At 36.4% G+C, this 70,116-nt stretch overlaps 2 protein-coding genes across 7 annotated transcripts; both read right to left on the reverse strand.

Annotated features, from left to right (window-relative positions):
- Positions 1-24,989: 24,989 nt before the first annotated feature.
- LOC128232862 (GPI ethanolamine phosphate transferase 1-like) lies at positions 24,990-44,864 on the reverse strand. The gene is made up of 27 exons (XM_052946638.1): positions 44,664-44,864; positions 42,590-42,866; positions 41,990-42,111; positions 40,899-40,997; positions 39,969-40,072; positions 39,535-39,659; positions 39,078-39,208; positions 36,968-37,087; positions 36,733-36,773; positions 36,455-36,514; positions 35,882-36,030; positions 35,547-35,568; positions 35,006-35,142; positions 34,566-34,741; positions 34,240-34,312; positions 33,802-33,895; positions 33,337-33,429; positions 32,778-32,869; positions 31,905-31,952; positions 31,629-31,698; positions 31,281-31,389; positions 30,394-30,496; positions 29,722-29,968; positions 28,294-28,445; positions 27,842-27,917; positions 27,505-27,621; positions 24,990-26,954 (listed from the first exon to the last, which is right to left on the reverse strand). The coding sequence occupies exons 2-27, from the start codon at positions 42,814-42,816 to the stop codon at positions 26,811-26,813; spliced, it is 2,931 nt and encodes a 976-aa protein (XP_052802598.1). The 5' UTR covers positions 42,817-42,866; positions 44,664-44,864; the 3' UTR covers positions 24,990-26,810.
- A 7,800-nt stretch (positions 44,865-52,664) lies between these two features.
- LOC128229983 (cilia- and flagella-associated protein 251-like) lies at positions 52,665-68,818 on the reverse strand. 6 transcript variants are annotated; one of them, XM_052941938.1, is made up of 24 exons: positions 68,425-68,818; positions 67,884-68,144; positions 67,544-67,698; positions 66,853-66,999; positions 66,171-66,274; positions 65,659-65,773; positions 64,804-64,962; positions 64,238-64,406; positions 63,750-63,782; positions 63,187-63,277; positions 62,839-62,976; positions 61,616-61,801; positions 60,814-60,953; positions 60,255-60,394; positions 59,686-59,859; positions 59,263-59,406; positions 58,960-59,042; positions 58,569-58,802; positions 57,993-58,121; positions 56,323-56,340; positions 55,101-55,206; positions 54,834-54,924; positions 54,380-54,517; positions 52,665-53,159 (listed from the first exon to the last, which is right to left on the reverse strand). In XM_052941938.1, exons 1-24 carry the CDS (start codon positions 68,687-68,689, stop codon positions 52,945-52,947), a joined length of 3,435 nt encoding a protein of 1,144 aa, XP_052797898.1. In that variant the 5' UTR covers positions 68,690-68,818; the 3' UTR covers positions 52,665-52,944. The 6 variants fall into 6 exon arrangements, with proteins under 6 accessions (XP_052797898.1, XP_052797899.1, XP_052797897.1 ...); XM_052941939.1 differs by lacking the exon at positions 56,323-56,340 and adding an exon at positions 56,015-56,026 and having other exon boundaries at positions 67,544-67,701; XM_052941937.1 differs by having other exon boundaries at positions 67,544-67,701.
- Positions 68,819-70,116: the final 1,298 nt, after the last annotated feature.

Here is a 70,116-nt window from a genome sequence, read left to right on the forward strand (position 1 = left end):
ATCATCACCTACCTGTGGATTATCGAGAATCGAGCTTTATTTAGACGTTAGTCTGTTTATATTCCCTGATGCAAATGATTCATTTCGCAGTGTCTATTTCAATATCATCTAAAACATATGACCGCTCTTGTTATAGTTTAATAGCACATTAGAGACATGACACTCCCTGTGGTTACTAGAGATATTAGAGATATGACCATTCAATATAAAAAACACACGTTTAAGTGCGGAATGAGCGAACGGTTCGTTAATTTTCAAACATTTATTGCTTGATATGTTATTCATCTTTTTCTGAAAATGTGGCTTAATTTCAATGTGTGTATACAATCTGAGAGAGAGAGAGAGAGAGAGAGAGAGAGAGAGAGACAAGACTGAGACTGAGACTGAGTTAGATTAAATCACACACTATAATTTAAAAGTATAAAAATAGTAGTTTCGGTTACATTGACACACTTTATTGGCAGTGCAACACTCTCAAAACCCACAACCCAAACATGAGTGTAAGTGGATTATCATTTTCTACAATCATAAACATCGTTAAGTGACATGTAGTGTGGCCCGATGGACCAGAAAACAAAGGAGCGATTCGACAGAGCGCGTTGTATTTATGTGTGTAATCGGAACGCCCTCGTTGGTGCTTTTCTATTTTCGAGGCAACCTAACAACATATCACAGAGATCTAAGTATCTTGATATTTGTATCCGGACTCTAATACAACGTTTAACATGTCACAGAGATCAAAGTATCTTGGTATTCGGTATCCGGACTCTAATACAACGTGTTACATGTCACAGAGATCAAAGCATCTTGGTATTCGGTATCCGGACTCTAATACAATGTTTTACTTGTCACAGAGATCAAAGTATGTTGGTATTCGGTATCCGGACTCTGATACAACGTGTTACCTGTCACAGAGATCAAAGTATCTTGGTATTCGGTATCCGGTCTCTAATACAACGTGTAACATGTCACAAAGATCAAAGTATCTTGGTATTCGGTATCCGGACTTTGATACAACGTGTTACATGTCACAGAGATCAAAGGATCTTGGTATTCGGTATCCGGACTCTAATACAACGTGTTACATGTCACAGATATCAAAGGATCTTGGTATTCGGTATCCGAACTTTGAAACAACGTGTTACATGTCACAGAGATCAAAGTATTTTGGTATTCGGTATCCGGACTTTGATACAACGTGTTACCTGTCTCAGAGATCAAAGTATCTTGGTATTCGGTATCCGGACTCTAATACAACGTGTTACCTGTCACAGAGATCAAAGTATCTTGGTATTTGGTATCCGGACTCTAATACAACGTGTAACATGTCATAGTTATCAAGTATCTTGGTATTCGGTATCCGGTCTCTAATACAACGTGTTACATGTCACAGAGATCAAAGTATCTTGGTATTCGGTATCCGGACTTTGATACAACGTGTTACCTGTCACAGAGATCAAAGTATCTTGGTATTCGGTATCCGGACTTTGATACAACGTTTTACCTGTCACAGAGATCAAAGTATCTTGGTATTTGGTATCCGGACTCTAAGACAACGTGTTACATGTCACAGAGATCAAAGTATCTTGGTATTCGGTATCTGGACTTTGATACAACGTGTTACCTGTCATAGTGATCAAGAATCTTGATATTCGGTATCCGGACTTGATACAACGTGTTACCTGTCACAGAGATCAAAGTTTCTTGGTATTTGGTATCCGGACTCTAATACAACGTGTAACATGTCACAGAGATCGAAGTATCTTTGTATTCGGTATCCGGACTGTGATACAACGTGTTACATGTCATATAGATCAAAGTATCTTGGTATTTGGTATCCGGACTTTGATACAACGTGTGTCGTGTCATAGAGATCAAAGTATCTTGGTACTCGGAATCGAGTTTTTAAGGCAACCTAAAAACATGTAACAGAGGTAAACTTGAGTACGACAAAACATCATAAAATCAAAAACAAATGTGTAAATATGGCCAGAGTCAAACATAGAATTCAATTTTTAACTTGCAATGTTTGCAAAATTTACCGTAGTGTACATAAAACTAACAAGGGAAAGTATTACCCTGTCGCTTTTAGTACACAATTCAGAGTGCGAAAAGTAGTTCCAAAAGAGATCAAGTGTACATGTTTGTAGTAAATAATATTATGCGACGCATCGCAGACGCCCATGGTACACATCAAACCCTTCAGCTCTTCAGTGCTTTGATTTTAATGTAAGAATAGTTTTGAAGTTCATAATTTAGTTTGGTAGCAATAAACATATAGAAATAAACAAACAACCATGACTTAGAATAAAACAATGAGGAGCAAGAAGTTTTACTTTCCAATCAACACGACTTAATAATTTATTTCATTCACACAAGACATATGGTGGATCAGAAAGTAATCGACTACGTGTGCCCAAGTTTACAAAATGCCTCAAGTTCGAGTTCAAATTTAAACGAAGAAAAAAATATTGTGTTACCTTACATTCATTTATGGTATCTATATCTGTGTAAATGATAATAAACTTTGATTCCATCATGAGCAGTTTCCAATGCACATTTAGAAAGAAACTTACACACTGCAGTTTTGAGTCCTTAGTCTTAACTCAGACTTAAGATTGATCGTAAGCATGGGCCTAGGACTAGCCGCCTAGAATGTGACCATACACAATCACTGGTTTTATCATAATCTAATACATTTGTATTTTGGTTAATTCACAGCAGTGATACAACCACTTAAAAGAGACTTTACACGATTCAATAAAATATCATAGTTTGGGTTATAGGTGTAACAAAATTCATTAGCTCGAATAACATTTACATGCCCAGTCTGCCACGCTCTACTCTTCTAGAGGAAGTGTGCGACAAACGCAACTACTCGGCAAATTCCTGAATAGCCCTGATCCTTGAGTGTAAGAAAAGCAGGGATGTTCCGAGTGAAGGCACGTGCGGCTTGTGCTATATAGATCTTAAGAAAGATCAAAATGTAACATATTCCAAACTTGAGGCAATTGAAGGCGGCCAAGCACTGAGTGATCATATGATGGCTCGCTCTCTTCCCAAACATTGTACAAGTCCACCACAGTTTATCCACCTGAAATATACCTATTAACTGTGTAAGCATGTTTCTTAGTGTTTTGTTCTGTGGTCGTGCTGTCTTGTGCTAATCGTCTTTGCCGGGCTTTTCATAGGGCATCTTTAACATGCCGTGTCTAATAACACTTAAATGCGCCAGGCAGTACATTTATCTTTTGGGTACATTCAGTTTCACCAAATTCGAAATTTGTTTTCATCGCAGAGTTTACGTCAATTGTCGTTGAATTTAATACATCCCTTACGAGCATGGCGATATAAACATGCCATTTTTAGCTTTGTTTTTATGCTGAAAATGTATTTTCCAAGCTTTAAATGTTATCGTTTATTTACTGAGAAGATTGTTTCAGCAGGATATCTTCTACAGAAAGTGTGCGACAAACGCAAATACTCGGTAAGTTCCTGGATAGCCCTGATCATTGAGTGTAAGAAAAGCAGGGAGTGTTCCGATTGAAGGCACGTGCGGCTTGTGCTATACAGATTACGTGTCAGATCTTAAGAGATGTCAAAACTGGAAGTAATTGAAGGCATCAAAACAATATACATATTAACTGATTAAGCATATGTGTTTGTGTTTTGTTCTGTGGTCGTGCTGCCTTGTGCGTATCGCTTTTGCCGGGCTAAAGACATATTGGTCATCATTCACATACCGTGTCTAATTACATTCAAATGATCCAAGCGGTATTTTAATCTCTTAGATACAATTAGTTTCACTCAATTCGAAATTTGTTTTCATCTCAGAACATACGGCATAAGACATAAGCTTTGATTTCATGCTGAAATCGTATTTCCCAAGCGTAAAATGTTATCGTTTACTAACTGAGAAGATTGTTTCAGGATATGTGCATAAACTAAATAGCAAGAGTATTGGGAAACTTAAACCCCTTATACGGGATCAGCTTTCAACCTGGGGCAACTACAACATACTGCAAAGTACCTTTCGTTGTCTCTTTATGATACTTTGTAAACGATTAATCCTTTAAAGACAGGTAAAATAACTTTAGACTACAATTTATTGCGCGACGCCGGCTAAACGTATTCTTGTTTTAACTCTCTTGCTCTTATTTCCTTATATTTCCAATGTAATTATTGATTATTTATATAAACAAAATTCGGCTTGTGTTCATTTCAACAAAAACTACTTTTCAATCCTATAAGACGGTGCTTACAATATAAAATAGGAACAATATCATTATCATTAGAGAATATTACATGTTTGCTGAAATATAATTGCAATATATAAATTGATAAACGTTGATGTCAGACTTAGTTTGCAAAATCATTAAAAATGCAATACCAAGGGTCGACAATTGGAGTCATATTGCAAATTGTGTTCAGTGAGGATGGTCACTTTTGAAAATGATGTATGTGGTCAGGATGGTCAGTTATTCAAATGGTATACGTGCTGAAGATGGTTAGTTTTCCTTATATTATATGGGTTGGGGATGCTTACTTTTCAAAATTTTGAATGTGTTTGGGATAGACCCTTTTCCAAATGGAACATCTATGACGAGTGGGACAGTTAATTTACAAACACAGTCAAAAAGATTTCAAAACAAAATCTTGACGTTCAAACACATCGTCAAGAAAAAGGAAGCACTTATGTTTCGACATTTATTCTGTTTCTATAAGATGTATGCACTGTTGCAGTCACATTAATGACTTCACTTCGCTATAAGAACCGTCTCTGATATCGCAAAGCAGCTAAATCGGGATATCAACAGGATTTTGACGTTGAATTGGACAAGACACCCAAGTGATCTTTAGAGTGCCATTTTGACAAAAGCCAGTGAGCTATCTAGTTTGTAAAACAATTCTTCTTTTGTTTTCGACAGTATATGTAATTAGTTTTTTGCTAATGGTACATGCGTTTGAAACTTACATTAAAATCTTGATATGCTTTTTAATGAAGTACAATTTGTAAACATTATGCTTAATTTAACATTAATTAAAATTAAAGATATAATTGATGGTGTTTACTAGTATATGATAGTTTGTGTAAAGATATTTTGAGGACGCTGTCTTTACCTATCATGAGCCTTCGCATGAAAAATCAAGATTATTTTGAACACGTATTTTGGGGGAAAGATGATTTATTTAATGACCTTAAATTTGCTGGAGTATGTGCTTTAGGATATATGGATCATTCTTTTGTACAAAATATATGAATATTTATATAATAATGTATAAAATATAATCGATGTTCTTTTCACTAATATTTTCTAAAAAGTGACTTGGATGGTTATTATTGTTGAATGGCATCACACATACATGGAAGTCTCTTAACTTGCGAATAAATGAAACAGATCATTGATTTAAAAAAATATATATCAGATTGCATTATATGACGCGGGTTGTTGTTTTTTCAATTTCCCTAACTAATAAAGAAGTGACGATCATTTCAAATGAGAAAATGGGTCAAAGTTTTTAATCTTTTCTCTGAACGTCAAAGGAACGGACAATTTAAGGAAATCACTATTTATAAATTTGACTTTCAAAACCCTTATTTGTTACGGATCTCAAATGATTGATTAATCGGAAACATTCAAACACAAAAAAGCAAGTTTCGGTCAAACGGGACTTTGTAAATTCACCAAAACAGAAAAATAGAAGCTATCAATGATAAGTAAGTGAGACGCCAAAAAAGGAAGACCGAGTTTTGCGCGATCTTTAACTGTTGTAGATTATGATTCCTCCCAGCACACAGTCTTCACATGTCTATTCAGCTTTTCAATGTAAGAAATATAATAAAATGTAAATTTCTCGCGATATAGCAATTAAGCTCAATCCCGTTCAAAAGCATTTTTTCTCGCATAAGCGGTCTCATTTTTGCGAATAACATCTTTTTGGAAAAAAATAGAAATCATACCATGGGCAATCTTTATCTAATGACTCGGAACCAGTCGTAAGATGTAATCTAGGATTGATTGAATATGTTCGTACTGATGTGATTAGTTTGTTTTTATCGATGTTATCTAAAAAGCACGTGGAATATATTAGTACAGTTTAAAGGAAGAAACAGACATAGAAACCCCTGCGGTATTAAGAATTACGATTACTTCAATATTTATCAAATAACATATTGTTTTACTTCTGGATTGCAGAAATTGATGCAATTACTTCATTTCTCTGACAACTAAAGGAGCGGCCAATATTGGCAAAAAAACAAAAACATTTTTCGTTTCAACGGAGTGTTCATAAACAGCCATATGAAAGAGAACAATTGTTTATATATATGACTCATCAGTAACTTAACTTCATTATTTAAGAATAGACAATTAATGTATAGGACGTCATCGTGATTGTTCGTTTTATTGTGGATATGTGCCAAACCTAATTGTACGGTAAAAAAATAGAATTGCAGATTTCCGCCATGTTCCAGGATTTATGGAGACGGAAATGAGACACTGACCTAACATTATATATCGAATTACAGCGTTTTCTTTTCTTATAACCTCTCAGACATATAGTTTAACCCTTGCAAAACGGGAGACGGATGAATTTCAATTCTTTATGTTGTCATGGACGACGGTTCATGTTCTTCACGCGGGCTATATTAATACTTGCTCGGATTTCACTTTATTTTATCTGAAAAATATTCATTGGTTATCAATAACAAGCAATGCAAATAACCTTACTGATTGTGATCATTAAAATGAGCTTGCGTGGTGAATAATCATTATCATTAAAATGTTTTGCATTATTTGCTAAGTTCTAATGAAAATATACCTAAACATTGATTGCAACACAGATCAAAACGTTAGATTCTTCTCATGCTCAGCGTGTTGTTTTAAATTAAACAAGGCCAATCTATTTGAAAGTAATTTGTGTCACATTGCCAAATATTTGCGATTCGGATTTTATTTTTTTCCAAATGCAAGGTTGTTTCTATGATGTTGATGGTCAACTTTCAAAATCTATTAAATCATTTTGTGGATATGGTTATTTTTTTTTAAATACTGCCATTGATCAGGATGGACTTTATTCTAAATGTTATAATGTGGTGATGCTGGTCACTTGCAAAACTTGTGACGAATATCCCTGTCGAAAACTTTCGAACTGTTTATATTTGGACTATATAAATCAAATTACTTACTGCAAAATTATCGAAATGATTGTACATCGCTCGCTTGATCAGATGTCACGTTTCCCTTAACGTCTGTAGAATATTTATGCGAAAAGCTACAAAAACAAGCTCAGTAGCAAAAAGTTTGAACATAAACCCGGTTTAATGGCACTGGGTAAACGCCAAAGACATAACACATAAAATCACAAACAAGAAACTTGGAAGAACATCACAAAACTCCACAAGCAGCATAGTGCATACATACTATATATACAAAAGTACGTATTTTATCAAGGATTGTTAGGTACCGCCTTGGAACTGTCAGTAAAATGTTATTTTACTGGGGTTTTTAACCAGTTTATATGCACAAACCTTACTCCCAACAATCCTAAATTAAGATAAAACGCAAAAGGTAAATCTTATCAAGGTTTGCATTAACTTGAGGAAACTTAACAATAAAACACATAATAATAAACCTGTAGGTAAACCCTAAGTACTTATATGATTAGAGATCCCAACTCTATCTGCAGACGGAGGAATACAATTCAGAGCACCTAATGCAAACACTTTTCAAAGATACGCTGCAGTCATTGTTTGAAACTATGAACATCACACACAACCTGCCTTATAAAATAAAAGGTTTAAAACTGTGTGATCATAGAGTTTCATAATAAAAAGCATCATTGTACTAAAACTGGGAACAAATAAAGAAAACATTATTAAAAATAAAAGCGACATGTATTAGCTTATATTTCCTTGATTTGAAAATGTAAAATAAAGTCACATGCCAAAACACTCCGAGTCAGCCAAAAACGTTTCAGCGAAAAAAGGTTTTAGAGATGAATTAGCAAAATCCTCATAAAATCAAAGGACTCAAAGTCATTTTTATTAACAATGCATATCATGGTAGTTTCATCATCAGATGAATGTCGGAGAAAGGTCTGATTTAAGAAAAAACCGCTATATTTCGTGAGTATATTATCATGGACAGTATAGTAGTGTATTAACTCTCCTTTTACTGGCTCTGAGTTCACTTTGTTTCCTTTAAATAGACGAATGTGTTTTTCATTTAAATCAATGCAAATAGCCTAACTGATTGGGTTTATTATGTTTAAAGGGGCTGTATTCCGTATAATGAAATAGCGAAAAAATAGAAAATTGTCAAAAACTGACTTAAACTTGGTATCGATGTGTACAATACATTGAAACTTACTAACTTAAGTACCACATAGTTTACAATAAATTTATTTTTCGCAGTTTTTTTTGTATTTTTCCATTAAAAATGATTACTAGGTATGTCTACCTAGTAGAAATCGTTCCTTATGCGTGATTGGCTAGTCGATGTTATCACGTGATATTACCAAGTTAGGTATATAGCTTAAATATTCCAACTGTTAAGGGTAAGCCTTCGTGGCACAGTGAATACAGTACTGGACTGCAAATTTGGCAACACCGGTTCGAACCCGGTCTCCGACTGGATTTATTTTTTACATTTTGGTATTTTATTTTCAATTATGATATCAAAGAGAAAAACATTTTATTAAATAATTGTCCTGAGATTCGTTACAGAAAAAACACCTTTTCGGTGCCAATCTGGTGTACAGTCCCTTTAACAAGTTTAATCATATACGACCATGGACAACGTTCAAGATATAAAAAATATCATTATCAGTAACATTTATTACATTGTTTGCTTACGTTTTATGGCAGTTAATCAATTGGTAACCTTTTATGATGGACCAAATTTTGCAAATTAAGTAACAATGGCATACTTTTCCAAAGGTTATTCGTGGTTGCAATGTCACGTTTCCAAATGATAAATACGGTGAAGATGATTAATTTTCCAAATGAAAGCGCTGAAGATTTTGAAAGGCTGTATGCGCAACAAACGTACATTTCCTTTACAAGTCTGTTCCCTTGCAACGACAATCGAATCCAAAATATACTTGGAGTGGCCCCAAACAGTAAATATATGTGCAATGTGAATTGATGATTTTTTACAAGGACATAAGAAATGTTACATCCAGTTGGGATGGTCAATAAGCTATTGACAATGGCAAAAAAGACTAAAAAAACACAATTGCCATGCATAAGAAATGGAGACACATCGGGATGGCGACGAACACATATTACGTTTTTACTGTCTCTATAAGATGGTCGCACTGTTTCCCATCGATTGTATAAAATTACTGTAGGAAAGGTCTTATAGAACGCTAATCAGCTTTATGTGGAATATTTGACGTTGATTTTAAGAAGTCATTTGAGTAATCGTTGAACCTCGTTATTATTTGTATCGAATACATTGAGCTATCTAGTTTGTAAAACATGTCATTCTTTTGTTTTGGACAATACATGTAATCATTGTTTGCACCTACCTGTGGATTATCGAAAATTGAGCTTTATTTAGACGTTCGTCTGTTTATATTCCCTGATGCAAATGATTCATTTCGCAGTGTGTATTTCAAATATCATCTAAAACATATGACCGCTATTGTTAGAGTTTAATAGCACATTAGAGACATGACACTTCCTGTGGTTATTAGAGATATTAGAGATATGGCCATTCAATATAAAAAGCACACGTTTAAGTGCGGAATGAGCGAACGGTTCGTTAATTTTCAAACATATATTGCTTGATATGATGTTATTCATTATTTTCTGAAAATGTGGTCTAATTTCAATGTGTGTATACAATCTGAGAGAGAGGGAGAGAGAGAGAGAGAGAGAGAGAGAGAGAGAGGGAGAGAGTAAATCACACACTTTACTTTAAGGAACGCCCTTGTCGGTGCTATTCCATTCTCGATGCAACGTAACAACATATCACAGAGATCAAAGTATCTTGGTATTCGGTATCCGGTCTCTAATACAACGTGTTACATGTCACAGAGATTAAAGTATCTTGGCATTCGGTATCCGGACTTTGATACAACGTGTTACATGTCACAGAGATCAAAGTATCTTGGTACTCGGTATCCGGTCTCTTATACAACGTGTTACGTGTCACAGAGATCAAAGTATCTTGGTATTCGGTATCCGGTCTCTAATACAACGTTTTACATGTCACAGAGATCAAGCATCTTGGTAATCGTTATCCGGTCTCTAATACAACGTGTTTCATGTCACAGAGAACAAAGTATCTTGGCATTCGGTGTCCGGACATTGATACAACGTGTTACATGTCACAGAGACCAAAGTATCTTGGTATTCGGTATCCGGACTCTAATACAACGTGTTACACGTCGCAGAGATCAAAGTATCTTGGTATTCGGTATCCGGACTTTGATACAACGTGTTACATGTCACAGAGATCAAAGTATCTTGGTACTCGGTATCCGGTCTCTTATACAACGTGTTACATGTCACAGAGATCAAAGTATCTTGGTATTCGGTATCCGGTCTCTAATACAACGTTTTACATGTCACAGAGATCAAGCATCTTGGTAATCGTTATCTGGTCTCTAATACAACGTGTTTCATTTCACAGAGATCAAAGTATCTTGGTATTCGGTATCCGGACTCTGATACAACGTGTAACATGTCACAGAGAACAAAGTATCTTGGCATTCAGTGTCCGGACTTTGATACAACGTGTTACATGTCACAGAGATCAAAGTATCTTGGTATTCGGTATCCGGACTCTAATACAACGTGTTACATGTCGCAGAGATTAAAGTATCTTGGTATTCGGTATCCGGACTCTAACACAACGTGCAGCATATCACAGAGATCAAAGTATCTTGGTATTCGGTATCCGGTCTCTAATACAACGTGTAACATATCACAGAGATTAAAGTATCTTGGCATTCGGTGTCCGGACTTTGATACAACGTGTTACATGTCACAAAGATCAAAGTATCTTGGTACTCGGTATCCGGACTCTAATACAACGTGTAACATGTCACAGAGATCAAAGTATTTTGGTATTCGGTTTCCGGACTCTGATACAACGTGTTACATGTCACAGAGAACAAAGTATCTTGGCATTCAGTGTCCGGACTTTGATGCAACGTGTTACATGTCACAGAGATCAAAGTATCTTGGTACTCGGTATCCGGTCTCTAATACAACGTGTAACATGTCACAGAGATCAAAGTATCTTGGTATTCGGTATCCGGTCACTAATACAACGTGTAACATGTCACAGAGATCAAGTATCTTGGTACTCGGTATCCGGACTCTAATACAACGTGTAACCTGTCATAGTGATCAAGAATCTTGGTATTCGGTATCCGGACTCTGATACAACGTTTTACCTGTCATAGTGATCAAAAATCTTGGTATTCGGTATCCGGACTTTGATACAACGTGTTACATGTCACAGAGATCAAAGAATCTTGGTATTCGGTATCCGGTCTCTAATACAACGTGTTACCTGTCATAGAGATCAAAGTATATTGGCATTCGGTATCTGGACTTTGATACAACGTGTTACATGTCATAGTGATCAAGTATCTTGTTATTCGGTATCCGGACTTTGATACAACGTGTTACATGTCATAGTGATCAAGTATCTTGTTATTCGGTATCCGGACTTTGATACAACGTGTTACATGTCATAGTGATCAAGTATCTTGTTATTCAGTATCTGGACTTTGATACAACGTGTTACCTGTCATAGTGATCACGTTTCTTGGTATTCGGCATCAGGACTTTGATACAAACAACTTGTAACATGACATAGTGATTAAGTATCTTGATATTCGATATCCGGACTTTGATACAACGTGTAACATGTCATAGAGATCAAAGTATCTTTGTTTTTGGTATCCGGACTTTGATACAACGTGTTACCTGTCATAGTGATCAAGTTTCTTGGTATTCGGTATCAGGACTTTGATACAAACAACTTGTAACATGACATAGTGATTAAGTATCTTTATATTCGATATCCGGACTTTGATACAACGTGTAACATGTCATAGAGATCAAAGTATCTTTGTTTTTGGTATCCGGACTTTGATACAACGTGTTACCTGTCATAGTGATCAAGTTTCTTGGTATTCGGTATCCGGACTCTAATACAACGTGTTACATGTCATAGAGATCAAGTATCTTGGTATTTGGTATCCGGACTTTGATACAACGTTTGACATGTCATAGAGATCAAAGTATCTTGGTATTCGGCATCCGGACTTTGATACAAACAACGTTTGCATGACATAGTGATTAAGTATCTTGATATGCGATATCCGGACTTTGATACAACGTGTAATATGTCATAGAGATCAAAGTATCTTGGTATTTGGTACTAGGACTTTGGTACAACGTGTAACATGTCATAGAGATCAAAGTATCTTGGTTTTTGGTATCCGGACTTTGATACAACGTGTAACATGTTATAGAGATCAAATATGTTGGTATTTGGTATCCGGACTTTGATACAACGTGTGACATGTCATAGAGATCAAAGTATCTTGGTACTCGGCATCGAGACTTTAAGGCAACCTAAAAACATGTAACATAGGTAAACTTGAGTACGACAAAACATCATAAAATCAAAAACAAATGAGTAGATATGCCGAGAGTCAAACATAGAATTCAATTTTAACTTGCAATGTTTGCAAAATTTACCGTAGTGTACATAAAACTAACAAGGAAAAGTATTATCCTGGCGCTTTTAGTACACAATTCAGAGTGCGAAAAGTAGTACCAAAAGAGATCAAGTTTACATGTTTGTAGTAAATAATATTATGCGACGCATCGCAGACGCCCATGGTACACATCAAACCCTTCAGCTCTTCAGCCCTTCAGTGCTTTGATAAAAATGTAAGAATATTTTTGAAGTTCATAATTTAGTTTGGTAGCAATACACATATAGAAATAAACAAACAACCATGACTTAGAATAAAACAATGAGGAGCAAGTTGTTTTTCTATCCAATCAATACGACTTAATAATTTATTTCATTCACACAAGACATAATATTATGATGGATCAGAAAGTAACCGACTACGTGTGTCCAAGTTCTCTCTGTGTAAATGATAAAAAACTTTGATTCTATCATGAGCAGTTTCCAATGCACATCTAGAAAGAAACTTGCACACTGCAGTTTTGAGTCCTTAGTCTTAACCCAGACTTATAATTGAACGTAAGCATGGGCCTAGGACTAGACGACTAGAATGTGACCATACACAAACAATTGTTTCAAAATAATCAGCTAATACATTTATATTTCGGTTTATTCACAGCAGTGATACAGCCACTCAAAACAGACTTAACACGATTCAATAAAAAAATCATAGTTTGAGTAATAGGTGTAACAAAATTCATTAACTCGAATAACATTTACATGCCCAGTCCGCCACGCGCGACTCTTCTAGAGGAAGTGTGTGACAAACGCAACTACTCGGCAAATTCCTGAATAGCCCTGATCCTTGAGTGTAAGAAAAGCAGGGATGTTCCGAGTGAAGGCACGTGCGGCTTGTGCTATATAGATCTTAAGAGAGATCAAAATGTAACATATTCCAAACTGGAAGCTTCGATTTCGTGCTGAAATTTAATTTCCCAAGCGTTAAATGTTATCGTTTATTTACTAAGAAGATTATTTCAGGCTATATACTTAAACTAAATAGCGCGAGTATTTTGAAACTCAAGCCCCTTATACTGGATCAGCTTTCAAGCTGGGCACCTGACAACATGCTGCCAAGTTCCTCTCTTTCTCGCGTTATGATACTTTGCGAACTAACAATTCTTAAAAGGCGAGGAACGGGTAAAATTGCTTTGGGCAAAAATTAATTGCACGACGCCATCTAAACTTTATTCTTGTTTTAACTAGCTTGCTCTGATTTCATTAGTTTTCCTCACAAAAGTAATTATTGACTATTTATACAAAAAAACTGTTTGTGTTCATTTCAACAAAAACATTTCAATCCTATAAGAATGTGCACACAATTTAAGATCGGAAAATTATCATTATCATATTAGTATATTATATGATTGCTGAATTATAATGACAATATATAAATTTGTTAACGTTGATGTCAGACTTAGTTTTGCAAATTAAATTTCAATGCAATACCAAGAGCTGACGATTGGGGTCACATTACAAATTCCGTTACGTGAGGATGGTCACTTTTGAAAATGATGTATGTGGTCACAATGGTCATTTATTCCACTGGTATAAGTGGTGAAGATGGTAAGTTTCCCCTATATTATATGGGTTGGGTGGTCACTTTTCTAAGTGGAACACCCACGTGAGAGTGGGTCAGTAAATTTACAAACACAGTCAAAAATATTTCAAAAATAAAATGTTGACGAAAACATACATCGTTAAGAAAAAGGAAGCACTTATGTTTCAAACTTTTTTCTGTTTCAATAAGATGTATGCACTGATGCAATCACATTAATGACTTCTCTCCTCTATAAGAACAGCCTTTTATATCGCAAAGCAGTTAAATCGGGATATCAACAGGGTGTCTATGTTGATTTGGACAAGAAACCAAAATGATCTTTCGGCTGCCATTTTGACCGAAGCCAGTGAGCTATCTAGTATGTACAACAGGTCGTCTTTTGTTTCGGACAGTAGATGTAATTAGTTATGTGCTAATGGTACACTTGTTTGATACTTGTATTTAACTGCTGGTATGCTTTTTAAATGAAGTACAATTTGTTTATATTATGTTTAAATTCAACATTACTTAGATTTTAAGCTAAAATCGATATTATTAAATATTCTACAATATTTTATATTAATAATTTTTGAGGACGCGGTGTGTGAACGGTCAAGATTATTTTGAACACGTACTTTGGTATAAGGAGAAGTCAGGGCAATTCTGATCTTATGACCTGAAATTTGCTGGAGCATTTGCTTTAGGATATATGGAGCATACTTTTATACAAGATATATGACGATTTTATATTGCAATGTACAACTATTATCGAATCTCAGTTCATTTCTCTTATATAACCTAAAAAGTGACTCGGAGTTTAAAAACCCTTGTTTAACATGTTAAGGATCTCAAATGATTCATCAATTAGAAGCATTGCTACAAACGATTGTCGGTCAAACGGGAGAAAACAGAAAAAAAGAAGCGATCAATGATAAGTAATTGAATAAAACGCCAAAAAAATGAAGACCTACTTTTGCACCATCTTGAACTGTTGAAGATTTATGACTCCTCACAGCCCATAACCTTCAAACCAGTATTTAGCTTCTCGGTGCATGAGTAGTCGTATAATGTAAAATGTTCACGATATAGCCATTGTGCTCAAACCCCGTTCAACAGCATTATTTCCTCCAATAAGCAGTCAGATGTTTTGCGAACAACAACTGGTGGAAAAATAGAGAAATCAGACAATGAACAGTCTTTATCTAATGGCTCGAAATCAGTCGTTGGATGTAATTTAGAACTGATTGAATATATTTCTACTGATTAGGTAAGTTAGTTTTTGTCGATATTATCTTAAAGCTCATGGAATATATTGGAACAATTTAATGGAACATAACAGACATAGAAACCCCTGGGGTATTAAGCAATACGATTATTTTTATATTTATCAAATATCATATTGTTTTACTTCTGGATCGTTGATTTTAATAGACAGATTGCAGAAATCGATGCCACTAATATTTGCAATAAAAATTATGTGAAAGAACATTATTATTCATATATTCATTCCAACGTTCAATTTAAGAAAATCACTTTGTCTGAATTTGAAATTGAAATTTCACCAACCTTTCTTTATGTCGTCAATTATCGACTAGAATGCAGAATTTCAGATTTACAGAAAACCATTTTCGTTTCAAAGGAGTGTTCATAAACAGCCCTACAGAAGAAAACAAGTGCACGCCCGAATACTGAGATTGACATTATTTTGTTCCTTCCAGCGTCATCTGGAATTGTTGCAGATGTACAGGATTTGACCACGAGTTGTCATTTAATACAATATTTTTAAACGAGTTCATGTTGTTAGTAAGCGAGCACGATAAGTACACAATTTGATGACGTCACACTGAGAGTATTCATTCACATATATATTCACAATATAAATGTCTGATACGTTATCTTACACATGTGTACGATAAAAAATATTCGTAATGGGTATATTACACGGAAAACAAGGGTAAGCATATGATAAAAATGACTCATCAGTCAGCAAACGAGTTATTACGTCATTATTTAAGAGTGGAAAATTTATGTATAGGGCGCCATCGCGATTGTTCAATTTATTGTGGATATGTGCCAAACCTGGTTGTACGGAAAGAAATTAGAATTGCAGATTTCATCCGGGTTCCCGGATTTATTGAGATTGGCATGTGACACCGACCTAACATTATATATCAAATTGTGTTACAGCGTTTACTTTTCTTTTTAGCTCTCAAATTTACAGTTTAACCCTTGCAATACAAGAAACGGATGAATGTCAAATGTTGTCATGGACGACGGTCCATGTCCTTCACGCGGGCTATATTAATGCTAGTCTAAAATAATAGACGTGTTATACGGGATTCTTCCAATCCCTAACGTCTAAACGGGAATGTGCAAATATTGAAATTGTTTTAAGTGAAGTATTTTATGGTTGAAATTGATCATAAAGAGTTATATTCATATTTTACCATGTAAGTGAAATGTTATTTTGCACTAAACAAGCATTTAATGCATTAAAACAAGTTGTTTACCTTTCCAATAAAACGAAAGTTGACTGACACAGAAAACAATTATGCGAAGGGGAACAACTCGATACAATCGTAATAACTCGGCCTCCTCCGACAAAGCTTCGAGATAGACCTCGTTATACAATCGTAACAACTCGGCCATGGCCGAAATGTTCCGAGCGATTTAAAACTGTGCCCTGAAGCCTTGCAGGTGCCCTTCATGTATATATCGTTATGTTTTGACAGAATGAAATGAAAAAAAGCCGTCAAACTCATAATTATAAGTTGGATATTTATTTTTTGTGTACGGAACTAATATAAAATAACATTATCTGGTAATATTTCTTGTTTTTATGATATTTTATAGACTCTATATGCTTTAACCCGGAATCCTGATCGGAACAACTACCCACTTTTGATACTAAACAATTTGTACGTGAAGGATTTGCCATATCAAAAATCTAAAAAAAATCCGCCAACGTACAATTATTTGGACTATATTAATGCTTGCTCGGATTTCACTTTATTTTATCTGAAAAATATTCATTGGTTATTTATTACAAGCAAGGCAAATAACCTTAGAGTAATGATTGTGATCATTTCAATTAACTTGCGTGCTGAATAATCATTATCATTTAAATGTGTTGCATTATTTGCTGAGTTCTTATGGAAAAATACCTAAGTATTCATTAAAACACAGATCAAAACTTTAGATTCTTCTCATGCTCAGCTTTTATTTTTTTAATTAAACAAGGCCATACTATTAGAACGTGAATTGTGTAACATTGCCAAATATTTGTTGTTCGGACAGTTACTTTTCCAAATGCAAGATTGTATCTGAGATGTCGATGGTCATCTTTCCAAATCTATTAAATCAGTTTTTGGGTATGATTAATTTGGAAAAAAAATGTATTTGATCCGGAAGGTCTTTGTTCTTAATGCTATAATGTGGTGATGCTGGTCACTTTCAAAACGTGTGACGAATATCCCTCGAACACTTTCGAACTGTCTATCTTTCCACAATATAAATCAAATTACTTATCAATTTCCTGCCGAAAGAACGATAACTATCGACATGTTGATACATCGTATGGTACTCGGTATTTTTATCATCTGGTGAATGTCGAAGAAATGTCTGAGTTTAGAAAGTAACAATATATTTCGTGATTTTAAAGGTCTGAACTACGTCGTAATGAATCCCTTCATAAAAACAAATCAATTAGAAAAGTACAAGGCTTAATAAATTTTAAAAGATAAGGTCGTACGAGAAACAGTTATTCTGAAGTTCAATTAATTAGTTCATCGTTAACAGATTTACGAAATGTTGACGCATAGGTTTCTTTTTAATCTTTCTAATAGAAACATTGAATGAGGCAAATTAAAAAAAAAATCAATTAGATATCCGTGTTCAAAGCAGGTCAAACAACATCTGGCATTGACATTGATACACCAAAATACCATGGTGATTTAAACATACCATTTTAAACTTTGACTTTCCTTTCATATTTGCAAAACTGTCTTTCAAAGAGTAATATGTAAATTCCTTATGCTTGACCAGCTTTCAAGCTGGCTCTGAGTTATTCATTTCAATCAATTCAAATAGCCTAACTGATTTGGTCTATTATGCTAAGCAAGTTTAATCATTTAATACGGTGGACAACGTTCAAGATATTAAAAATATCATTATCATTGTTTGCTTAAGTTTTATGGCAGTTAGTCAATTGGTAACTGTTTATGATGGACCGAGATTTGCAAATTAAGTAACAAGGGCATACTATTTCACATAGGTTGGGTCGAAAATTAAATGCGGTCACTTTTCCCAATGTTATGATAATGTGGTGAGGATTGTTTCTTTTCCAAAGGCTATTCGTGGTTACAATGTCACGTTTCCAAATGATGTTTTTAAATGAAATAAGCTAGTTTTAAAATAGTAACTAATAAGCCTATATGTACAAGGACATAACAATTGTTACATCCAGCCGGGATTGTCAATAAATTTTTGACAAAAAAAAACAACCTTCAAATACAAGACGATTGACATGCATTAAATACGAAATAGAGACACTTTGGGGTGGCGACGAACACATTTTACGTTTTTACTGCATCTATAAGATGGTCGTTCTGTTTCCCATTGTTTGTATAAATTTACTGCAGGAAAAGTCTTATAGAACACAGATCAGCTTAATGTGGAATTCAACATATAATATTTGACGTTGATATGAACAAGACATTTGCGTTGTTGAACCTCGTTATTATTTTCAAAGACAGTGAGTTATCTAGTTTGTAAAACATGTCATTCTTTTGTTTTGGACAATACATGTTATCATTGTTTGCACCCACCTGTGGATTATGGAGAACCGAGCTTTATTCAAACGTTCACCTGTTAATTAGTCGGCGCCCTTCTGTTGGCGCCCAGAAGGGCGCCGACTATATTTGATATTTCTGTAGAAATTAAGGACTAGTTCATAAATTGCTGAACAATGCTTTCAATAGTTTCCACGTTGCATGATAAAATATGAAGTTTAGTTTTTTATTAAATTTTACACTTTAATTGATAATGAAACCTGAAATTATAATAGCCCTGCTGATCATTATGAAAATTTTGATTTTAAATACCAACTCAATCATAACAACTCGGCCATCTCCGAGATGGATACAGGCCGAGGTGCTCCGATTGATATCAAATAGATGAAGGTTACACGGTACTATTAAAATATGCTTTATGTTTGTAAACCTCCTACGCAGTAATCTCCCTTGGTGACAGCAAAAATGCCGAGTTTTGAAAAATTAACCTTGAGCTTAATTGTTTGTTTTGAAAATGTCATTCGAAAGAATGAACTCCAGATAATTCCCCTTTGATGTATAGTATTTTTTATCCTCGTTCTATATACTCATATGAGTGAAATGTGTTACAAAAACTTATACAAAATATAAAGCAAGTAATTCACATAACATGCCGGTACAAATAAAAGGTGAATTTCATGCTATTGAAATCTATGTATTAGACCATTGACTCTATTTCATCCGAAGAAACGAATGTATATTTTTGTTATACTTTAGTTTAAATCGGAGGATTGGCTTGGGGAAAAAACCCAGAATATCTATAATTCCGGGCTTAAACTATTGCAACAATATTATTAACCATAATGTCCTTCGAGCATATGTACACCCAACATCAACTTTTTTCTTGTATTCCCTGGTGCAAATGATACATTTTTGTAATGTGTATTGTACTATCATCAAAAACATGTGAATGTTATTGATATAGTTTAAAAGCACAACATCGACATGACATTCCCTGCGGTAATGAGAGATATAATCATTTCAATATAATACCACATCGTTTAGTGCGACAGAGACTGCTGGATATGATGTTTTTCATTTTTTCTGAAAATATGGCCTAATTGCAATGTGTGTGGAGAGAGAGAGAGAGGGGGGGGGGGGGGAGGGGTAGAGAGTAAATAATTGCACTGAGGCCGAAGTATGAGCAACTCATTACAGCACGTTGTATGTATGTTTGTGTTTGACTGAGGCAACGTAAGAACAAGTCTCAAAAGTCAAATTATCCTGGAATAACGGTATGAGATAATTCGGATAATTTGGGGCAATATACGAACACTCTACCGAGGTAAAAAATATTTTAAAGAAAACGACATTCGTGACATCGAGGCAACGCAATAGCATGTTTCCGATGTCATTTTATCTTGATATAAACGGTACCGAGAATTTTGGCAAAGTATAACAATTAACGATGTCTAGTTATAAATGGCATTTACGGTTTCGCGTCACAAATATACGGAATGAATGATTCATTGTTTATAATCTGCTGTTGACATTTGAAATTCGCCGCTTTCTTTCAAGAACAGGGTCTTGAAAAACAACATAAGAATACGGTTTTGGGGTAGCGATTTCTTAAATGTTTTGAGTATTTATAATCAAAGCGCTTAAAGCGTTGAACGGCTTTCGGCCTGCAACATTTTGTGAGTATAGTCATGTCATTGAAAAACATAATCATTAACATAAACATTTAAAGATAGTTTATGCTCGCTCATTATTTCCTTCGCAAAAACGTTTAGAGATTTATGTTGATTCTCAATTAGATATGTAGTATAAGTCACTTGAAATGTGGAATACGACAAATAGTAACTTATAAGGTATGGAGTAATTCTCAATATAATATAAAACCTTATCTGGAGCTTTGGTTTCATAAATAATGCACTGCCACAGATAAAGCATTAAGAAATTTTAGTAAAATCTACTCTACACTTCAACCTTGACTAAGGCGTATTTAATTTACTACCAGGCTATGCCAGCTAAACCAAATGCATCCAAAACATACACTGGACATATAAATCAGTTTAATGTTTACGGGCTCTTTCTACAACGCCATATACCTCTGGATCGAATCACCCACATACTATATATTCCCTGTATGTATTGATGTATCTTAATATTGCCCTAAACCTATGTCACTCGTGGACAAAATGAACAGATATATATCAGTGGTTTATCAATATGCATATGGATTATGCTACATGCTCAAGACTTTGGAAATTAAATTATTGAGACAAACTGTGAGAAATATTCACAAACTTTCCGTTTCATTCGGCATTACATGACTATATTTGACGCAAATTGTAGCAGGTCGATAGCCTGTCAACGCTTTACGCAATTTTATTTGAATGGTTCAAGTGTATAATATACATTTAGTAATGGTAAAAGGTTGTTAGTATGTACCTACACAAGAGAATGGTTTATGCGACACACATTTTACAAACACAAGTACAAACTAGCAATCTAAATAAAAAAATATCAATTAAGAGCCGATTCAGGCAATTCAAATCAGAAACTATACTATGTTCCACTAGGTTGTCGTGCGGTATGCTTCATTGTTCTCGTTTGCCGTGAAATTGCACACAGAGCGGACAACTAAAAGCTGCGACAGATAGTGTTCCACTAGGTTGTCGTGAAGGATGCTTTATTGTTCTCGTTTACAGTGATATTGCACATGCAGGAGACGACCTTAAGCCGCGACGGGTAGTGTTTCACTAGGTTGTCGTGCATGAAGCTTTATTGTTCTCGTTTAGACTCTTTAAACTTTAGAGTGACATTGCACACAGAGCGGAAAACTAAAACCCGCGACGGGTAGTGTTCCACTAGGTGGTCGTGCGAGATGCTTTAGTGTTATCGTTTAGAGTGACATTGCACACACAGCGGACAACTAAAAGCCGCGACGGGTAGTGGTGCGGGATGCTTTATTGTTCCTATTTAGAGTGACATTGTACAAACAGCGGACGACCTTACGGCTCAGTGGGTATTGTTTCACTAGGTGGTCGTGCGGGATGCTTTACTGTTCTCGATTAGAGTGTAATGGCACATACAGCGGACGACCTTACGGCTCAGTGGGTATTGTTTCACTAGGTGGTCGTGCGGGATGCTTTACTGTTCTCGATTAGAGTGTAATGGCACAAACAGCGGACGACCTTACGGCTCAGTGGTTATTGTTTCACTAGGTGGTGTGCGGGATGCTTTACTGTTCTCGATAAGAGTGTAATGGCACATACAGCGGACGACCTTACGGCTCAGTGGTTATTGTTTCACTAGGTTACAGTGCGCGATGCTTCATTGTTCTCGTTTAGAGTGACATTCCACTTACAGAGGACGACCAAAACCCGCGACTGACAGTGTAATCTAGGGCACAGGATGCTTAACCGTTCTTAGCTAATTATTGCGCTCAGTAAAAACAAAGACAAATGTAAAATATAAATTTAATTTGGCCGAAATAATGGGCTGCTAGATTGGAAATGAAATTAACATAGATATAAAGTTTTGTCAAAAGCGGCCAAAAATCCTCCATGCAAGGATACACCACATCAGAAAGCATAATAAAGTGAAAAACATAATATAATATTCAATATCCTTAAATAAAAGAGGGAAGAAAAGGGTTAACTATGTAAGCGAAGATAAAATTGAGAAATTGTCCGACAAAAAGAAACAAGAGATGTTTGTCAAACATTATGCCCCCCCCCCCTTAGCGCCATGTTGTCAGGATTATATGGACAATTGAATGAAATATGCATGGACCGAAATGACAGCAGATTTGTTGCTGTTTTAAGATTATGACCATTAAAGTGTGAGGATAAAGTGTGTTATGACCGTCATGACCTTTGACTCTATGAACTCAAAATCCAGAGTCATTAGCTGGTCACCAGAAACCTAAATGTCAAGTTTGAGGGCCATGGATGCAGGCATTGTCAAGTTATCAAAAGACAATTTTTTTTCGTTCAAGGTCACTGTGACCTTGACCTTTGACCCGATGACCCCTTAAATCATAAGGGGTCATCTACAAGTCAGATGCAACTCCAAGTCAAGTTTGAAGGCCATGGGTTCAGGCATTGTTGAGTTATCACTCGGACAACCTTTTACCATTCAAGATCACTGTGACCTTGACCTTTGGCTCTATGAATCCTAAAATCAATAAGGGTGATCTACTGGTCAGGCTTAACATCCATGTCAAGTTTAATGATCATAGGTTAAGGCATTGTCGAGATATCATTGGGGGAAGATTTGTTAACTTTTTTGCATTAAAGGTTACTGTGACATTGACCTTGGCCTGATGATCCCCAAAGTCATAAGGGGTCATCTACTTGGCAGGCCCAACCTTCATGTCAAGTTTGATGACCATAGGTCCAAGAATTGTCGAGTTTGCTTTCAAGGTCACTGTGACCTTGACCTTTGACCCCTAAAATCAATAAAGGGGTCATCTACTGGTCAGGCCCAACCTCCATGTCAAGTTTGAGGGCCATGGGTGCAGAAATTGTTGAGTTATCACTTGGACAACCTTTTATAATTCAAGGTCACTGTGACCTTGACCTTTGGCCCAATGACCCCTAAAATTAATAGGGACAATCTTCTGGCCAGGCTCAACCTCCAAATCAAGTTTGAGGGCCATGGTTGCAGCCATTGTCAAGTTATCACTCGGATAACCTTTTACCATTCCAGGTCACTGTGACCTTGACCTTTGCCCCAATGCCCCCTTAAATCAATAGGGACCATCTTCTGGCCAGGCCCAACCTCCAAGTCAAGTTTGAGGGCCATGGGTGCAGGCATTGTTGAGTTATCAATCTGACAACCTTTTACCATTCAAGGTCACTGTGACCTTGACCTTTGGCCCAATGACCCCCAAAAACAATAGGGGTCATCTACTGGTCAGGCCCAACCTCCAAGTCAAGTTTGAGGGCCATGGGTGCAGGCATTGTTGAGTTATCACTCTAACAACCTTTTACCATTCAAGGTACCGCTGTGACCTTGACCTTTGACCCATTGAGCCCAAAATACAATAGGGGTCAGATACTGGTCAGGCCCAACCTCCATGTCAAGTTTGAGGGCCATGGGTGCAGGCATTGTCACGTTATCACTTGGACAACCTTTTACCATTCAAGGTCACTGTGACCTTGACCTTTGGCCTGATGACCCCCAAAAACAATAGGGGTCATCTACTGGTCAGGCCCAACCTCCATGTCAAGTTTGAGGGCCATGGTTGCAGGCATTGTTGAGTTATCACTCGGACAAGCTTTAAAATTATTTTACCATTAAAGGTCACTGTGACCTTGACCTTTGACCCGATGACCCCCAAAATCAATAGGGGTCACCTACTGGTCAGGCCCAACCTCCATGTCAAGTTTGAGGGCCATGGTTGCAGGCATTGTTGAGTTATCACTCGGACAAGCTTTAAAATTATTTTACCATTAAAGGTCACTGTGACCTTGACCTTTGACCCGATGACCCCCAAAATCAATAGGGGTCACCTACTGTTCAGGCCCAACCTTCATGTGAAGTTTGATGACCATACGTCCAGGAATTGTTGAGTTATCACTCGGACAAGCTTTGGTCTACCGACGGACCGACCGACCGACCGACCGACCGACATACCGACATGCCTGTGCAAAGCAATATACCCCTCTTCTTCGAAGGAGGGCATAATAAAAGAATCGGGCGGGAGGGAGGGAGAAAACACACGTCCGAACCGGATTAAAACTAGAGAACAAGTGAGAAAGGCGCCAAAATAAAGAAGGGCGGACAATTAAACATTCGGCGCTAAGAAAGAGTTCCCTCCCTTGATAATTATTAAATTTTCTCAAAATTAGTTACATTAGCTTACAAAATAGAAACTCAGCACAAAGTATAGAAATGTCGATAAGGAAAATCGCTAAGATATGACAACAGCGTTGAAAATTCATTATAAAAAGTTTATTATTTTAAATACAAAACTAAGACAAATAGATTTGATAATATCAATGACTCATCAGTTTCGCATATTGGGATATATACAATTTCATCATGCAGTCATGTAGTCATAATAAAATAAACAGGGTTAGGAATGTTTTTACTCAAAAGTGAAGTCATATACAAATGGACGGAGGTTTACTGTGTGAAATAAAGATTCATACAGGGCTTTATCGAGCAAGATGTATGTTTGAAATGGAATACCCATGGATTTATAATAAACAGTACAACGACATTTTCCCCTTTCCTCCGCTTACAAATGTATAACAAAAATAGTTGAACCATTAACCGAGAAACTTGGACTGTCTTAACAACGAGTGTATGGCAACAACTGGTATCATCCGGAAAATGGGTTGAATACCGAGCGTGTATCCATCATTTAATAAAAATTTAAACTTGCATAATCAAAGAAACTTGGTGTTCGCACATATTTGTGGGCCAATGACAATCGAGGAATTACCCTTCATACTTTAGCTTCATATTAGGAAGAGCAGTTATGGCGGTGAATACCAATTTATTTTCGTAGAATTTTTTTTGTCTTTACAGTCGTCTATTTTCCATAGTTCGCTGTTACATCCAAATTTTGTTCAACACATAATTTGAGTTTATTTGCTATTATGAAATATTAATAAAGCCGCGACAATTTACCATCGCATTATACACTTATTATTTAACTTTCGCGCCAAAATACCACGTGACTACCTAGAGGGCGGAGCTAATGAGTTAAATAAGTGCGAACACCAGATAAGTTTGGCGTTCTACAGAAAATATTGCGAGCTTTATCGACCTGCAGCCTCGCTGCGCTCGCTCCATTTTCTGTAAATCTACAAAACTCCAACCTATATTAATTATAAAAAGAAACCTTTCCAGCCAAACGATTTTTTGTTCAAATATATCTCATTACAACTAAGAATAAAATTCAAACAATCGTTCTTACGATACGCTCTTTAACAAGATGGTCCCAGTGTATAAAAGCGTTAAAGGCAACATAAATACTATCCGGGCGCTTTGAGTTTGGCAAAAGCCAGTGTGCGAAAAGTAGTTCCACTATTCAAGAGTTAATGTGCTAAATGAGTTAAAGTGCTTTGATATAAATGTTAGGATATTAAAACTATGTTATTTGGTTAGGAAGGGAATGCACAAATCATACAAAAGTACACAAACAAATATGAATGAAGGCCCTAAATATCCACCTTTCATTTAACACGCCCCCATAACATATAATCAGTGTATTAGAGCCAAACGTTATCGAGTACCTGGAAGGGCACATGTTTACAAACAGCCACAAGTCTGACTCAGACTCAGAAAAGCAATATTTTAAAGGACACAAAATAATCCATATTAAATGTTTTTACATAATTTATGTGTAAATGACGATGCACCGTTCAGTTAACATCATCAATGCTTAGCTAGGAAGAAATTTACAAATTTAGAGTATGGAATCTTGAGTATGAGCTTAGACTTGAGACTGTTAAGAAAACATGGACACAGGGCTAGCACGTTAGCAAACAAAAATCGTTTGAACGGTACCACCTCTAAAAACAGACATAACACAATTGAATAAATTACATAGTTTGAGCACTGTGTATAACAAACAAAATCATTAACTGTCATAACATGTCCATGAACAGTCTGCCACAAGCAATTCCTCTTAAGGCAATGTGCGACAATCACAACTTCGCGGAAATTTCCGGATTGGTCCGGATTGTTGATTCTTAAATGTGAGTTCCGATTGAAGGAACGTACGGTTGGTATTATACAGGTCACCTGTCAGACCTTAACGGAGGTGAAAATATATGAGATCCCGAACTGAAGGCAGAAGAAGGCGCCAAGGCACTGCGTTACCACATAATGGCTCACACTCTCCCCCACAAGTGTCCATCCTCCCACGTCCGTCAACCACAGGAAGTTCACCTGGAATAGAGCAGTTCAATAACTAAGAACCCGAAGTATGTAAGCACAGTGGTCAATTTTCTGAAACAAGGCTTGTCCTTTGAAACAAGGCTTGTCCTTATTGTCATTATAGATTATACAGTACCATTGCGTAAGGTAACAGACATAAGTGCAAATGTTAGTTTAACGAAACACTGCGGGTTATCAAACAATTGATTCACTTCATGGGATCTATACAAACAGTGTACGATGGAAAGTATATTTGTCTTTGAACACAGGCTTATAACTAAATCTCAGAATCCACAAGCAATTGTCCACGACCGTTTGTTTGTTTCGGTTAAACCACGGAAATTAAAACTCTACAAGCCCAAAATAATTTGAGTCTTGCTAGAATTCATATGGGTTTTACCATTGGTCTCAAATAAGTGGAATGAATGTTAAAAAGATAAACTATTTACAATGAAGCCAAATAGGAGAAAACACGAACGCAGTGAGAAATTTTCAGCTGTTCTTCTACACAAAGACGAACTAGAAAATACAATAGCATACATGACGGACAGAATATACTTACAAATACGAATGCATTTATGATGAGCATGAGGATAACGCTGCAGTTTTTAATGGAGGTAAAAGTGACCATATTGACCACTCGCAGAAAACAGCCCATTGTTATTCCCGGTATTATCAACTGAAATAAAACACACGAAAAGGTATAAATAACATGAACTCTTTTGACATACAGTTTGCGGTCTGACTCTTAAATCACACAATGTTTACATACATTTTCCAATATACAAAATTTCAAGGTTTACTTTATTTCCAGGAAAATTGTATTTGTGAAAAACAATGATTACTACGTTGACTCGCGTAGACGTCTGGAATGCCGCAAGTTATTTTATAAGCCTTACCTTGAATACCATAAGGGGACCCATCTTTGGAGGATTCTGTAGAGATATGAAGCAGAACACATCTTGGCAGTCAAAACTGTTAAAAAAAATGTTTTGTATTAGTAATTCGCAATAAATTTACAAAGTATATGGAAATGACCCAATTCTTGTTCGGCTTACAGCCATATTGCATGATAAATTTAAATCAAACAGTATAAAATAAGTCCATTATATCAACAGCAGTAATGCTATTTTGAAGCAGTTGAATGGCTATTTAGAAAGCTTACTGTCGTTGTCTGAATTATTGGAGATCGTTCTTCCTAGTAAGATAAACCGACGATATAAATAGTTACAAGACTCATTTTTAAAATTATTTTGGTTGGCAAATGAATAATTTAATCAATTATCATTTATATAAACTGAAAATCCAGAAGAAAGATAAACACTAAACATTTTTACGGGCTTGTTTCTACCTAGCTATACTGCACACGTTGCCGGTTCCGAACAACGTGGCTACACCAAATACAAAGAAGAAGAGCTGCCTGCGGACGTCTCCCGTGGTGATCACGCGCTTCGACTGCATCTCCGTGCCCCCTTCGTCTGGGCTGAAGTTAAGGCTCGCCCACTGAAGTAAGGTAGTGGGGTGTGATTAGAGGGACTGCAAAACACTACGTGCAGGTGTGTACTGGTACAGTTACGTTTCCAGCGTCTCGTTATTCAATTATGTGAACCGTACACGTTTAAAGCTGCACTCTCACATATTGAACGTTTTGACAACTTTTTAATTTTTTGTCTTGGAACGAGTCAATTTTTGCGAAAATCAATGGAAGGCAGTTACATAAGACTTCTGACAAAAAAACCGCAGATTTTTATATACAAGTTCAAAAATTGATGTTTTATGCCTATTTCTTAAACCGTTAGTAACGATTTAAGCCATAAAACATTAATTTTCGAACGGAAATATGAATATCTGCGATCTGATCTTTTGTCAGCAATATTAAATCATTGGTTTGGAGATACTTACGCAGAAATTTGCTTTTTCCAAGACAAAAAAATAAAAAAAGTGGTAAAATGGTAAATCTGTGAGAGTGCAGCTTTAAAGTGTGATATTGATGTACAGGACACATAGTATGTGTGTGATTTCCACTGTAGAGATATGAGTAGATTCATCCAAGGTGAACGGTTATGGCATATACACAGTCACGAGCTAAGTGTTTTATGGGAAAAACCCGTACACGTGACAAGAGATAGTTTGCTAATTCACGGTGTAACGAATAGACACACATAGGTTTTCGCAACAACTCGAATAACGAAAGGATAAACAATTCCAGTTACAGTCAAACCCGGTTGGCTCGAACTCCCACGGACCGGCAAAAATACATCGAGCCTCGGAAAATTCGAGCCAAGCGGAAATGCTTACATTTAGTGTAAATAAATCGGTTCCTAACATCCAATTCGAGCCAACAATGAATTCTAGCCAAGCGAGTTCGGCAAACGGGGTTCGTCTGTATCTTGTAGTTTGTTTGAACGATTAAACTTTGAACTCATACTAAGGTTGATATGGGGTTGAAAAAATGAGGTGTGTTTTTATACAAATATTTTGTATTAAAGTATGTTTAACGAGTATGCTTATAGGAAATAACTTAATATCACATATCAAAGCGTAGAAAAATAACAAAATAGCATTGCCACATATCAACGCATGGAAAAAAATACATATCTACGCAACATGTTTACTTTGTTATGTTTATCAACCACATAAATATTGTTCTAGCACCACCTTGAAAAATAATTCAATTATTCAAATATTCTGAACTCGCAATATGATCGAATAGCGATAATTAGTCCCTCGCAATACTGAAACTATCGACAGTACTGCTAAAGTTAAAACAAGTTCGTACCTCAGTGACGGTAGGCTCCATGATGAGTATGTCATTAGAGCGCGTGTGCTTGTGGTGCTTTACAAACGACTGCCCATTGAGGCCTTGTTTCGCACCCGCAGCCCCACCCTTGCTGGACACCCTGTTGGCGGGTGGGGCAGAGGAGGACCGGGGAAGGAAGATGGGCTGGGATTTGGTCAGGTTCCGCTCTACTTCGATTAACAGGTACCCGCTCCACAACACGAAGAAGTAATACAGCGTCTCCCACGTGACAGTGGTCAAGGAAATAACCCACGCAATCAATAAGTTAAAACAAAACTTTACACTAAATCGATAAAAGTAAATGTATAAAAGGACCTGATGCGTTTTAGCCTTTTGAAGGATGAGAAAAACTAACAAGAGTACCGTAGACGGGTCAACGCTTGTCTGTTATTCTCAGTCAACCATGGAGCATTTTTCAACATAATTTATATTCAGACGGTGTTATGGAACTTGCTATGTGTGTGAGCATTGTCCTTGTGAATATGTCTACAAGTATCGTGTAAAATGATAAATTTGCATTCTTAACGGTTTTCCAATAACAATCAACATTGAATGTTATGTGCGCCGCCGAAGTCGACACAAATAATATGACAGTATCTCAAGAGTTTTACAAAAGAGAGTTACAAGTAGCGCTGTATTTTGAAAGGATATCCAATGCTGAGAAGTATGTATGGTGAGACCATGGCAAAGGCCACTGCAATCAACCGGCTTTGGACATCCGTGTTGACAAAAACCGGCTCCACGAGGGAAACAACTGGAAAACAGGTAAACGTAGTTATAAATGTCTATAAGTATGCGAGTATTTGACTTAATTTGAATTAGAAAGAAAGAAAGTATACTAAAGAAACTGGCAAATCCTTTAATAGATCATTGCAATTCATAACATCATTCTATTTATTTTATAGTTTTCGATATGCGAGTAAATTGATATATTTAAACACAGAACAGACAGGACCAAGGGACATGAGCGACAAATCATATATATCGTAAACTCGTGAGCCCTCATGTTGCAAATGAGTTTATGTTATGGCCAAGAACTAAAAACTAATGAAAAACAGAAGTGTTTTAAAAGGAAAACCTGACTCCTTATTGCATCCGAGTTTCAGAATCGGGCTCAGAAAATTGAAAGCTTCATTTTTCAAAATATGTATAGATATTATAACTAATCTTGAGAAAAAGATTTGTTCCTGATTGTAGAACAGATTATTTGTAACATACAATGTACATCATGTTTGAGCATCTTTGCTCATACAATAGCATTTTAACAACAACAACAACAAAATGCCAAACTATCTCACTCTCAGATTCAAAACGTTAGTGGAATTGGCCCAATCATTTAGATTATGAAACAAGTTGCAATGCCATGCACATGTAAACCAACACATCGTCGGATACACTTCCGGTCCGCACGGCCATCACGAGCTTGTGACGCTATGAGTGACAGTATGACCCGTTTTATGACTCTCCATTTATGGAGGATGGGATGCAGATTTCCGACGACGAACAAAACATACTTCAATAAAACTTGGCTGATTTACCGAATATAGTCCAGCTTGTGGCCTGGTTGAGGAGTGGTGTCCGTATGTTGAGGTTGGAGAGATAGGCGGTGTAGTAAAGGATAAACGTCGACAGCACCATCACACATATCTGCAAAATATCACACAAACACGAGTTTAACATTGAGCTTAGGCTGGACAAAATGATATAAGTTTTATTCTTTGAAACAGATAGTTGCGTCTGGTTGGTCCCTTTTGCTGTATGTACAGACGAAACAATGGCTATACTTATGACAAAGAATATCCTCATAATTATAAACATTCATTTAGTAACTATAAACGCCAGTTTAAAAAATTTGAAAGTTTTAACTATGGGCTTGATAGACTGACCTGAAATATTACGAACTTCGATGACAGAAACTTTAACCGCCTCGCCTTCACTGTAAAGTCTGGAATTTTCCTGAAAATGTTTTTGAAACGTTTTCGGTTCCAGTGCCTTCAAAATAACCATATTACAACAACGAAAACTGGAAATAATAACATTCCAGATACTGTTATACATTAATAATAAGTTGATATAATCTATAAATACTTATCAAAAAAGTTATATATGTGCTTGAGTTAAAAAACGAGTTTTTTCTGTTGTGTTCATTTCCATTATCTTACCAATATAAAATTGAAGCTGTTGATACGACTAGGACTGCACCAAAGAGCCTAAAATAAATAATACACATTGATACATCTATAATAATGAAACGTGAAAACAGGCAACAAATTAGTAGAAACTTTACCATGTAAAAGTTTTTTAAACACAGTTCAAGAAGACTAATATAAGCAATATAGACTTTATATCGCATACAGAGTTTGTCCGAAAACGGATTTAGAGAAGATATAGTTACAGAAAATATTTTTTTCTGAACAATTTCCATTTACCTCGGTGGTACTTACTTTGTTCATTGAATTATACACGGATCAATTTAGATACACATGTACTTGAATTCCGAATTTGTTATATTGGAATGTACACCTTATGCACCAGTCAATTGTAACCACGACCCCCCAGGTCCGGGGGTATACCGGGGATAGCCGGGAAAATGGGCCGTGTTTTTACCTTTCAGGTGGCCCCGCAGTGCCGAATGAATGCGGTGGTTTTGTCTTCGCTTTAAATATAGCGGGGAATGGGCCTTACCTAGGGTCCCTGGGGGGCGGGGGCATTTGGCGGGGATTTTACCTTCTGTTCGTCCCCGCAGGGCGGGGATTTTAGCCGGGGTTGGCTGGACCGAAAGTCAAAGTCCCCGCTATTCCCCGGACCTGGGGTGGCCGTGGTTTCAATTGACTGGTGCATTACCGGTCCACACTTAAAGTATTTGCAATTTGGCTGAATTCGTAAGCATTTCGACTTATTTATTTAAAATGCACACCAACTTGCTTATACTTGCAAAACTCGCACTACATTGTGCATCTGAAGGTTATTATCTTAATTGCGAAAAGATGAATAAGGCAACATCAAACTCAATTGTTCTTCTACTCGTGACTTACACAAGTTCGTAGTTGAGATCCCTGGTGCCCACGGGCCGGGCCACCAACAGGATCATGACTGTTATACACGCCGTCCACTTGACCATCAAGTCCTGCAAATACAACAGTCAGTTTGTATAGAAAACACGAGCGCTTATGGCGGTCAAACACACTGCACGTTTTTCTACCTTGAAATACAAATACGAAGACAGCAGGTATGACTAGAAATAAACCGCTATACATATCGTTAAAGTTTTAAAAAGTAAGTCCTGTTGTTATTGTATGGTTAACATTATACTAGTAACTACCGTGTTGTAACTAATTGACAACCTTGTATTGCTTAAACCAATATTTTGAAAGGTCATACTTTTGAAATTTTTAAGTTATTAATCTTCGATTGGATGGAATTTTAAATGAAGAACAAATTTTTTTATTGATGATACAGCTCGGATTTAAAAGCTAAACACTTAATTTTAAAAAGAACCAAAACACTTTGTTGCAGTTATTGAAATGTTTAAAGAACACATCATGCAGCATTGAAGGGTGTTGTACAGATCTAAGAAAGCATTATGAAGCATACCTGGTCCAGTTTATTGGCCTTGCCCTTGAACAGCCACGCCACAAATCCAAACATGCATATGGATATAATTCCTCTGTAGTACAACCCATACGCCTGCAAACAACGCATCGGAGTGTTCAAAAAAATATGATCATTACTTAGTCGATTTGAAATACACGGTTCGATGTTAGGCAATATGGAAACCTCGGGCTTCAGTAATAAGGCACGAGGACTGATAGATTTGTATACTTGAGTTACGACTGAGTTATACAAATATTCAAAATTAGTCAACGATACCAAATTGAATTTAAATGTCCAATATCATGTTGTTACAGTACAACACAGTACTGTATATTGTATATAGCATATTGCTTTATATATCTAATCAGAGTGGAAATAATATAATATTTCATATCCCCTAAGTTCGAACGCATTTCTCTTTATGTTTTGTACACATGTATTTTCATGAACTAAAAATTGACCCACCATCATGACAACCGTAATTAAAGCCGCAGCGAAAATTCCTGCCATTTCTTTTTGTTGTCGTAATATTGGCTTGATGTCACCGATTTCATACCATCTGCAATGACAGAATATGTATACATGTAACCACCCGAACTAACCATAAAAACAAGGGACTGAAAGTGGAATTTACCACATTTTAGCCTAAAATGTTATAATTATGGGAACTACTTTTATGCGCAGTCACCCATATTCGCTTAGGTATAAATCCGATCTGGTCATTGTTCAGTTTAATTTCGTCCCGTCCAGACGTCCAGTATTTGACTTAAAAAATAATGTTGACAAAACAATGCTTTATGTGTCCGATACTTGTAATTATTGACAGGGTTCCGGGGATTAAACTTTTAGTGCGATACTTATTACCATATGGGCTACAGTTCTAAGGCAGGACAATTAACGTACTTGATTATTACAGCCGTCCATATGGGTAGAGGAATCATATACTGTAGCACGTGGGTCCACTTTGTCGTTTGAGCTGAAACAGTAAATCACGGGTCTGAGTTTTGGGGAAAAAACGACTGCAGAACCATTCGATATTCAGCTGTGTAAATCGTTTGATAAATGATATTTCACTTGATTAAAACATGGTTGCACACTTAACTGTTCGCATTAAGAGGACATTAGTGCATGTATTAATACACCTTTATGTAACATTGTTCACATGCCAAATTACCCATAGACTGGTGAATCGTTTGCTAAAAAATGAAAAAGTGTGTCGAGGAACTTACAATACAAGAATATAAGTTGAAAGACAGCGAATGCGGCAGCGCACTGGAGGAGGATGTTTTTGGTGTTCTGTGCGAGGGGTGAAAGGGCCGCGTTGTCCTCCCAATGCATCTGGGCCTGCAGCAGGTGTAGTACCAGCACTATGGACCAGCCAATCATACTCATCGCCACCGCAAACCTGGAAACATTGCGAAACATGACTGAATTATATAATTTAGTTTATGTTTTAGTTGAACAGCTATGACCACCACCTTGAAATAAGACTTGTCCAAAACCGATTCCTTAAGCTATTCGAGCATACCATAAAATGTAACTGCCAAGGTCTGAATATCGGCGCTGATATAAAGAAATGCTTGACAGATAATGTTGCACATAGACTCCAGATATACACTAGAAATGTTCGTAAATGCTCTATAGTAGAACATGGATGGCCTTGTCTTACCTAAGTGTTTGTGTGTTATAGTGTTGATAGTGGCGCAGTCCGTCTACAGCAAGTTGTATTTTCTCTCTGGTTACTGAGATTGCCTGCTGGTATTGCTTGGATGCTAGAAATGCCTCTATGTCGGTCTTTATGGACGGCTGAAAGAGAAATAGTTCATTTTACAACGATTGTGAAAAATTATAACATCAAGATATTATAAACTCTCGTTCGCACTGTTACGTGAGAGTGTGGTCTTGTGTTGTGGGGAAATCCGGAGTACCCGAAGGAAACTCACTTGTGCGGCTTAGTTACCACAAACCAAACTCACAAGCGCCCAGGGTCGCCTAAATGAAAAGCGAGTGCGCTTACCAATGCACTAACCGGATAACTTTTTCTAAAGAATTTAGAAGCTGAAAGAGGGAATATCATATACATACATAAGTTAGTATTGTATATGTGCAAACTTTCAAGAATTGAAATTGTTGCATTTATTAAATCATTTTTGTCTATGTTTATATGTGACAATTTATTGAAAATTAAACATAATAATAGCTAGACTTACAATGAGTTCTGTTGTCACTTTCCTGCAAAATATAAACATAATCATTACAGTACATGTAATCTGACTATCAACAGTCTAAAAATTAAGGAAGTTACAGCTAATCAAATGACTAAGAGCGGTAACTAATAATTAAACAAACCCTTCATCAAATATACATAGTATGGTCTTATTTTAAAAGTGAGGCCAGCGGACTTATAACGTACAGTATATATTTATTAGTTTGATTAAAGACATTTATAAAATCTCAAGCATTTAAGAAGAATTAACCCGTGGTTGACAGAGAAGATAAAACTCCATATCGGAGAACACAGTACACCTGCCAACGAACCACTCACCCGTACGCCCGGAACTTGAAGGCCAGTAGGCCGTGGTAGATGTCCCGCTCCACTGCGACGAAGTTGTCGAGCAGTTGTTTGAGGTTGGCGTACAGCACGTGCGCGCGGGATTCGTCCGGGATGTCCAGGAACTCGTCGGGCACTGGCATCTAGTAAAAAAGTATTTTAGTAGCTTATTAAATCATGTAAATGTAGGTTGTAATTTATAATGTCTGAGGTTAGCGACCAGCGGTTCGCCATGTCCGGGTACTCATCGGCAGCTGGCATCTAAATGTAGAAGTGTTGGGGTTGTGTTTAATTGGTTTCTTAAGTCGAGTCTTACAATTATCATAAAGATGTAGGAAAAACCATCATGGCATCCTAAATCAAGCTGTGTGTGCTTTCACTGTTGCAATCTAAGTTCGGTTTGTTTGTATTTCTATAAAAGATAAATAGTAGTATGTGCTTATATAAAACGAAATATAACTACCACAGTTTCTGATTTTTGGCAGCAGTTGGATGGTTTCGTTACTTATTACATAAGACATTTGTATCATATTTGGATATCTAGTATAGTTCGAAGGTTATACTAACCACGGCGTTTTGGGGAAATGGTACGCCGATCATTGATGCTAGCAGTCCTGCCATCTTTCTCTACAGAGGAAAAATACTGTTATTTGATAGTTTATTCAGAATTGAGAATATCATGAAAAATTAAAACGTCCGTTTCATTTGTGACTTTCAAGATATTTCTCATAAAAGGTATAAAACAAATGTTAGCATTAATTTACACGTATTCGTAATATGAAGTGAATAAATGATTGTAACAGTGACCTGGTCAATGTCCCTGCGTTAATTAACACAACAGTTACCTGGTCAATGTCCCTGCGATACCACTTGTCAAGGCCCCAATCTGCACAAAAAAACATCACTCCGTGTAAAATGTGTAAAATGAAATGTTCAAGAACGTAATAATATTGCCGGTAAAATATTTTAATCAGATGCTTAAAAGAAGAAGAAAAGAACTTCCGGCAATTATCTGTGTGTCTATTATATCTTGTTAATCTGCTTAAAGCCGCAGTTTTAAAGGAATCTAGAAATCGCTACCTTGTGAGATGGTGTCTTTGAACATGTCTAAGCGTGTTTCCGGTGCCGCCTTCTGGATGCCAGCGCCCCAGACAAGCAGCGGACACTGCACTTCGTCCGGGGAGCCGTCACCGTGTGCTCCTGAAAGAAGAAATTTACATATTTAGTATTGGTTCCTGTGCTACCTTCTAGATATCGGCTGCCAAGTCCACTAACGGACACTGCACTTCGTCCGAGGAGTCGTAACTGTGCACGCCTTCTAAAATTAAGGGTAATAGGCTGATCATTTAACACAGACACCGTAAGATTTCATAGGATCTTGAATCGTATCAAACATGAGGATTGTCAATAAATATCAATTATTGTTATGTCAAGCGAAAGTTGAGTTGAAACCAGTTGAGCTGAGTTGAGTTCATTTAAATGCCTATAGCCGTATACGGCATGGTAGATATGTTAACCTCTCCCTCAAGAGGTCGTGGGCTCGAGCTCTACCAGGGACACATTGTCATGCCCGTCTCAATAGTACTAGGGCCATGATTACAGTCTCGAGGGTGAATTCAGACTCAAGACATAAAGTTGAAAATCTTCATTCCATTTTAGCATTCGTTTAAGAATTGAAGATTATTTTTCTTCGTTCCATTGATGTATTAAGTGTCGGGGAAAATACACCTAATTTGCATAAACACCGAATACTTATAATTACAACTATAAAAATAAAAGATCATTTTTTGCTTTTATCCAAGAACCGCAATTCATCACTCGATAATTCCAAGTAGCATGTGGCCTTCCTAAACGTTTGAATAAATCATCGACTTGGAGACACGTGGAGCTCAATTTAGTAACTTTATTTTAACCCCAGTATTAAGAAGGAATGCACATGTTAAATGCGCTAACTAATGAAAACAACTTTCTACTATGACGTTACGTCATAGGTTGTAAAAAGAAAGTAGTCCGATTATGAATATTGCTAACACGAATATTTTAGGGGGATACGAATGAATATCACATAGGTTGATTTAAACATTTACTCGCACCTGCTCAAAGTTGTAATTATTACACATCAAAGCATTGACGGTAAACTTTGCTGAAATATTTTACAAATACAGTCCAACCGCGTTGGCTCGAATTCGCTTGGCTCGAATTCCTTGTTAGCTCGAACTAGATGTAAAGGACCGAATCATATATACTGAATGTAAATTATCCTGCTTGGCTCGAATTTTTCGAGGCTCGAGTTATTTTCGCCGGTCCCTGGGAGTTCGAGCCAACGCGGTTGGACTGTAGAAAGTTTTACTATTGTTAAAGTGACACTCTTATTCAAAATCAATACAACCTATATTTTGAGTGATAAACCTTTAACTACTTAGTTAATAATGCATTACTAAAAAATATTAAATTCTGAAAACAAGATTGTAACCATATAGTTCATAGCTGAAAACGCAAAATATTAAATGATTGGTGAATACTAAAATACTTACAGTGATTTACTATCGTCGCATAGGTTAGAATACTGTGTTTTCTGCACTTTTCTTTCAAATTAAACTCGGTTTCCTTCATATAAGAACTTATTGACATTTATTTACTCTTTTTGGTATTTTTAAACATTTATATTAATTGTGGAAAATCTAATTTGGGAGTAAGAGTGCATCTTTAACATATCCTTTTTGTAAAAGAAATGGAACAAAGATGATTGTTCGTTCATTCACGACTACATCTGAGTCCTTGTCTAGATTCAGGCTGTCTGAGTCTAGACTCAGACTTGAGACTATTCGTAATCATGGCACCTGGGGCAGTGATTACGAATAGTCTCAAGTCTGAGGGAAGACTCAAGACTCAGAGTGGCAAAACTTCATTTTATTGTAATTTTCCTTCTATCAGATCATTGATGGTAAAAATTCCTAAAACATATTCATATTTGAATGTTTCACTATTATTAACATACTTTTTTGTAAAAGAAATGGAATAACTGTGAATTTGTGTTCCTTCATAAAAATGCTTTTCTGAGTCTGAGTCTAGACTTGGACCTGAGACTGTTCGTAATCATGGCCACAGTTTTAATCAAGGAACCGGACTCAAGTAAGATTCATATTAGCTGACAGCTGCCTTCCCAATCCAACTAAGAACCAATGCATACCCCAGTCGTTCATGCCGTGGTCTGAGGTGTAGAGGTAGGCGGTTTTGCCGTCATGGTTGAACAACTCCTCAAACATCTCGACTGTATGCCGGATCCCGCGGTCCAGGAACGCCACGTGCTGCAGGTACTCACTAAAATACACGCAGACGCGCCTGAAGGACTCTGTTCCTTGATTATTTCAATGTTAAGCGTTTAATCATTGAAACCGAAATAACAAATAATACATAAAACAGATAATTGTATCGGCGGTGTTGCGATGTGGTATGAGCAGTTTCAAACTACTTATCATTGCGAAACGTATTTACTACACAAAAAATGTTCTTTAGTTCATAAAAACTTTGCTTCATTTTCATATTCCATGAACAAGAACATAAATTTTACAGTAAATGCTGGAGGAAGATGTAGTAATACTGTATACCCCATGCATAGTAAATGTTGGAATAAGCCACAATCTTACGGTGATTGGGGGCGCACGATGTAACCGGCGTGGTCGATGCCGCCCAGGTGGAGGAAGAAGAGAAGCTTGTCCTGGTCCAACTTTTTGCGGAGATCCTCGTCCGTCTTCGCCTGATCCATGAATTTCTGCAGACCGAGGTTAGAAATTTATAACATGTATTGACATTTGTGGCCCAAACTTTTGCAACGTTTGATATGCAAATATGTCTGTTTTAATAAGGGTCAGCCTCGATTAAGTGGGGGTCGACAAGATATCATACCTTAATTGGTTCGAGAAACATTATTCCCAATTACGCCCAAGTGAGGCTCAAACTTCTACCTAGATCATCATCTTATCCGATGATTACCAGAGTGAGAGTCGTTATTTTGAAGCATATTGACATAGAAAGGCAACTCGTGCCGGGTTTGAAAGATTATTTTGCTGATGATTCTTACCTTGACTTCATCGAACACCCAGCTATCCATGTCTTTTGGGTCGATACCAGCCAAGTACTTCTGCTCGCTGGGGAACTGCTCAGAGAATATCCTCTCCGGGTGATCTACAAAACATAAAATGAACGCTTTTATAATGACTATGTAATGACAATGTATTTGCTAACGATCCTTAGAAATTAATACACATACAAAATGTAGTATACACGGGTTATGCAACAACACTTACGCACGAGCATGATGTGCAATAATAGTAACTCTTGCTCAAATAATGCCAGTTTCGGTAATTTCATGATCAAAATGTACTTTCTTTCTCGCACTAAGTGAAATTTAGATCCGATCATTTTCTGAACTTACACTTTTGCAAGAGACTCGTTCACGTTTAAAATGGCCAGACATTGGAAATATAAATTTCGTGTTAACTGTTAAGAAAATGTTTGTAGCAATGCTAATTTGTCGTTAAACTTTCAAATTAGATATCTTATGTTCATATTTATTTAAAAAGGTAACTGAAAACTCTTTATTTGCCGAAAAGCGTTAGTTACACTTGAATTAATTTTGGCTTTGATTTCCAAAATGTGTTAAAGTGAGCATCTGCTAGATGCTGTTTGGTGTCTGTTCATTGAAGTCAGTAGCTTGACTCAATTTCATCAAAATTGCCAATATGAAATATATACGTTCTGCAGCAGTGTTTTAAGTGTTCTTGCCGATTCTTAACGTTTTGAAAATAATGTATCATAATCATTTTAAAGTGAGGAACCATGTTTCGTTTCAGATCGCTCATACTAAGGCTTTTGACCTTGGACTCTGCTCCAGATACCAAATGATGTTGACCATTTGGCCATTAATATGAATATACTTCAAATTCGTCAAAAGCTTAAATGGTCAAACAATACAAATATGGTGAAAGTTTGCCATTGATAAGTTACTCACAGTCTGCGACCTTATTAAGGAACTTGGGTGTGTCCCAGGTCCACGTGTATCGTGTCTCCGCGAACACCGTGTCAAAATCGATAGCACCGCCGCTGATGTCTGCAACAATAAATTATCATTCATACTTTATAATAACGTCTATTTTGACCATTGAAAAAAGAGTTTGGGTAACTGTTTCAACCTTGTTCCCATATACAAATAAAGCATTATTAGATCAAAGGAAAACCACAGGAATTTGACTGTGTGTGGTCTGAAATTATATATGAAAGTAATTATATCACCAAATACTGACCAAAAAATACAATTTCGGACAAAGACATGGTCACTAATACTATCGTTAAAGAAAGCACACGCACTAAGGACTTGCCCAAAATCAGGTTTTCTCTGTTTTCTTTTACACAACCGTCAGTATCTAAACATACTGTACATTTTTGATAAGCTCCATCTATAACCTTTGCAATGGTATACAACACTTGACACTTCTTTCGCAAATCAATAAGAAATCGAGCAAATAATTAATCCTGTCAGTGCGATTTTCAAAGGTCGGAAATGTTTATAGGACCGTAAAACGTTGTGATCAGAGTCAAGATCATGCACAGGTGGCATATAGCAACAATTCATGGACAGTCCGAACCATATATAAACAAAGTTTGGTAAATGACTTAAACTGGTCAATAATGGTCATATTCCTCAGAGGAAAAAAAAACAACTAATGTGCATAATACATGAATGAAAACGAAGTTGTTATTACCAAAAGCCATTGCGCCGACAGTGTGGAAGCACACACTACTGGAAAATGGGAGAGCAAATATTGTATTTGTTTTTCCATCAACTTCAAATAATCTATCACATCAAAGATCGATTAACGTTGAAACCATCAACTTGAACTGATCTGTGACATCAAAGTTCGATTAACGTTGAAACCATCCAAGATGTTCCAAACTGCCATACATTGTTGCTATAGATCTCGAACCTGTGACCTCACGACATTCTCCTCAAGTTGGGGTTTTCCTAGAGGACCAGCACTGTCTAAATATGTTCTATTGTTCTCTTAGGGTGGTAGTATTGAATAAATTCAATTAAATGCGTACCTTTTGCGACGGAGGTTGGGTCCTCGAAGAATCCTGCGGTCATGGCAACGTGTCCAGGGCGGGTGGCAGAAGGCATACCGGTCCAGGAGACGCCCCATGAGCCTTTCTCCTCACACACAGATCTGCGGAGAGAGGAATAACTTATGGGAGGGACGAATACAGAAATTGGTAAATTGTAGACTCGTATCTTCATAGTATTTTCTACAAAACGTTACATAGAGCACTGGTCTATTAAAGTGTTGATATTGAAGTCAGGGGACAGTCAAACCGAAATTTGCACTTATTAGGTTAATATTTTAGGGGCCAAAGAAATCATTATAACACATATAAAAGAATGTGTGCTAGTGGCATATGCCTTCCCATTTTGGTTTGACCAATTGAACAAAAACAGTTGATATGGTAGCCGGTGGTACGTTCAATGATATGGTAGCCGGTGGTACGTTCAATGATATGGTAGCCGGTGGTACGCTCAATGAATACTCCCTACAGTTTGTTTAGATCTTTTGAAGAGGATATTCTTGTTAAAACACAAGAGGTCACCAAACAACTAGGTGAGCATTTAAATGGTAGAAAATGAAACATAGGGAACTGAATAGATACCTAATAAATGGTGCTGGCGTCGAGCCATCTGGCTGCAGCATAAGCATCTTATCCGCCCGGAGGCCGTCTGCCACAATGTAGACGACGCGCTTGGCGGGCGGCGGGATCGGTGAGCTGTGCTTGGCGGAGAGTGGCAGAATTGTGGTCATGAAGTAAATGTCAAACACGGCGATCATCCAAGCGACATGGAGCAGAAAGCCCGCGGTGATCAGCTGCCAGGCAGACATCCTTTTCTACCCTGGCTGGAGATAAGGGTTGGGGCGGGATGTTTTTTTTTCTGTAACGATCAATAAAGGGTTGATATGAGTTGATATTAATCGTTTGAGGTCGATGTTCAAAGCGTAGAGGTGGTGGTGGTAGTAGTAGTGGTGGTGGTGGTGGTAGTGGTGGTGGTTGTGGTGGTGGTAGTGGTGGTGGTGGTAGTGGTTGTGGTGGTGGTAGTGGTGGTGGTAGTGGTGCCGGGGGACGGTGGTGGTAGTGGTGGTGGTGTCATTGGTGGTGGTGGTAGTGTTAGTGGTGGTGGTGGTAATGGTGGTGTGGTGATAGTGTTGGTGGTGGTAGTGTTGTTGTTAGTGTTGTTGTTGTTGGTGGTGGTGGTGGTAGTGGTGGTGGTGGAGGTGATGGTGGTGGTGGTGTAATAGAAGTAGAATTAAAAGTAGTAGTAGTTGTAGTAGTAGTAGTAGTAGTAGTAGTAGTAGTAGTAGTAGTAGTAGTAGTAGTAGTAGCAGTAGCAGTAGCAGTAGAAGTAGTAGTAGTAGTAGTAGTAGTAGTAGTAGTAGTAGTAGTAGTAGTAGTAGTAGTAGTAGTAGTAGTAGTAGTAGTAGTAGTAGAAGAAGTAATAGTAGCAGTAGTAGTAGCAGTAGCAGTAGCAATGGCAGTAGCAGTAGCAGTAGCAACAGTTGCAGTAGTAGTAGTAGAAGCACGTACTGTTTATTTTGGTAGTCAATTTTTGTTGATGCTCAGTCTTTGTTATTATCCAAAGCCAATTAAAATAAATGTCTAAATACAGCTGTTAGTGATGTTAAAGTGGTTCAGGTAAGTAAGTTGTTTCAAACCTTTTCCTTAAACATATTAAGTATTTATGAATGATCATCGTATTTAAAATATGTTATAATTGTCTTAGTAATTTAGCCTATCCATTTCTGTGCTAACTCAAAACAGTCGCGTTAATAAAACATATTGGAACATTTTTGCATTGTCCAATTGGGATTGGGTTCAGGATTTAGTACAAATGGGTGGATTTTGGTGCAATTGTTTAAAACAATTTTTCTTTTTTTATTGATTGTAAAAAAAAAAACGGTTCGCTGTTCGCTTCGGATTTTATGAAGAATGATAATATTGTATTTATTTTATTCGCTCGTTCGCTCCAATATTTTTGGCAAAATCCATGTAACAAAACACTATTTTGGTGTGGCCTAGAGATATGTTGAGTTGTAGAAAAAATGGTTGAGGCGATGTTCTGTTTAAATAACCCTATCAATAAGCGAACTTCGTTACAATAGATATTTTATGTAGTAGTGTCTCCTTTCATCCATGTTAAAGTTGATTCACCGAAAGTACATAGCAATAACTCGTATAGTGTTATGTATGCATTACACTAGTATTTAGTATGATCTTTTTAAAACAAGAAATATTATGGTATGTAACGTTATTATTCCAAATACTTTCAAATAAACGAACATATAGCTCATATCCAGTATAATCTCCACTAATCTTAAATTCTTTATATCGAGCGTTTTTTATCATTGATATGACTTACCTTGAAGATAATGAATGACCTGAATGTTAACAGTTGTTGACAATTTTTGTGGGAGCACAGAAGATTTTTATAGTAGACGTTTCACACAAAAAATGCTTTTATCTTGACCTCCTTGTCAATCATAAAAGTTAATAAATCACATCAGTTGCCATGAACGATTGCTACCATGATAGGCAATGATATATCAAACATTAAAAGACTATGGCCTTATGATATTTTCCTGGTTTCAAAAAATATGTCCGAACAGGTTGTGTATACCTTAATACTTAAGCACTATGCTTTGATAAGAAAAAATAGTACAAGAAAGGAACTTACCTTTGAATAGGATTGTCACACTTAATTTAATCAAGTGAAAATCTATCATACAATCATATTCCACGTGGCTGGCGAGTTAAACACGATAGTATCCAAATTTAGCACACACACAATTCATCACATGGTTTCCATGTTAGGAATACCCTGATATTTGATATGGTAGGTATTGAAGTGCTTAAGTAAGGCTATACGTTCAAGCGTCAGGGTCTGCTGGTTTATAAGTGAGCCACCTTATGTACACAGGTAGCAAGTCTAAACGTATTGATCCGCACTATCCAGTATATCAACGGTGTGCTTCTTAAGCTCGATAGTCCGTGTTTGAAATGCGCTATAAATAAGGGTATTTATATTGTTAAAGCGATTAAAATCAACGATATTTTATTTGCAAATTACTGAATTCTGCTTTTGTTCAACGCTTTCATTGTTTACTCTTCGACATAGTCGACATTGTCAGGGATGTACATTTATGGTGCAAAAATCTTTTACAATAGCCATATATAATTCTAGAATCTATTGAATGATTTATTCGATCTGGAATTGGATTTAAATCATTAATGGCGAATGATTAAATTAATGTTTGTAAAAAATTGTGTAAAAAACACTGCATTTAATTGATTGAATTTAAAGTTACACTCTCACAGATTGAACGTTTTGACAGCTTTTTCATTTGTTGTCTTGGAACAAGTCAATTTATGCGAAAATGCGTGGAAACCTGTCTTATAAGTCTGCTGACAAAAACATTAGATCGCAGATTTTTAAATTTGATGTTTTATGCATTTTTTCTTAAATCGCTAGAAACCTTTTTTCTGATAAAACATAAATTTTTCAACGGAAAAAATGAAAATCTGCGATCTGATCTTTTGTCAGCAGTCTTTTATCACTATTTTGCAGATATTTACGCAATAATTTGCTCATTCCAAGTAAAAAAAAATATTTAAAAAAAATAATGTAAAAACGGTTAATCTGTGAGAGCGCGGCTTTAAGGGCCGATTGTTCAGAACTTCGTTAACATTAACAATGTTTCATTGTTTATTTTAAATGCATAAAGGCCATAGGCCCATGAGCATACAAAAATTTTGCTTTAAGGGCCGATTGTTCAGAACTTCGTTAAAATTAACACATATGTTAACCACCTGGTTGTTTACTTTGAAATCATTACTTCTCTGGAAATTTAATGGCAGCTGTATTAAGGAAGATTTGAGACATCTGTTTCAGCTGTTCTTTCTCTCGCAATATTTGAGTACATCATGAAACATTTCAGAATTAAAAGTAAACAACGATGTTGTCAATTGCCCACAATGCAAAAAATTAAATTATTAATGTCAGCTGAGCAGAATACTACACAAATTAAACTTGCTAAATATGTATATCTTTCAACTTTAAGACGAGTAAGTATCATAAACCAATAAATGTTTATTTTATTTCATTTCTTTTTTTCTTGTATTGCTATTATTGCTTGCTTTGAAACAATGTTTTTTGTTGTTGTTTTTTTGTTGTTGTTTTTATTTTTTTCTTCTTAAGTCTGATCAGTGAACTAAAACAAATAATAATTATGCTCTGAACACTGGCCTTACAACGATCACTTTTCATCACTAACATACCCGTTACTGTCAAAACATGCCTGACCGCATTAGCGAGGGTGGTCAATTTATAGATATTGTTCTGTAAAGGATTAAGTTACGCCAATGTTCAAGCAATTTCACGTTAATGATTACTTTTTTACGTGAATTATAAATATCCTAACAGTGTCATTAATCTGTGTATTATAATATCATGCTCTTCTCATGTATGTAAATAAATGTTACCGCCAGACGTAAAGGCGATGAACTTGAATGTTTGTGCTAATAAACTATTGAATTGAATTGTTAAACAGGTTGGTAACTGAAACAAAATCATGAACAATCGGCCCGAATTATATTCATTAGGCTTTGTTCATCATCTTAGGTTATTCTTAATGATTGTATTAAGTATAGTTTGTTTGAATTAGTTAAATAGCTATTTCTGGTTTGCTTTGTTTAACTTTGAGCAGAAAATACGTATGTGTTAATTGGAAATATTGTATTGTGCTAGATCTTAGATTATAATTAATAACTAATTACAATTTGTAAAATAATTGTCAAATCGGCATAAAATAGCCTCTGGCCATTAATATCATTAATATTGCAGAGACATAATTATAATTTAAATTAGTTTCAAGTTTCAAAGTTTATTGGCAAATCGACATACGTGTACATGTAAATAAACAATACAATACAATACAATACAATACAACACATACAATACAATACAATACAATACAATACAATACAATACAATACAATACAATACAATACAATACAATACAATACAATACAATACAATACAATACAATACAATACAATACAATTCACCCGATAAATTCCTCCGCCGCCATCCACGGCACTAACCTAGTATTCTCTCTTTCATCCTGATAGGAGTAATTAAAATTATTATAAACAAGAGCATTGCTATTGTACAAGGAAAGTATTTCCTAAATTCATGGCTTTTTTAATGTAGCTTGCTAGCTTAATAGTTGTTTTGCTTAACATTACATAGTCATTTAATATCATCTTTATATATTATAATATTCTTATACTAGCACGCAATTGTGCCACAGCTATAATAATTTGTTTCTAAATCGGCAGCTTTTGTGTTAGTTAAGAAAAAACAAGCACCTATAACGTTGATTAGATCTGTTGAAAAACATAACATAAACTATATGCATTAGTCCTAAATTATATATAAAACTAGATTTCGATCTTCGCCGATTTAAAATTTGATTTTAATGTATAGATCCACTATAAATTATGTCGTATACGTATCATTTCTGATAAGTTTTAAATGAAAAAGCCTGGCTTTAAGATTTGCTAGATTTGATTTCAAGAGTTTGTGATAAATACCAAAAACACGAATATCGTTTTTTTTTACAAAATATATAAATATGAAACGAGATAATGACTGGGCGTCTTTTACATGTTTGGAAAATATTTAACAGTTAATATTTGACGTGTTTCAGATTCATGGCGGGGTATTGTTGCATGACTTTCAGGGAGGTTTGTATACAAAGTCAAGCAGGCCGAACAGACATTAAAAAGATGACGCCAGTGGCGTAGCTACATATAGGCCTTGTAGGCATAGGCCTACAACTTTTTTGAAAAATGACAAAATTTAAGTAACCCAAAAATGCAATAAAACCTAATAGCTATTCAAACACTTTCAACAAAAGTTGATGGGTTTTTTAACCAAAGCAAGCTCGGTGTAATTATTTAAACTACGTGCAGGGTGTATTGCTTGATTGTATTGTTATCATTGCAAATATAATAAAATGTGTGTAATGTGCGAATAAAATTCCAAAAACGTACGTAGAACCATTGGGCCTACAAGTTGTTTTAGGCCTAGCTACGCCCCTGGATATAACATCGAATATTCGTTCTAGATTTTTTTTTTTTTTTTGTCTTTAATGAACTTGTTTAAACGAAAGCAAATGTTCGAATATTCAGCTTTAAGAACACTTTTGAAAAATAGGATTACCTTTTTTCGAATGAATTCAATGAAAAATAGCTAAAAAAGGTAAAAGAATGGTACACTTTGACTAAAAACACAGTTTCAAGTCTACTTTCACTTTGTAAACAAGGAATCGTTCAGCTTATATATTCAATAACTTTTTTGTTAAGGCCTCTAGAAACATAGGTTAAAAAGCTGAGAGAAGCTTACACGTGTGACCTCAGGGTAGGCGTATTTATATTGCGAGAAAATTTATATAACTCACCAGGTAAAAATGTCCTGCCGGAACACCAAAATCCCTTCGAACACCGCCATTTCATTCTGCATCACACATTTCCCTCACTTAAAATTCGGAAAACACAAACACGTTGGACCCCCTGAGAGTATAAGATAGGTTCATCCCGACCCGAGCGTATGGTGTTTTGCGGAAACGAGGTTTACACGAGCGGCTATGGAAGATGCTTTTTCTCCCACCTCAGATAAACAAAATGAAGCAAAAATGTATTTTTAGCTGGAACTCTGTTGTGCGTAGTGAAAATAAATGCGTATGAGTGTGATAATTCGCGGTTGTAATGGATATGCGCGCAGTGATTCAGATCATTTTAATAATCAAATCTGTCTTTAAAGATAGAAGGATTATTTCTTGAAAGGTGCGTGAAAACTTTTTTATGGAGACATTTGAAGCGAGAAATGATTAATTAGCATTCTAAATATTGCCACAAGACAATGTTTCTATGATGCTACAGACGACAGTCTTCAACAAGGGAGGTAATTACAATGTAAGGACCATTAAAAAGGAGTTCCATACGGGTACTTGTTTTATCTTTGCCCGTGGGTAAGATAGGAATTACTAGCATGGTTATTAAATTTTGGATCTACTTATCTGTGGTGGGAGAAAAGGGTTTTATTCCAGTTTCGCTGTACATGTATATCATATGCAGTTAAGCGCGACATTACGATAACGAAAACCCAATACTACGACAGTACGATGATAATGCGATATACTATCGTGTTTTCACCATCGTACTTTCGTGATTTTGCGTTTTCATCATCGTATTATCGCGTTTTCATCGTCGTACTGTCGTGTTTTCATCATCGTACTTTCACCATCGTACTATCGCGTTTACATCATTGTACTATCGCGTGTTCATCATCGTGCTATCGCGATGATGAAAACGCGATAGTACGATGATGAAAACGCGATAGTACGATGATGAAAACGCGATAGGACGATGATGAAAACGCGACAGTATGATGATGAAAACGCGATAGTACGATGATGAAAACGCGATAGTACGATGATGAAAACGCGATAGTATGATGATGAAAACGCGACAGCACGATGATGAAAACACGATAGTACGATGATGAAAACGCGACAGTGCGATAGTACGATGATGAAAACGCGAAATCACGATATTACGATGGTGAAAACGCGAAAGTACGATGGTGAAAACACGATAGTTTATCGCATTATCATCATCGTACTGTCATACAATCGCGTTTTCGTTATCGCACTGTCGCGTTTTCATCATGGTACTGTCGCGTTTTCACCATCGTAGTTTCGTGATTTCGCGTTTTCATCATCGTACTTTCGAGTATCGCGTTTCTGATCAACACTTTCATAGGCGATGGCCCCTAACGGCATTCCGTACATAGTAGAGCTGGTTTTATTGTTTTATTAAAAAGTAATATGCGTAGGTCAACTGGTAATGGTAGACGATTGGAATTTCGGATCAGGCTATTCATTGCTCGGGTGGCCTGAAAAACTTAATGTTAAAATCACCAAAGCTGCATGTATAACTATTTTGATTAGAAAATTTACCTATGTAACACTGAATATCAGAATATAATGAGTATATTCAGGCGCAATGTTCCCAACACCACATACAATATCCGAATCTGTCTTTACTAGGTCCCTATTAAAGAAACCCAAAGTACTAATTTGCAATCAGTATTTAAAGCTGCACTCTCACAGATTGAACGTTATGACAACTTTCTTTTCTTAAAACGAGCCAATTTATTTTTTAAGTGCATGGGCACGAGTTGCATAAGACTGCTGACATAAAATCAGATCTCTGATTCCATCAACATTCAAATAATCTAATGAAACATTGTAATCGCAATCACAATTTTTAAACAATGAACTATTTGTTAGTTTATTTCCTTTTCCGTTCAACTTAGAGTTGTATGCATATCACAAACAGGTAGAAAATCCGTAGTACATGTATATGGATATCGATTAACGAACAACTCGCTATGTGGGCTACTAGTGCCTTCATTTTCTTTAGACAAACAACTACATGTATTATGCATGTAACCGTCAACTAAAAAAATCAAGTGGTATCGATTTAAGCACAAATCGCAAGGCCAGCTTGTTTCTTTTCCGCAATCCAGTCAGCTATTACCTTCAATTCATAGTGCATGCCTTAACACATTATGCTTTCGTATTTTGGTAGTAACTTACACTATTATGGATATTGTACTGATATAAATTTGCATTTACGAAAAAATCTTAGTTTGATTTATGCACATTCAATTCATAAACCTGGTTTGTATCATAACATTTTTTACGAGAGCGAGATATCTACAGATACACAGGTATTATAGTGGTTATTAACTAAATAAGGCAAAATATAGTTTGGTAAGGGTTACATTCTTTTCAAAAACAGGAAGGGTAGGTTGGAGTTTTATTTGTTTTTCGTTATTTTTTTTTAATTAGGCTTTATATAGGAACGTGATTGTCATCATTGGAGAATGGTGTTACAGTAATCTGTATAAAGCATTAAAGTGTTTGAACTACATATTAAAACCAACGCTAACTGGCTATGAAATCGGTAGAGTCGGTGCCTTTTTCGAACCAAATGCATTTGTTTAGACTTAAGGCCAAAGGTACACTTGGCCACTGCTGTCACAAAAGGGGTCATAGATCAACCATGCTTCTCCTTGCCTGTCTAGATACACGTGGATGGAGTATCGGCGAGCGGGGTGGGGGTGAATGGGTATTTCGATGACAGTGTTGTCCACGTATGTGATGTCCTCGGGTACTGACGGAGTACAGGTGAAGCCGGCATCATGGACGCGTTTTGGATCAGTTTCACGCTCATCGGAGGGGGGGGGGGGGCAGAGCCTTGCGTTTACTGCCCATTAGTGCGGTACGGTTGGGGGTCTCAGCGGCAAGTGCCAAAAAGCTATTAGGCGTTTTAAATAATGGTTGATTATCACATGGGCGGTGCGTGCTTGTATAATTGTTTTGAAACAAAATAGTTAAAAACTTATTTTAAATTGATAAGAACTGTTTTTAAAACAGTTCGGAGAGATTTTGCATGTATTGACCAGAAACATTGCTCATTTTTCCTAATTGAAGCGTTCATGCGTTTAAATATCCTAAAATGAGGAGGCCAGGGCTCGTTTAAATAGTGTTTCTGAGTTGTAAACTGAAATTACCATTGTGACATATTGTCTTTGCGTTGCGCTAGATTTGTGTGATTTAAACATGTTAGTGTTAATCTAATCTTTTTTTTAAATAAGTAACCTAAACTAAAGAAACAAAACACCCGGAAAAAAAACGTTTTACGACAATTTGTAAATGTATAGATTGATATAAATCAGTCCGCTTTTTACTTGTTTCAGTACATAGCATTTTGTGTTATGCTTTATTGAGGACAATAGTTAATGTTATTATTATATATAAAGTCAGCATTTCAGCAAAATATGGGAACATGCTTAAGCACTTAAAGCTGCACTCTCACAGATTGAACGTTTTGACTTTTTAATTTTTTGTCTTGGATCGAGCCATTTTTTGCGAAAATCCATGGAAATCTGTCATAAAAGACTGCTGACAAAAAAATAAATCGCAGATTTGTATATTTAAGTTCAAAATATGATGTTTTATGCATTTTTCTTAAACCGTTAGTAACGGTTTAAGCCATAAAACATTAATTTTCGAACGGAAATATGAAAATCTGCGATCTGATCTTTTGTCAGCAATATTTGTTATATCATTGGTTTGCAGATATTTACGCAAAAATTTGCTTGTTCCAAGACAAAAAAATAAAAAAATGTCAAAACGTTCAATCTGTTAGAGTGCAGCTTTAATTGTTTGAAACAACATAGCAATTCGATTTTCCAAGTTTTTAGCTCAGTCTTATTTAAAGAATGACATCTAGAATTTGTTTAGCATATTTCTCGAAGAGTAATTTCTACTGCTACTTTCTATTCTACAAACCATGCTATTTAAAAACTGCTTTTCTGTTGTTGTAATTTCGGGCAGATGGTCCAAACGTTATGCGTCCTTGGCCTGGCCTAACGTCGAAAACGGTCTGGACTTTTTATACTCGATGAAAACACTAGATATTTAATACCAGTAAGTGTTCTAAGATCGCCACAACTTTAATCACAGAGTACAGAGACTTGCACTAAGTCAAAACATGTGAAGTGGAACTGGTAGAAAGTACTAGAAACACAGCTTAATTAAGTTGATGTTTTATTTAGTTTGTTTCAATGCAATACACAATAAAAATAAATAAAAAAAATAACAAAACAATATACAAATACCATCACAGTTTCTTAATATATAACAAACATAAACACTGTTTGAATCATAGTTTTATATAAAATGCAACATGACATTCTCGGGACACATATAGCAAACCTGTTACAGTTTATTCACTAATGTTTGTAGTTTGCTTTATTCATTTTAGAAGTAGATTATACTTCATTCAAAGTCAAGATTTCATTTTCCTCTCCATATATTTATTCATGCTTTCCCCTGGCTGGAGTCCTGGTTCATACCGAAGCCCAGAACCTCGTTTGCGAACATTTCAGCTGTGATGTCAACGGGCAGGTGGTCGCTGATGACGTCACCAGCGATGTTGGTGTCGAACTCCTGCAGCTCGCTACTTCCACCTTCCGCGTGGTAGCCTAGCAACGTCATCAGGTACTCGGCCAGTTCGTATTCCGTCATGTGCTCCCCTGAAAACGTAAATGTATAATGTATATAACTATTGTTTATCAATGTGTGTATACAACTTGAAAAAATACGTCATAAATGATACTTTAGAAGGCAACATTTTGCTTCGAATGATGACTTAAAACAAAGATAACTTTTCTTTCTCTTCACCATTTTAAATGAAACAAAGGACAGCCTATGCCGCTTAAAGAGCCCCGCCTTCGTTGTATTACCGGAGTTTGATTTGGTGATTAGTTTTCTCAAACACTTCGAAAAACCTGTTTCCAAAAAATGTTTTGGCAGTGCTCCATCAGGCGGCGGTTTTGTGAAAAGGATTGTCGAAGTAATTGAAGAAACTAAACTCTAAATCAAACTCAAGTTAAATACCGAAGGCGTGGCTATGTTAGTGGCGTAGACTGCGCTATGTTTCTTTTAAAATGGTGAATAAAAAGTAAAGTTATCTTTGTTTAAAGTCTTCTTTTTTTGAAGCAAATTATTGCCTTCCGACGTAGCATTTATGACGTAATTTATCACGTAGTATACACACATTGTTTATACTCATAAAGCATTTTAATGTTTTGATGAAGTTTTCACAAAGGATTAAGTAAACGCAAAATGAAGTACCGTCTAATAAGGACAAGGAATATACCAAAGTCATTATAATGCCCAACTTGTCATCGCTTTCATCGTCGAGGTTTCTTAGACTGTTTTAATCTGCATTCATTTACGATCTTGTAATGTTGTATGGCAACGAAAATTACAATTGTTTCAAAGGGTACGTTATGATTAGCGAATGAAATACCGGAGGCTTATTTTTAACCACACATTTGAATTTTGATTGGATTAAGGACAAAGTATTGATTATAAATTCAATTCGGCTACCATTCAATACGAACGATAAGCAGATTATCTCCTATTAATAGAAGAATATTACTCTACTTACGGGTGAAATGATACGCGGCCCTTTGGCAGCGATGGAAATACTTGTACGGCTTAGTACTAATATGCTGTTAAACACACAACGTAATATGCATATTGTATGAGTGTTGATAACACACACACACACATGTCATCAACATTTAGGACTTAGTGGAAGAGTTTATCATAAAGGGAATATCCCAGCTCATGGGGAATAAAAGGGAAATTGGGTCGACATCAGGACTCCTAAAAAAGCAGATTGTGGGCCTTGTGACGACTGAGAAATGGATGATTCCTTCCATTTTTAACTCCTCCCTTTACCCACCTTTGGTCTGTAGCATCTCCAGCAGGTCCCCGCGGTTGATGGCGGGTCCGGCCTTGCCCGCGGGCAGTCCTAAAGTCTCGAACGCTTTCACGAGCCGCTCGGGCGACAACCCGAACGCCGGACGATGATTGATGTACACTGAAATACAAGGGAACAGGGATAGGATGTTTGTTGGTAAAGATCAGTAGGAACGATGTTACACACATGATGTGCCGTCATTAAAGAATAGGTTCTTAATTCCAAATACACAAAATGCAGTGATATCAACCCATTATTGACTCCTCAATAAAATATTACTTTTTAATGGGTATATTCATGTAGTGTATTCGTTGAAATATTAAATAAGCCATGGAGTAGAGGTTGGAACCACACCACTTTAATATTGATACGTGTATCTTACAAGCAGATGTGAAGGAGTTAAATTATTGGAAAGTTTGAGTAAAAAAACTCTTACATTTGATGAACTCTCCTAGATCGATGGCCTCCACGTAACTTCCCGTCTCGACATAGCGGCTAAATTTCACCTCATTCAGCATGTCCTCGATCTATAGACATAATCATTGAAGTCGTCATAATTACATCCGAAAACATTAATAATTCTACCCCGGCATATCCCTTGTATGCACAGTACTAGCACATACTATATAAAGATTTGCTGATTACATTTGTTTGTATAATGTTTTATGCAACAAACGTCGGACTTGATAACACCCAGTCTCACCTCTTGTTCTGATGGGTAGAATCCCATGGCCCGCATGACGAAGGGGACCTCGGACAGAGGGATCTTCACCGACACCTCCCGGGAATCCATAGCGTTCACGCCCTGGCTGTAAAACATACACACAGGGTCAATTCGGCGGTATGGGGGGGGGTCATAGTTGTATTGTGCTTGAAATATTAATTAAAACTCCCTTACGGGCAGATGTGGGAACTGAAATATGGTTGGACGCACTTATTAAATTAATCAATTAATTCCCAAATATTCCTTGAATTGTTCTTAAAGCTCAAGGTCAGTTCAATAGGTGACGTTCTCAAATCCATTTAAAGGCCTATGTTATCTGATATAAAGGTAATGTACAACTGGTCATATAAAACTGCAAAATACGACTTGAATATAGTAAATCATATTTTCATGTAAATTAGCGACTATGAGAATTAACCTATGTTTTTGTATAAAATACAAAACTTGAGGCATAATGTGGATACGTGGTCAGCGTTAATATTAATGTTATGTTATGTTATGTTGGTGATTACTGCTTACACCTCTAATACAAACGTTGTGAACATAAATATAATATGACTTCTTGACAAATAAGCAAAGTAACAGAATATATAAAAGCATGTCTGTTAAAAGCACAAGAATGAGGAAACGAGACGCAGCAAAATGTAGAAAAAATCATTTGACATCGACCCTACGATTTTATTACACATAGTTTATCTTTAATCACACATTTTCAACAAACTATACTGATATGTACACGTTTCTTAACAACTGATACAAATACACATGTTTAGCCATTGTCGACATAAAATATCTAGCTCTTTTTTAGTTACGGTATATGTAAGAAACATATTTTTTTAAGTATAAACAGATACAGAGTAAAAATAAAACAATTCTATGCACACTGAACAAACCTGAGAATTTCACTGTAAAATGTGGAAAATACATGTACGATGAACAATATATAAAGCAAAATGCATTGAAACATGCGTGAATGAGTTTGATGGCAAACCAGCAAATATATGGGCGTGACAAGCATGTTGGTGGTGCTGACCTACAGTATGACCGTGGACAAGCATGTTGATGGTGCTGACCTACAGTATGACCGTGGACAAGCATGTTGGTGTTGCTGACCTACAGTATGACCGTGGACAGTGTTCGTGTTCAGTACTTTCTGTTATAACTATACACATATACAACACAATAGGATTTTGAAACAAACCTTTCGTCTAACAGGCGTCTTTTTAAGAAAAGAAAATTAATTGTATGTATTTTTATCACAGATGTTCTTTTCAATATTTTCATACAATTGCAAGCCTACCATCTACAAGAAACAATTTTTGTTTTTTTAAAAAGTGTTATTACAATACTGCATGAAAAATGAATGCTGAACTCATAAATTGACTCATAACATCTTTACAAAGGATGTCACTTTAAAGGATGACACAGGTAAGTAACCATACATGTCACGAAACAAACTAACATACTTTAACCACAGGTATATCAGACCCCTAAAACATTGCAATCGGACACAATAAAGGCTACAAAAGCTATAACAGACCCATAGAAGAGGGCAATAGGACTCAATAAAGGCTACAAAAGCTATATCAGACCCATAGAAGAGGGCAATAGGACTCAATAAAGGCTACAAAAGCTATAACAGACCCATAAAACAGGGCAGTTGGAGTCAATTAAAGCCACAAAGGCTGTAAAAGAGGGCAATTGGACTCAATTAAGACTACAAAAGCTATATCAGACCCATAGAAGAGGGCAATAGGACTCAATTTGGACTACAAAAGCTATATCAGACCCATAGAAGAGGGCAATAGGACTCCATTAAGACTACAAAAGCTATATCAGACCCATAGAAGAGGGCAATAGGACTCAATTTGGACTACAAAAGGTATATCAGATCCATAGAAGAGGGCAATAGGACTCAATTAAGACTACAAGGCTATATCAGACCCATAAAAGAGGGCAATAGGACTCAATTAAGACTACAAGGCTATATCAGACCCATAAGAGAGGGCAATAGGACTCAATTAAGACTACAAGGCTATATCAGACCCATAGAAGAGGGCAATTGGACTCAATTAAGACTACAAAAGCTATATCAGACCCATAGAAGAGGGCAATAGGACTCAATTTGGACTACAAAAGGTATATCAGACCCATAGAAGAGGGCAATAGGACTCAATTAAGACTACAAAAGCTATATCAGACCCATAAAAGAGGGCAATAGGACTCAATTTAGGCTACAAGGCTATATCAGACCCATAGAAGAGGGCAATAGGACTCAATTAAGGCTACAAGGCTATATCAGACCCATAAAAGAGGGCAATAGGACTCAATTAAGGCTACAAGGCTATATCAGACCCATAAAAGAGGGCAATAGGACTCAATTAAGACTACAAGGCTATATCAGACCCATAAAAGAGGGCAATAAGACTCAATTAAGGCTACAAGGCTATATCAGACCCATAAAAGAGGGCAATTGGACTCAATTAAGGCTATAAAAGCTATATCAGACCCATAAAACTTGGAAATCGGACTCAATTAAGGCTACAAAAGTTATATAAGACCCCTAAAAATTGCCAATGGAATCAATTAAGGCTAAAACAGCTATTTTATACCGCTAAAACATGACAATCAGACTCAATTAAGACTACAAAAGCTATATCAGACCCCCAAAACAGGGCAGTCAAAGTCAATTAAGGCTACAAAGGTTAATATCAGACCCTTAAAACTTGGCAATCAGACTCAATTAAGGCTACAAAGCTATATCAGACCCCTAAAACTTGGCACTAAGGCTCAATTGAGGCTACAAATAGACCAATAATGGCTACTGTCTTGGGAGGGAAGTACATGAACATTTCTTAGCCCTGGGCGTACCTGCGTATCTGGGCGTAGTAGAAGTAGTCCTCGAGCTCCTTGAAGAGCTCCCCCTCGCGGCCTCCCTCTAGCAGCCCATAGAAGGGAATCAGGTCCGCTCCACCCAGCGAAGACTGGCCCTCAAGGGCGCTACAATATAAAGGATATATAGTTATGAGCTACAACATGCACACTACATATTTTAGTTCGATATACACACAGCGGTTCTAAGGATAATCATCAGTATCCGGATGACAATCTCGGAATATATGGACACATTTATACATGTCCAATAGAAGTTTGTTATAAACTGAGTTGTACTTTTCTGTGCATTAGTTATAGTACACATGTATCTCATAAAGTAAACGATCTTAGATTTGGAAAATGAAATCCCTTTCATATTGAAATGTGTGTTTGTATTCACTGAGTTATTTGATATCATTGCTACCGCAGGTCATTTTTAAACTAGTAAGTGTCAAAAAAGAAATAATAAGCATTTAAATGGAATAAAGTGTTTGTTAGTACATGTATTTGTTTGTGGGTATACAATACTTGTATAAGATTATTATTTTTTTCGTAACAGGTAAATGCACATACTTGATATTAATCTCCCACATATGAACGGTGGCGTCAGTTCCACCAGCGGTGAAGAGGTAGCGGCCGTCGTTGCTGCACACCATGTTGGCGACGCCGCTGGGATGGCCAATAAGTGCCATGGCGTTGTGGGGGTTCCCGTCGAGCGGCAGGATGTTCATGCCGACCTTGTACTCCGTTATATACGCAACGTAACGCTTGTCCCGGGCAGGATCTTTGGTCGGGATTACACACATTCTGAAAATGAAACAAAAATAATTTAAATCCGGTTTAAACGAAAATGGATAAAGTGAAATTGTGAAAGCATTTGAGAGTGCAATGGTTACAAACTTAATAACAAAATGCCAAATACTATACAAGTCAAATAGGTACTCGTATGTCCATAGAAGCTTACTTTTGTACTGGAGATCCGTATGTGGGTCCAAGTAATGTCTTTCTGCACATCTTTGTTGTTGCATTATATAACTTGAATTTAAACTGAAAACAAAAGCAAAGCATGTATGTTAAATACCGTAATGCAAATATTCACCAGAGTTACAATAACACAATGAACCCCATCGCATCTTTGGCCGTATTTTTAAAATGATTTACAAACATTTGTCAAAGAAAACTTCACTTACTATTACTATTAAAGTGGTGACGCAAGGTAGTGGTTTATATTTCAGCTAAAACTATTGTCTATCATGACCATATGTACCTGATCGTTCGCGGTGACTATAAAGTGCTCCTTGGTGATAGGAGGGTACCAGGTCATACACTGGGGCACGGCGCTCTGCTCTATACGGTCTGAGCTCGCGATCTGAAGGTCGTCCTTGCTGCTCCTCTCAAGGTCATACTCAACCTGTAGGGGTGAGGTGGACAAGTGAATATATATATTGAGTGTTATAGATACGGGTTCACGGCGCTCTACACTATACGGTCTGAGCTCGCAATCAGAAAGTCACCCTACTCAAACTTCGGGAGACAAAGGCGTGCTAAAAATCGGATAATTTCAAAATGGAACATCGTTTATTAGTTAAAGGACATTCCTGAAAAAAAATGGTAATTCATCATCATACCTTAATTCTTTAACGATAACACTGTATTTATATACTAGTATGTGTATTGTTTAAGGTATTACCAGAACTCTGTCAGTCCCAAGCGACAGCAGCCTGGGAAAGTCCGCATCCAGTTGTATTCCGAACATGATCTCCTTGATTGGCTTGTAATGGGCGCGGTTACGTCCCAGGTACACGTACGGTGCCACGTGCACGCCATGCTGCCGCACGAACACTGACACCGTGTATTCAGCGTCCTGATGACAAAAAATGATCATAAAATGTGGTGGTTATTTACTTATACTGTTGTTTACTCTGCCTAGAAAAGAACTTGCCACTATCAGGAATTTAGTTTATATGTAGAGTCAAGTTGTGTGAGTTGTTGTTAACATGTTTACAAAAAAATCACAAATGAGTGTTTAATAGTTTGTGAACTTCATCAAAACTCGAATTTTCTTAAAAATTTTGTTTGATGATGTGAAAGAGTGGTAATCTTCAAAAATAGAACGTCAGCTCGGGTTCTTTCTCAAAATCTCTCAAAAAGGACACCAGTACTCGTTTCTGGCCAAGAAAATGACATACAAGCTTTCAACTGCCTTCATAATCGAGCTTATATATAAATATATATATATATAAGGTTAAAACAACTTACAGCAGTGGCGAGGTACTTGGAGTCATGTGAAAACTCAATGTGTGTGATGGCGTCCCGAGAGTAGCGGAACGGCTCCTGAAGCTCGTCTAACAGAGTGATAGAGTCCAGCACCCGCACACTTCCATTCATGAAACCCACCGCTGTGAGGAAAAGAAACAATAAGAGAGTCAGTAACACTTAAATAAGTTAATTAATTGTTGTGTCATTTGTAGCATTTTACAGTCATGAACGCTGGTACCAAGAGTCTTCTGTCTTTTTCTAGTCTGTCAATCAAAAATCAAAACTCCGCAAATGTTTCATCCAAAATTATCGGATCTGCTACAGGATAGTTATATGGGTAACACCATGATAAAGGCTCAATGTTGACAGTTGTACATGTAAAAAAGGCTTTTCTTTAAAGTTGAAAGTTTTTACGCGCCTAGCCCTATGACGCAACTGACATCGTCCACAACGAACATGCAAATACCATGACAATACTATCACATTTTTTTACAATAAAGCAGAACAGCTCAAAACATAAATAATTAAGCACGGTATTGGTGCAAGATTGAGTACCTACCCAGATATGCGCCATTTGGTGAGTATGAGCAACAGCGAATCAGGTTTCCGCGTTCAAATGTTCGAGACACCATCACCTGCTTCTTTTCATAATTCCAGACCTTGAGAAGACCCGAATAGCTGCCGATAACAACCGCTGGCCTGAAAATGGAAAATAATTATTATCGCATGTACACACAACCTCCACACAATCGCCAACACTTGTTCAATTTACCATGATGATGGAACTGAGCAGAACTTTTTAATGATTTATTTTTACACATAAAATAACGCATACAAAATAACTATGGCATATAGGGTCATTGTAGCAGGCCATCGCCTGCACACACAGTACACCGGCTGTCTACACTACATGTCAATAGTTATCTGATGAAGCAAGAGTACTTGGGCTATCCAATAAAGCTAAATGTGTATGCTTGAAATCTATCGATATCGTTTTAAACATACTTTATTGAATCTAATTGGTAATCCCAAGTCAAAACCTACCTACCAGGCAATAATAAACTAACAAACAATGACAAAAATGGAACATTATTCTTCAATTCAACCTTTTTGAGAAGTTTACAGTCTTAGATCAGAAAAGCAATCTAAATATATAAAAGTCAATATAACTAAAATGCTTGTATACACATGAAGGCTCATAGGTTACTCGAGGTAACTCCTACAATAAGTTCTAATATATTGATATAATCAGATTAGTGTCATAAATGCAGCTTTTTTTTTCAAAATATGTTGTTTTTAGGGTCAAAAAACCTACTGGCAAAATGACGCTAAACTAAGAAACAGTTTTGAAGCAGCCTTACTGTGTGGGATGAGCGGCGAGTGAGTGGATAGGACCGTCGTGTTCCCGGTGGATGACCTTGACCGCGGTTCCGTCTGCCGTTACGTTACCAAACACCGCGATACTTGAACCCACCACGAAGTCTCTGATCACAAATTGGCGGGCCTGGATCGTGGCGTCTGGCGGGTAATTTGTGCCTTCACGGGCACTACAATACAGATAGCATATATGCATTCAATATGCGAGGTACACGGTCCCTATATCATGGAAATAATAAAAACTTACAGTTTGATATCAAGCCTTTTAGTATCAAAGTAGATATCATGCCCTTCAGTAGCATAGTTAATATCATGCCTTTTAGTGGCACAATATATCATGCCTTTAAGAGGCAAAGTAGATATCATGCCTTTAAGAGGCAAAGTAGATATCATGCCTTTTAGTGGCACAGTAGATATCATGGCTTTAAGAGGCAAAGTAGATATCATGCCTTTCAGTAGCATAGTTAATATCATGCCTTTAAGAGGCAAAGTAGATATCATGCCTTTAAAAGGCAAAGTATATATCATGTCATTTAGTGGCACAGTAGATATCATGCCCTTTGGTGACACAGTAGATATCATGCCTTTAAGAGGCAAAGTAGATATCATGCCTTTAAGAGGCAAAGTAGATATCATGCCTTTTAGTGGCACAGTAGATATCATGCCTTTAAGAGGCAAAGTAGATCTCATGCCTTTCAGTAGCATAGTTAATATCATGCCTTTAAGAGGCAAAGTAGATATCATGCCTTTAAGAGGCAAAGTAGATATCATGCCTTTTAGTGGCACAGTAGATATCATGCCTTTGAGAGGCAAAGTTGATATCATGCCTTAAAGAGGCAAAGTAGATATTATGCCTTTTAGTGGCACAGTAGATATCATGCCTTTAAGGGGCAAAGTAGATATCATGCTTTTTAGTGGCACAGTAGATATCATGCCCTTTAGTGACACAGTAGATATCATGCCTTTAAGAGGCAAAGTAGATATCATGTCTTTTAGTGGCACAGTAGATATCATGCCTTTAAGAGGCAGAGTAGATATCATGTTTTTGGGGGACAGTAGATATCATGCCCTTTAGTGACACAGAAGATGTCATGCCTTTCAGTAGCACAGTAGATACATGTATCTTGCCTTACAGTAGCACAGCTTATTATCATGCCTTTCTGCAAGAATTGAGTTTCTTTATTATAAGATTATAGGGATGACTTACATGCCAAGGAAGTCAGGATTGAATGCGAAGGAGATTGCAGAGACAGGCCCCAAGTTCAGGTCCTGATACCAGTGGACCAGCTTCAGGCTTTGGTCGAAAAACTTCACATGACCTGCTACATCACCGACCACTATGTACCTGAGGGAAAAAGGTGTGTGAATTTTTTTTTGGATATGACATTAACACAGCAGGAATAATCATGCAAGTTAAAGCTATTAAAAAATATATTAATTTACAATGAAATGTTAACTATTGTGCTATTATTTGAAAGTCCAACACACAGCGTTGCACATTAACAACTTTCTGCCACAACTTATGTTGTTAACAAATGATTTAATATATCAATACTTGTCTGTGGTTGTGATGACGTTGATCCCCCGCTCCTGCAGCCTGATGATCTTCAAGGCCTTCTTGTTGGCAGAGGGCTCAGAGCTGATCACTGGAATAAACAGAGCACAGTACTATTAAAAGCCATCCTGGCAACTCAATACCGAATATGATATAAACTGAAATCAGAAAATGTAGCTATGACTAATAGTATAACAAATACAGTTAAATATTATAATTGCAGCAAAATATTCATTACCCAAATGCATAACAATATAGGAAATAAAACTAATATTTTAATCATGATATTCAGTTAGATATTAAACATAAAAGCAAAATATAAAACTAGGACATTATCATAAGCACATCTTGACTTTACAAACAGATACATGTACAGCAAAATGACTTTCAACTTTCAATTCGAACAAACAGATAATCTCTCCATACAATAATTGGACAGAACATATGGTTAGTTCCACCTCACTCTGTTACAGCGGTAGTTTACATGTACGCAGCATTTAGTGTGTTGTCCCTTTACCATCATTCTTAATTCAGCACTTGAATGTTTCAGACATGGATCTTACCTTCATCATTTCTATATATTTCTTCCATTTGTTCTATTTAAGAACAAATCAAAATAACTTAAATAATGTTCATCCTACAAGAGCAGTGTACAAATATGTCTTACTAGTTACATGCCTTTTTTCAAATGTATAAAAATATATGATTTATTTTATTTGACAATCCTTAATTGCATGTACGAGTATATTTATAAGGAATATTATGTAAGTTGGTGGTTCTACAGGGTTGAATTACTTTGAGGTCCTTGCATTAAGTCCATATGTGTTGATCTATCTATCCTAGTAGCACTAGGCTACCTTGTGATAAAGAATTAGAAAACACAGAGTATAATACAGATTTTTTTCCGGTTTCCATGTTTTAATTCATGTAAAAATATTAAAAGCAAATTTAAATTAAAAGTATGAAATAAAACGTTTACCAGTACTTTGAGTTTATCAAAATTGACTAATTTAGCTGGTTAATCACACAATGAACAAGTTTAACTTATTACCTTTTGTAACAGGTTTGTTGTTATCCCAGACTACAAGGTTGCCTATGGAGGTGGCTGTAAGGGCGCGTGAGCTGTTGGCTTGGAAGATGGACTGGCTGTAGCGGCCTACTTGCTTGTTAAAGTCCTGGTCAGTCAGAGGCGGGGCAAAGTACTCCATGTGACCATTGCTCTGTGTGTGGGAATATTCATAATAATATTTTAGCTTATAACAAATATGTCTGTCATGGAGTTGAGCAAACTGAATTGATAACATCCAAATTAATTTCTTTATTTAAAAAGTGACATGTAAGTTTAATAGATTAAATAAGCAACAAATTCAAAATTAATTGTAAAAAGGATATGATAACTTTAAACATTGCACATCATTAGTTGCTTTTGTACATGTACAAAGTCACCATAGTAATCTATATGTGTGCAACCATGTTTCTTAAATGTGCATTTTGACCATTGTTGGCATTTACCTTACTATCCATTCCCTGTAATTGACAGAGTCCTGCCACAGTTAAATGGTATGATATTCTAGTGCAAACCTTTGAAGTAGACAACAAAGTCTCCCTCCAACTCACCCAGTTATAGAAGACGACCTGTGAGTCACTGTTGGTGACCAGGTAATGAATGTCCTGGGGATTGAACAAGATGAAGTTCTGAACGCCGTAAGTGGACTTGAGTTCCGCAGAGCAGAGGGGCGTGTCCCCATCCACTGTCCAGTCCCAGATCGATAAAACCTGCAAAAAATATACATTGAATTGTTCAATATATTATGAAAAATTATTCCTTCAAAAACATTAAAACATGTACATTCAGTACAACTGAATGTGTAGAACTGTTTCCATTGTATTTAGACTGTAGTTGACAGTAACGGCTAGTAAAACACGGTCAATGTGCCCTAGCATAAGGTAAAGTATGCTTCTATTTCTAATAAGGAAGAAGATTGCAAATGAGAGATCATCATAGTTATTACTTGTATATGAAACTAAAATTCCACCGTGCCTGTAAATTACTACCAATTGCTATGTGTTGTACAACAGTTTGATTGAATCTCTTGATAACTGTATACTAGCAGAAAAAAGAAACTGTGCATAACACCAAATTCGCCAAAAATGATGTCAATGCGTTCAATGATAACATGATGTTTACATGTACCTCATTAAGTTGATACTTAAATGTAATTGTAGTACAGAAAATAAATTCCTCAAAGCATGTGACAATTTCATAATAAAGTTATCTTTAAAAAATTGCTTTTGTTTGGTAATTTAAGAACCAGCATCTTTGGCATACACAGTTTCTTTATCAATTATTTATACAACATTATGCATGTTTTAAGTGGCACCACAAGCAGAGGGTGCTTCATACTTACATGCTTAATACTAATATACCAAGTATGGAACAGAAATAGAGAAGTAATACAAAAGAACATTTACCTGTGATTTAGCAGCACTGATAGTGGCGAGGTACTTGGCGTCTGGAGTCATCCCCACAGCAACCACGCCCCCTTCATCACTATTACTTGTGTCAAATATCGTCTGGATAGGAACGCTGGAAACAGGTATCGTTGCGTATACTAAGTACTGATTTTATACACTATATTCATTACTATTTATTCTTAAATAACAAAATGTACATGTAAATGTGGAGGGAGTCTCTACTCCATGCAGTATCAGTTTGTGAAAGTTCCCATAACTTAACACACTATTATACATTCATTCTACTTGATAATGTAGTAATTGTAATATTAATACATTTAACTTCAATTATACTTGCACATTGTCGACAATAGAGATATATAAGTTAATGTAAATCTTTTAAGCAAGTCAATTGTTCGATAGTTACAGATATAATGCAATTTCCACCACTGAACAAGCTAACAATTCACTTTGGCCTCTAAGGACAATTACTTTCATCAATGGTAACAAAGCATTTAAACACAATGTACCCTGTGTATGTGTCCCATACAATGACCATGCTGTCTTTTCCCCTGTCTCCTGTCACCAACCAGCGCTTGTCCTCGCTAACACATGTACAGGTGATTGGGTTGGACTGTACACAGAAGATAACACATATACACTGTATATTTAAAGGTACCGTAATATATTCACCAGATTCCTGCATAACAACTGTCAAACTGTGCAACTTCAATCAAAGTTTGTCTTATCCAAATTAAGTAAGTTTATAATCTATTTTTTTCTGTTGTCTTTTTGTTAAATTAGTACTGTAATGAAATATACACTAAAACTTGTTTTCATTTATTCAATTTTTGAGTTTTTAAGGTATTTAGAAAATGTACACTAAATATCACATGTATGTGCAATTAAGCATAATAACCAAATAAGTTTTTATCTTCCAACAGATGAATGTTGATTTCAAAACAGTTGCCTTCAATTACAAAGGTTTTCTGGTTAATACCCTTGCTTATAATCAAGGTGGACAGGTTTGATTACAGGCCTGGGTGTATATATCAGTTCCGTTTGTTAACAAGTCTCCAGATACTCCAGTTTCTCCCTCATCACATTATCAAACTCTGGTACAAAATCATGCCAATGAGAGAGATTTAGCATAAGTTGATATAACTTTATTCACAATCATTGCATAGTTTAAATCAATATATTTAAACTTACATGTCCCTGCAGTATGTGTTGTCTGTTGCTGTTGAAGTCATAGAGAATGCCGACATGGGCACATGTGTACATAATAACTTTTCTTGTATTGTCTGTGAGATTCAATACTCGGACATTTCTATTCAGGCCAAATGACCAAATGATGTTCTGAAAAATACAAAAAATACTTTAAGACTGACAATTATCTTAAAAACATTCAAATTATGTCTGCTATGAAAGTCCAGAAATTACATTGTATTTTTCGAAATATACAATAACATGCATTTACTGCATTAACATCTACAGGCATTCTCATGACCAAAGAAAATTTAGAATGAAACAGTTTTCTACAAGTGATTAAATAGCCCAATAATGGTCCTATTGACAGATCATTACACATCACCTGCCACACTGACTGAATAAATAATCTATTTGGCATTTCTCTACCCACATTTTTATGTGTACGCTAAGGAAATTTATTGTGTTCATTTAAACAGTTCACACATTCATTTAAACATTTGGGGAAGGGTGTTCTGTGTTGTTTTATTCATAACTTCTTAACCCCATAATAAAACACTTATAGCCACAGGCGAAGTAGGAAACTACAGTATTTATTTACTTTGGCCCAAATGCAACGTGCAAATGATACTTTTTAGTGAATTGATCCATTTTCATTCTTGGTATTTTCACATTTGAAAAAATAACCCCCTACCAATGCAGCATTGGACATTGTTCCCTCCATCTCTGACTCTGGCCTATCTGGAGATGGTATCTGTGGGGCATCCGGTATCTGAGCCACCTCCAGTGGACCTCTCTCTGTCGGCTGGCTCTTCAGGCTTGCCTGGGAGGATGGTCGAGCATCAGTCCCTGCTGTGGAGCATATAGCCATATATAAAATGTACTTACGCTTAACCACAACCAATATGTTCTATGTACTTTGAGAGAACAAACTAGGCATTTATAAAGTGTTAAACTTTCAAGATATTTATTTTTACTTTAAAGAGAGTCAAAAGCATGCAACAAATCCAGTTAAAGTCACAATGTAAACAAACCTGCAGGTGGCTGCTGTTGTTCTTGTGTTGGAGATTTACCACCAGACTCCTCTTGGGCTTTGTCAACCTCTGTCTGCTGTTGTTCACCTTCAGGTGATGCTCTCTCCCCAGCTTCAGCAGGTTCTGCCTCAGCTTGTTGTTCATCATCACCAGCTTGCTGTCCATCTTCACCTGCTTGCTCTTCACCCTGCTCCTCTTGCTGAGCTTCTTCTGTCTCAGCTGGAACTTCTTGTTGTTCTCCCTCCTGTTCTTGCGTCTCATCTTAAAATAAAATGATATTGTTTTTAAACACAGTTGGAGTTTAATTTTTCTCTCACAATTTGTATAATGATTTGATGACAGTCTTCATAATTAAATGCACATATATGTAAACAGGAAATGAATTTAATCCACTATTTTTAATTAATTTATTCTACCTCCACATTCATCAGACTGAACATTATTGCCAGTGGATAGCGCTATGAAATACTATGAATGCTTTGTTTTATCAATTGAGTACCAGGTACCATACAGGAGTTTAAGTCACATTTATTGAACCTACCAGTTCCATCGTCGGTTGGCTTATCTCCATCTGTCTGCTCCTCACCACCAGCATTTTCATTCACATTTTCAGCATCACCCTGGCCTTCTTCGGCTGGTTCTGGGCTCTTAGATTCCTGTACCTCTTGTGCCTCTGGACTTTTTGACTTTCGACCTGCAGCATCAGCTCTTGTTGGAGTCCCTGGAGCATCTGTGGTTTCTGGATCTGCAGGCTGGGGAGACTCAGGTTTTGGACTTCCAGATTTCTGACCTTCCTCGTCAGCCATAATGCACTAATCGCAGTAAACTCGTTTAAATTATAATACAGAGATAGCTTATGTTCAAACTTATTTAGTTTTTTTCTAAGAAAATGAGTTAAATGGAAATCTAACTCCTTAGCAACTCTGTTTACATTGTCACCAGCGAATGCCGTAAGTGAATAGTGTGAAACACTAATGTCGCAAAAAGTAAATTAATGCCTTCAGTCAAAACGTAACTTTGCAAACGGCATAAATTAATACGGTATCTTTAAAGCCAAATGTATTTACCCCATTTAGGCCAAACAAAATTACCTGTGTTTCCGGTGACCCGACCGTCCCTATTTTTTCCTCGCTGACCCTAATCTTTTTTTAGACTTAAAGGTAAAAAAAAAAAAAAAAATCTATCGTAAAAAAATATATTTCTTTAAATATATCGTTATTATTTTCGTTGTTTGTCTTTCAATGTCCTCGGAGAATATACTTTCATTCCTGATTATGTATTACCGAGAAGGGAAAACAAAATGGCGGAGGGCGGCGAACCCTGTCCGATATCTTAAAATTGGCAAACGCATGTTTACGGTCCAGACACGTGGTTGATCACCGGAGACATATTATGCTGTCTTTTTAATGAAAATATTTTGAATTATTGTTCGCGGTGTTATTTATCCTTACCCATGTCCAGAATAAAACTTACTTTTTTATGATTAGGCTTTGCGTATACATTATATCATGCAGGCTTCTTACGATTAGGCTTTGCGAATTCATGCAGGCTAACTGCCAGGTTCCAATACACATTTCATTAATTGTTATATTATTTATTCGCAATTATCAATGGTTATTTATTTCGCCTTATTTAAGTCCCATCAACTGAAATCCAAACAAAAACTTGCGAAAGTTAACAACACATTTATTGGAATGTGTCGGCTGCAAATCAAACGGTACAATTTGTGACGTCAGAGCACAAGCGGTGATAAGATCAAAAGCGCGTGGCTATGGTTTGTATCTAATTCGGTCAGTCTGATACCGTATGATCCCATTTGATTGCCAGGATTTTGCCTAGGCTGGTACGAAAATACCATACGATCGAAAAAACAATAATCAATAATCGTCGTCTGGGAATCTTAAAACAATGACCGAAATGTTTGAATTCACTATAAATATGAATGAATCTTTGATTGTAGTAATGTACGAAAATATGATAGTAAAATAAATCCATATCCGCGTTGGCTTGTTTTTTATTAACCTACCTCCACTTGAAGGCCTAGTTTCAGGAGCTCACAGTTGACAAGAAATTAGGGGATATTCCTCAAGCAAATTAAAAACCTAGTTGATAATTGACTGTATGACAAGAACATTATCACAAATTTGTTGAAATTAAAGTGCTGGATTTTTCCTATAAACCGATCACGACTTATTAACGAGTATTGTATACCAAAAAACACCAGATTTCATGG

The sequence above is a fragment of the Mya arenaria genome, chromosome 4 (assembly GCF_026914265.1).
Source record: "Mya arenaria isolate MELC-2E11 chromosome 4, ASM2691426v1".
Classification (NCBI taxonomy): domain Eukaryota; kingdom Metazoa; phylum Mollusca; class Bivalvia; order Myida; family Myidae; genus Mya; species Mya arenaria.

Coding starts and splice junctions, on each gene's coding strand:
- LOC128232862 (XM_052946638.1), bottom strand. CDS start 42,816: ATGTCTGCCTGGCAGCTGATCACCGCGGGCTTTCTGCTCCATGTCGCT. Junction 40,073..40,898: donor CCTTAATAAGGTCGCAGACT/GTGAGTAACTTA, acceptor TATGTTTTGTAG/ATCACCCGGAGAGGATATTC. Junction 28,446..29,721: donor TGGAGCCTACCGTCACTGAG/GTACGAACTTGT, acceptor ACCTTACTTCAG/TGGGCGAGCCTTAACTTCAG.
- LOC128229983 (XM_052941937.1), bottom strand. CDS start 68,689: ATGGCTGACGAGGAAGGTCAGAAATCTGGAAGTCCAAAACCTGAGTCT. Junction 68,145..68,424: donor GCCAACCGACGATGGAACTG/GTAGGTTCAATA, acceptor TTTTATTTTAAG/ATGAGACGCAAGAACAGGAG. Junction 62,977..63,186: donor GTCATCACAACCACAGACAA/GTATTGATATAT, acceptor TTTTTCCCTCAG/GTACATAGTGGTCGGTGATG.